Below are 72,089 nucleotides of genomic sequence, written 5' to 3' on the forward strand. Positions count from 1 at the left end.
TGGAATCGGACCTATGAGAGTAGTGAAGTAAGGGTGAAGTAACGACTATACTGGATTCTGAAGAATAAAATAATTAAAAGAAAAATTATAACTAGCACTAAAATTATACCTAATCAAACGAATGATAATGGCAGGAAATTTTTATAAGGAAAGTGCAATGAAATTAATTAGTTCTTCACAAAATAGAGGTACAAAAGAGCTCGGCAAGTGAAATCATGTAGGAGAACCGATTTTTTTTCAAGGACTACAGATCAGATCGATAGCCACAAATATTGGATACCATGGTACAGGAGCAAGAAGGTGATAAATCACAAACGAGTAACAAAATTTCGAAGGCAACGTGTTTGCATTCACATCGTACTTGACAGCCAACAAACTGCAGACCAAGGAAGCCATTAACAGATGGAGGACTTACCTTCAAGATGAAGAAGCTCTGTTGCAGACCCGTCTCAACATTGCACCCATCAGTGAGCCATGCTGTTACCTAACGGAACATGGCTCAACCCAGTAACTTAACGCTACTACACACAACCATAAATATTTTCCTTTCTGATCACGGGCGACAGGTAAGTTTTTCTCCCATATCAAATGAACCATGCTTAACGACAAAAACTGGGTACAGATCATGAAACGGCACAGCTTGTGCGTATTTACTGCCAGCTATGTGGTCAAAAACAATACTGCCATCTGGCGCTATGTCGCGAGAAGCGTCAGGGATGACAGCAACATCAATATTTCCTTTAGATAATTCAGTACTGTCTTGCTCGCATAAAAGTACATCTACGTCTACAGGGATAGTCCAAAAATCTCATTTACTTGCCTGGCATTGTTTTCATCGAATCCCTCTCGCAATTAGTGTTCATCATTATTTTTTCGAACAATGCGCGGAAGAAAGTTACTTTCATGTTTCTGTGTGAGCCCTGTACCCCTCATTTTATGATCATGGTTTCTCCCTGTGTAGCTGGTTCGCCTTGAGGAGGAGGAGGATGTTGGTCATAGCAATTTCGTGAGAAGCTACAGTCGCACCGGAGAACGTCTTTGTTTCATAGGTGCTCGCCCCAAATTGTGTCATTTCAGTGACACACATTTTACTATATCGCGATAATAAACGTTCCGGTTACGTTTAATCTTTAGTAGATATGATGAACTGAGAACATCGACGAAGTTCACAGACCGCGCAACAGTACTCCAGAATAGTGGCAAATCAAGATTTGGTAACTTCATTAGTTGCTTCAGACGTTGTGATACACTTGTGAGGTAGCAGCTCTGCACGGCAAGGGTCAGCATAGCCTCCAGTACTTAATACGTCAGCTATAAGCTTGGTCACTACATAATTTCCTCTCCTTCCTGCACATTTGTTAAAATAGTTTGTGCGGTGTCTTTGTTCCTCTTAATCTTCTTCTTCGCGTCTGCCTTTTCCCCATTCATGCAGATTCAGTATTCTTGGAATGGCTGTTCCATTTTACTCCTTCTATACTCCTACCTCTCATCCATCTTCCTCCCTGAAACCTTCATCTACGCAATCTGTCTTCTTTGTCTTCCTGTTATCTCTCATCTCTCATCTTCCACTGTGTGCACTATTCTCTCGCAAATAAAACTGTATTGCCATCTCCAAACCAATGCAGTCTTCTCTTCTCTTCTTCGATACTTCTTGGAATCGATTATTGGCACACAGATGAATTGCCAGGAACTGGCAGGTATCTGAGAACGTTTGTTGTGGCTTTCGAAAAACTCGCTCAACTGTAACACATTTCTAGAGCCAGGAAGTGCATTCCGCAGTTTTCGAATTCATTCCCAACATTATATTAGTCACCCAAAATTAAACTAGTTACAGATTCATTTCGTGAAATATCAGTTATATTCAATATAATGGTGATGTCCTCAATATAACTCCTGTAGGAGAAAATCATGCCGGCTAACTGCTACTTTTCAATTAAGAAGCTTATCGATCTGTTGTACATAAAGTTTCCTAAAGTTCCAGGAATGCAACAATCCCACTACTGATTATTACAAAGAAGAAACTGGATTAACATTGAACAAGTAATTCATGAACAAATACACACACATCAACTAATCAAACTGTTCAAAAGGAGGGTAAAATGGCTTTGGCCGTCTCCCTTACTCCATTGAGCAATAACTGAGGACTGGGTACAGTCCTAAATCATACCTTCATCTCTCAACAATGAAGTACACGACAAACCATCTGTACGTCCTCGATCTTTTACATAACATTTCAAAGTGGAAAGATCCTCTTCATTACACTTTCAGTGCTGGAGCCCGTAAAAATTATGCCCTCCTTCCTCGTTCCAGTGCGCTGCACCTGTGTGGCATGATCTGGACAAGTTCACGGAGATCTTACTGCGGTTTAGTTCAGAATTGTGCCGGCGATTCCGTTATGTCAATGTCCCGGCTTAGCTAGACACTCATGCTGCAGGATGTCAAGCAGGATGCTGGAACAGAATGTCCAGGTGGTAAAGCCCTTTTCGTAAATTAGTGTGATCGGTCACAGCGTCTCGAATGGCCTTTCCCAGATGATCTTGCAATGCTCTGACGTTATATGTACGACGCTGCAGCGCAGGGATTTGCTTGAAATCTCGTGGGTATTTTCAATGCGTTGGCGACCTTGTCCAACTCAACTTGTACAGACCCGCTCCCTGTAGCGTGCTGACAATCTGAGAACTGGAAAGGCATTGACATTTCCAGCAACACGACTGGAAATGTTTCCCTTCTGGACCAAACTGACAGATCCTGCGACTTGTATTGTGTTAAGATGGGGTTGCATGTCCTTGGTTGAATATAACGTCCACAAATCAAAACTGCCATTGGTGTACCTCACTACAATACATTGGCACACTGGTATTCACATGCTTGAGGTGCCAACGGACGCTGTAAATCACAACACAGCCAACAGATAGTGAAAGATGTGAATTTTTCGTTGTATAAATTGTGAAGACTAAGTACCGCCTGTATCAAAATAGGGGAAAATGTGTATCAACGTACAGTATATTAACCTAATTCTTTTGGCAAGTGTACTTTCTGGATGCCCTAGATCGCTTCATTTAATCAGCTTATTCATGACTATAGCTCATTGTGCAGGGAGATGGGTTTAGAAATTCAACACAGAGAAAAAGAATTAGCCCCTACTGGGATATCATTAAGGGGAAGTTTCCTATATCTTGGTAAAAAAATCGATTTTTTAAATTGGATGTTTGGATCCATAAGTGTTCAGAATCCACCCCTGAAAAGGTTTATACAAATACGGAATGGAAATGTTTGTTATTCACAGTTGAACAAAAAATGCACCTGCCTGAAATAGGGCTTTTTCACGCACCAGTTTTTTCTTTCGGAGGCAGAGTTATTGTACTGGTGCTAGGGAGGAAACACAAAATTCTAAAGAAAGTTTGAACGCATGTGTTTGGAAGTGAGCCCCCAAGCACCTGCCTTCTGTTCTGAAGACTGTGGAGATTGCGACATTTTAGGCAGTGAGCAGCTTCGACGAAGGGTATTCAGCAATTCTGAAGACCATGACAACGATGGACGTCACCCTGGGACACTATTCACGCAGTTCACCAAGCATTCGGACCACCACCGGATTCAAGCGGCTGAAAACCGCAAGTCAGCGGCCGTACGAACGGCTCTGGAGCAGAGCATTTGAACCAGATCGAGCAGAACGCCCTCTACGAGGGACTCCAACGCGGACCTCCCTGCTGTCCGCCGCTGAGCCACCCGGGCACGGCCAGCCACGCGCGGCCGAAGTAAGGGCATTCAAACGCTACGTCACCGCACGCGGTGCTGCGCTAGCAAGACTGGTGCGGCCCGGAGCTGGTGTCATCACTCCGAGTCAGTGAGGACTCGGGGAAGGTCGTTGATATCACCAAGCTCAGCCAGCCTGTGTTTCGCGGGCCACATTGTACTCGGCAGGAATAAAGGTGTCGTGAATTAATGTTTCTATGGCGTTTCTGACACGTCCAGTCATTTCCTAGCATCCTGACAACTGGAGAGGTCACCGCTCGGCTTCCAGTCCACCGTAGGCGGCTGGGACCACCGGGGCGCCTACACTGCGCTAAGATTCATGACAATATTCTGTGAAGAAAAATGAACGTTCTGATGATTTTTCCTTCTGAAAATCTTGGTGGTATATCAGTCTAACATCGTGAGTAAACAATAAGTTTCTTGTGTGTAGTGTAGTTCATTACCTTATCTTCTAATTAAGGATACAATATTTTCAAACTTTCATAACGATTCTTCCTGAACTGATGGTCATTACAACTACTGCTACATTTCTTCTTGTAATTTGTGGTCGGTAACTCTTCCTAATCCTTCTAATGAACTAAAGGTCTCGACGACTGGTCAACTGCCAGACGTGTATGAAGCAATTAACTGGCCACATTTAAAACACTGATTATTGGTTTGATATGTCATTCGAGGAATTTCTCCAGCACGTTTAGTTAGGCGACTGAGAGGCATTTAGCTCCCCAAAGAACTTAGGTACTCATTGAAGTGAATGCTGTTATTGAGTTCTGGTCAGAGTACTCAATCCTGGGTATTGACATTTCAATAGATCAAATTTGGCTATGTTGCTTGGCAAGGAGGTAGCGTCAGTAGTTGTGGACTTCTCAGTGTTAGTAAATAAACACCGCATTGCAATGGGTTGATAAGAGCAATTACACCGAAAAGGAAGGTTGTATAAAAGCAATCACACCGAAAAGGGAAATGAAGTTAGCTATGCAACTATGCCTGTCCGTCCAGTTGTTTTTGAGCGTAAGTGAATTCAACAAGATACGAAAACGTCACTCGTTGTTAACCAGCTCATGCTGCCAGATATTCTCACAATAACTGATGCGTGTTGACAAGAAGACTGCAGGTGGTAGAGAGGGATACCACCGGGACTCGTCTGCCAATTCAAACTGTCACATGCAGCGATAAGTTTGAGAGAAGAATGTCACTATGAGGTATCCACCGGAAAGCAGACCAGTCTCATTCATTCTATGTCGTGAAATGCAGTCTTCGGGTCTGTGCTCGCCACAGTAGTCAGTATCGTGTTTCCTGCCTCTGCTTGCGCTGAGTTCGCGTCTAAAAATCACCCAGCTCCAGCCAGCAGTCGTATTGTTCCGTCTCCTTTCTCCCTCCAAAAACTGTAAAAATCATTATGTAGCTCAGTCATTCGCCTGCACTGTTCCGAGATATCAAGACTTCAGGGACCTCGCTCCCGCTTATTTACTCCACCATTTGACGGTATTGTGGCGTACTAAAATTGAGGAAACGGCTCCTTACCACCAACTTCAGCTATTCTCACTTCGTCTGTTGGCGGATGCAATCCTCCAGATAAAGTGTTGCTGTTTTTCCACTCCTTGGTAATAGTGCGATGCGACAATCTGAATTTTCGTTACTTTCGAATACATCGTGGGAGCAGACAGTGATCAATCTCATTACTAATAGTTACTATTACAATCAGTCTTGAACAGAAATTTATTTACTCTGCTAACTGGTTGCGACCACGCCTGTGGTAATCTTCAGACCAAAATGCTGTATGAACAAGAGCCGCCTCCTGGTGGTAAATTTTGGTTCCTTTCGGGAGATACATGGGGATATTTTCAAATGAATACCCTTTCCACCGGCCTTCAGAGAAGTTCGAGCAAGGTACAGTGCACTCTGCAGAAAGCCCTTTGACAGTACTGCCTGGCAGTAAATTGGTCATGAGTCACAGTTTACGGTGTTCTGCAGGACTTGTGCATTGAAAAGTTCTCTTCGGGTGCCAGGGTATTACTTCCGTCAAAACAATACGGGCCGGCAGCATACGCGCCACGTCCTGCCAACATCTCCTTGAAACTGTCGGTGAGGTCGTCATAAGTCGTAGCCTTGGTATATAGAGTGCAACACAGTTCGGCATTTCTAAATGCTTCCTTTTCAAAACGTCGGCTGACAGGTAGAAATCTGCCATTAGATTCGCAGAACCCAATCACAATACAGAGAACTTCGGTAGGTCGCTTGATCCTTACAGTCGCTGTCGTTAAACTCGTAACTTGGATGCGGAAACAGCTCGGTAAGTTCAAGCTTGACTTTAATAAATGATTAATTCCATTTTCGTGTTAGAAATTAGAAGCATCACGCTGCGAATGGCTTGATGGTTCTCATAGGTCGTTGTTAATGAAGGCTAGCTTCATGGAAGTAACTACTTTACCAAAAATTCAATTTTTTCCAGGATGTCTTTTTGTCACTGTTTTTTGACCTTTGATCCTATCAAACGCTCGTGTATGCCTTTTTGAAATCACTCACTTCGTTCATCAAATAATTGATAGCATGAAGAGCATCCTCAGATACAACATTATCTAACATCTGTCGAGGAGTCGCACTTGGTTGAATTTAAACTTGTCGGTAAACGATTTTCTCCACTCTCCTGCAGACTCCACCCGCTACTTTCTCAGATCTGCAAACATACGAATAGCTTGAAGCCACGAACTGCGTTACGAAAAGTGTGTCTTGCAGATATTTAGACAATTCCCGCCCCGTTCATTTGTCATCACTTTCACTGCTATTTGTGACAAACCTCACAATTTTTCCAGATAAAATGTCCTGCAGCTTGCATGTTTTTTGGAAAATTAGTTTCTTAATAAACTATACAGTATTGTGCAACCTGTTCCGGCACCATTGTTGCTTACCTCGCATCATCAATAATTCAGCGATCGAGAACCCTGTAGGTGATGTGGCGACCTCGGTGGTTCCTCCATAGATGACGACCTTGTGCTGTTTGGATCCATTTATTGTGACTCATAGCCGGCAAAGGCCCTCATGTAGCTCATCCATCGCTTTCTGAGTCTTCAGATTGGACGAGTTACCATCAGGTCTTCCCATATGCACGGCTTTTGCTCTAGAGGTGCCTTGTCTCCTAGCAACGTGGCCTGCCAATCTTACTCTTCGCGCTTTCAGTTTTTGAACAATCTTCGCTTGCATCAGCTGATAAAATTCTTGGATTTGTCTATGTTTCCACGATCTCCTTTCGTGGACAGGCTCAAAAATCGTCTTCATAATTTTTCCATCGAAGACGAACACGCAATTAGCGTCCGGATGTGAAGGGCGAATGGAACAAAAGTTCCAAGAGAGAACCCAGCAGTTGAAGCAGCAACTGGACGACTGGGTAATGGATAAGGAGCTGCAGGGACAGCCGCGGTCGTCAGCCATTACAAATGTGTAATTCGGGAAGCAAACTACTACTTCTGCTACAGCAAAAAAGAAATTGTTTTCAAGCTGGTAATATTAATCTCGATGTTACTGAACTGGTGCGTGCAGTGGCCCTGTTCGTGTCTCTGTGAGGAACATCCTTTTGATCGGTGTAGACTATTCCCAGAGCATACGTCATTTCGTATACGTTGAAAAGTCACTCTTGTGCTGTAATGTGAGATAGAACTTCTATAGGATCTTGTCGAATTGGAACACAACCATTCCCATTTCGTTATTTGATGATCGTCTGCGAGTGAAATGAATCTTTTAGCAGGGAAAACTTACTGTGCTTTTCACCTTGTATTGAAGCTGGTACTACAGAAAACATAGAACACGAAATGTTCGAAGTCCTATACTAGTTTGTAGTACATAATAGTCCATCACAGAATCTTGCGATGAAAATTAAATACGACGGATTACTTATGAAATACAACGGACTGTATTCCAGCCGTTACTGGACTCCACATAAAGACTGGGTAGCCGAGGCCGCCTTGTCACGGTCCTAACGCTCCCCCACGTCGGAGGTTCGACTCCTCCCTCGGGTGTGTGGGTTGGTGAGAGTCCTCTCACATTCCGATTTTCTTACTTACTTTCTTTCGCTCGCCATGGAGCAATGTGGAGCAAAGGAGTAACAATGTCGCTCACGCAGACGAAACGCGCCACCTCGCGATATATACCAACAGTAAACCAATAACGATAGGAAGGTTGTTGAACCGATCCGTTCACATCCAGTAGCTAGCAGGGCGAAGGGATATTACACTCCCTTCATGGACTGGCATAAAGCCCGTCGTCGTAATTATTCTTTCAAAGACCCAAGTTTCCTTGTTGGGCTTCAGGCTTAGGTCCCATACAATAATACCGGCACTTCAATGGCATAGTAGGTCTTCAGTTCTGTCTTAAGTGACATTCTTGGATGATACCTGCTTTATACTGAAATCGGTTTTAGACCCATTCACAATACGTTGATTTTTCCCCGTTTCAAATTATTTCGCCTGTTGAACAGTGTGCCGAGGTATTAAAGACTTTCCACTTGAGCAAATATCGATATCCCTGCTTGTAATGGGATGTCATTTGGGGCTTCTATTTATACCTCCATGACCTCAGTCTTTCCCGTATTAATCCGTACCCCGAACTTTCTTGTACCCTGTGCTAGGTCCTCTACAGTTTCTGCCGTCTCTTCCTCTGATTCTGATACAATATCAATGTCGTCTGCATAACCCAATAAATCTGTCCTACCATTTAGCGTCACCCCTTTGTTCCCCCTTTTCATTTCTCGTATTACTTTCTCTGGGACCAGGTTGAATAACACTAATGAAATATCATCACAGGTGCGGTATGGCTCTATGGCTCTCCCCCCCTCTCCCTTTGGGAGTCTTTTCGTTGTGCGCCTACCTGTGACTCAGCCCGTTATGATCTGGAACTCCTTCGACAGCTCCGCTTGGTATTTGGCTTTAATCTCTGCTGTGCACCCCTTGACCACATTTATTAACATAATGCGTATACTAAGCTCCCTCAGGATGTTGTACATACTGAACCTGAGGATACTGTCAGAACCCTTTGAGAAGGCCACGAGCGTTACCAGAAACAGATGGTTGAATCACCAGCACTTTCCCCAGATTTGTCTCGTGGTGAATATTCGATTGATGGTCGATCGTACTTCCTGGAAGCCTGCCTGGGAATTCATAAAACATATTTTGCAAATGGCGTAAGTTTCTCAAGTATTATTAAAGATAAAATTTTGTAAGGTACACTTAAGACAGAAATGGCTCTGTACTTCGTACAATCTCTATTACTGTTCTTTTGATGCAGTGGGATGATGGTGGGTGATTTCCATTCTTCTGGGATTTCTTATGAGATTGTATAGCTCTTTCTGAAGAGTTCCTTCTCCTGCCTTCAACATCTCTGCCGTTACCGTATATTTTCCTGGTACCTTATTATCCTTCTGTTTCCTCATTGCTCTTTCTCCATCTTGAGTTATGTTTGCGGTTTCTCCTTGAACCTTTGTATTGTTCTCATGTGTAAAGGCACTCCGTGTATCTTCAACATTTAATAACTCTCGAGGATAAATACACGGAATATGCCACTGCCCGATAGACTAACTCACCTGGCGGATGAAGCAGATTACTCCCTGGACACCTTGGTTGTCAGGTCAGGGCTCACCCACATGGCAGCCCAAACCCCAGCGCTCAATGAAGATTACTGATACGCTAGCTGTTTTGGCTCCTGTCAGGAAGATAGCAAGAAACTGTCAGGAGAACCATCTAAGCTTTTTTAAGTTTCGAGGTAGGGTGAAAAAACGTTAAACACAATAACAGAACCATGACATACCACCTATATTAATGTACAAAGAAAAGAAGTCATTTTGAGAAATTCTCAACCAGTTACTTAAAATTTTTACACAATAATGTAACCTTCAGACGCAGGCTATATCCATTAGTACATTTAATACATAAATATTGAAGATATTAATAGACGATACGATAATAATAATACAGCAGAGATGCTGAGTCACAGGTAGGCGCACAACGAAAAGACTCCCAAAGGGTGAGGGGGGGGGGGGGGGGGGGGGAGCCATAGAGCCATAGAGCCATACAGCCATACAGCCATACCGCACCTGTACTAAGTAGGGCTTCCATTGGATACCCATAGAAAGTGCCTCTAATGTATAACATCGGCATCCTTTGCTGCTGGCTCTGTTGTGCTGGAAAAAAGGCAGAAAGTCAATTATTCATCCACACAGACATTTCACTTTTACAGTTAATATTGCCTTGGACATATACAGTGTAGGAATTACCTCCGAATCCTATTCGTTTCTATTCTTAAGGTTTTGCCTGCTTCCTGTTGTTTGGCACATTCTGTCCAGGATGTGTACCGCCCTTGCTCTCTTCCTGGCCTTCACAGCTTGTTCACTTCTCTCATTGATACAATTCTTCTTAGTTAGCTTTTTGGCTCCTTGAATTTCTTCACCTGCTTTAGTTACAGAGGTCCTTATTTCTTCCCGTCGCTTGTTAACAATTATTTCATCAGCGTTGTCTGATGAATTGCTGTGCAACTGGCTAAAAGCAGTAGGCCACTGTTCACAATTACAAAACGTTTAATATCCATTCCTGACTTGTTACTTGCTCATACTGCTAGTGTGCTCGCACTTCACAGGTGGTAAACTTCCCATTAAACATTTGTTGGAGGATCAGTGTCGTACGAATTTGGCCATCGACTGTGCTATTTATTACAATATCCACAAAAACTGTTTAGAACTTCGGTTTTTTACAAGTGGTTACATCAGACGATTAAACAGTAGCAGGCACTAACATAAAGAAAAACCTCTGACATCTGCGACATTTCTCACAGAGCATAAATACGTGACATGGACTAAAACCACGCAATGCAACAGAATAAAAGTATTACTCCGGCCATAATTTTGAACTTCGATACAAAGATACGTACGACCTTCGTCTGTATTGTCGCTGGTAACCCATCACTTCAGACGGACATGAAGTACTTAAATAGTAGAAAAACCTGCGGCTGTGTTGGAATCGATGTCGTTTAATCTGGCTACCAGTTCACTTGATATCTAGTCATCCTCAGGCCCCAAGAGTAACTTGCCATTCACAACACATGAATGGTTGTGAACGGCTGTTCAAGCTTGAAGCCTGAAGATGACTCCATTTGGTGTCAAAACTGGTAGCAGGAATAAACGACAGGAATTCCAATTCAGCCGCTCGTTCTTCATCGTTACTGAAGTTCACTGTAGTAGTGTAAAGGCGAACTTCAATGGCAAGGTGTCGATACGTGAAGAAAGGCCAGGGGTCAGCAGTTTTTGACGTCAGTGGCACCCAATTTCACCCCAGTTGCCAGCGTCACACATTCATTATAAACTAATTTACACCTGAGTGCACATTTTCATTTTTAACAAGTGACTTAAAAAGTAAAATATTATATGAACTGAAAAGGGCACTAATACACGTTCGCTACTTTATATGGACAAAAGTAATGAACAAAAACATATTACTAATTTAATTTTATAGCAGCACAAAATGGAATTTCTGCTTTATTACAGATGTGACATTCATCAGCATAGATTATACTCACTGTCCGTAGAGGGAAAATGCTCTGATTGGACTTTTCTCTTTTTAACATAGCAGTTCCACATCGGTAGCTAACGCTTGAACCATCTCTCGTCTTAGAGAAATTGTTCCATAAACCAAAAATCACTAACTTTTTATAAAGGGGGAAAAGATCAATAAAATGAAATGCAAGACAAATTCATATTATCTAGCTGTTGAAATGACCAGACTAGAGAGAATATAATTCATGACAAAGAAAAATATGGAGAAAGGTAATATTAGAAATGAACTTTTGGAATATTAATGGGTTGCTCAGGATCAAAAAAATTAAATTATGAAGGGAAAGTTCGTTATTAAGATGAGTTTTAGGCAAGTTCCTTAATTCAGCACAAAAACGAATAAAAACAAAAATATTCATATACCATGAAACAGATAAACAAGATGCATCAGAACACGTGATGAAGTGGTCAACAAAATACATGACAATAACGATCTTCCGTGATAAGGGAATAATATTATTTGAGGCAATACGGATCATTTGTCATACTGTACTCACAAATGAGTCGAGATTACAATAGTAGATGTAGACGACCACAATATCGACAACAGGCACATGAGAAAGGTAAACTCGATAGCAACTGGTACACTGAAAAGCTGTAGATGCTGCTTTTAAGCTGGGGCAACGTGACTGTGGTGGAAAACAGAATCTGGGACAGGAAAATCATATCACGAGGTCAGTGTGTGAATTATGGGCACCGTGTTTGTGATCATACATGAGTAGCACAACCGATGCCATGGGTGATTCAGATGACAGCTTACCAGATCTACGTTAATGTGCCTCCAGGACAGACTTTCAAGTTTCTTGTGGCACTTTGCAGCACAAACAGATAACACACTCTCTACCTACCTATTTGTATGGTGTGTTATTTTTGAGCTTTCTCATTCTTTTCCATCAAGTTCCCTAGACTGAACATAGTGCAGCAAGTGATTTCAGGCATCTGCACTGCAATTTGTCAAGATCATTTCACAGCTGGAATTTAGCATCATCCAGCTCTAATTCAGTGTGTTCACACAACGCTACAGAAGAGATGAAGCATTAATAATAGAACATAAAAGTATGTGCTTATGTTACAAATTATTCCATATCTTCCAATTTCCCCTTTGTAAATTTTGTTTTTCTTCAGATGCACGAATGCAACACAGTAACAGAGTAGATACAGTACTATCAAAAAATTAATGATTTTCACTTCAGTCAGGGGTCGCCTTCAATCCTATACTTCTATTGTGCCAGAATCAGACGAGAAAATGTCCAATGCTCTTTCCCAGAGACTTAAAATTCCTGCAAAGTACGATATATAACCTTAGACATACATACCACTCAATTGACATATGGCCTAGCTTACACAAGGCCCCACTTTTAGTTCGAATTGAATTTTGTTTCGGTCTTGATGTAATTGTTATTGGGAATGTTCTTCCATTTTCACTGCATTGAAATCACAAAAAATTAACAAGTATATATGTTCACTATATTACAGACAAATTACATGCACTAAAAGAAGACATTGAAAGAAAATTTAGGAATAAAATATCTCAGGAACTACGTAGTTACAAAACTGAAAAAATTTAACATGCCAAAATGTAGATTTTTGTCTAACCGTTACATATACCTTTACAATCTGTATAGTGATTGTTAAATAAAACTTAGTCGTTCTATATTTTTCTGTAGTGTTGTTCGAAAATGGTGTAGAGGTGCGGCTCGAGGCGAGATGCTAAGAAATGTGGCCTGTCAGCTGTTTCCAACCATGCAGCAAAGAAGATTACGCAGTGTGGCCACAGAGAAGACGACAGAAGATGATTACAATACAAGAATTGTTGGGAGTGGCGATAGCGCTCGTCGTCCATCATTTTAATGGTTCACATGAAATTTTTAACATCTAATAGGCAGTGCTATTTAGGTCAGAGTATGCAAAGGCTGTCTGCCCCGGGTGTCCTAACAGCAGCTGTCCGGCACGCTCACATGTACAAGGCCGGGTGAGTCGATGAGACAGATCTACTAACAGGGGATATGCATATGTATGTCTCGAGCCCTGTGTGTACACTTGAACACGGTGAAAAAGCTGGAAGCTTTCAAACAGCTACGAAACAAACTCACACCACTGAAACGATGCTACTAACGACACGGCATTTCAGGTCCACTGAGGCCTCGAGATATCGCGAATTCCGATGTTAACAGCTCCATCTTGAACAAATAACCAAACGTGTCGGAAGACTACACGATCCAATGCTTAACAATTTATGGCATTTTTCGGTAATTTGCCATACTAAAAAAGGAGGAACTAAAGCTGTTAATCAGAGGGTATAGTTTTATTCGATAGGGTTTTACTTAAATTTGTTGCCATATGTTGGTGATGGGGCATCTGGTGCTGCTTTTACATTTGCAACTGGACTGCAATTAAGGTTCCTCTTGGTAATGCCACTTCCCATCCCTGTTGTAAAAGCCAACTACTGGTTCATCATCTTCACCTGTGTGGATCAGATACTTAAATACACTCATAAGCTTAGTATTCAAATAACTGAATTCTTGTCAGCAGCGTTTACAAAATTATTGTGAATGTAGTAAAATAATGAAATTATAGTTACTGCTATATGTATCTTCGTTGTCTCCTAACTCCGTTATCTTCCACGGTGAGATTGTGAAGCACACAGCACGCTCGGATGAAGTGCGCCATCTCTTTACACTCCTCAATTTCAAGTGTTATAATTCTCTAAAACGCTGCTTCAAGTGGCCAAAGCAGTGTTCTACAACACACGTGTTTTTTTGAGAGTGCCATATGAAGTCACATTGCACTCTGGACAAATTCCCTGTATTTCTGAACGGATAGGCACTGCCAGCCAAATGATGAAAATCTCCACACTTTTCTTCGAGCATTTAGTAGTGTGAACACTCTCCTGTCATGCACAGAGCCTGGATAGGTGAAGAGTAAGTCCCTAATCCGCCGGTATGATTTTAAACTAATTGCAGTTGAATGGAAAAATAATTCTTCCTATTCATATACGACTGTGGATTTTTCTGAGGACTATCACTTCTAATGTGTGTACTGTCAATTGCCCCCAATCGCACGAGGCAATCCATTTCCCCGGAAATGAACCTCAATCTCTAGTCTTTCTTCTGAGGACGTCCACTGTATAACTTCCCATCCTAAATCACTGATGAAGTTAGTAACTACCTGAAAACATGTAGCACAGAAGAAATACAGATACTGAACCCATCTGCGACATCCCTGAAACCTGCAGCTTCGTGACCAGCAAACTACGAAAATATCAAGATGTGCTTCAGTGGGAGCTGTTTCCCGTTTCCCCCTGCCTGATAATGAGAGATTCAGAAATTCAAGGTCCTATAAGGCCATCTGCCACATGACGCCACACCCGAAAATGTTCTACAAATTCACTGTCACTACAGTGTGTTGCCACATTCTCTACATTGTTTTCGATCCTTTGTCTCTATTGCGGTTGGAACATTTCCAGCTCCTCATCGCTCCACACACAATCTGATTGATTCGCTGGACATCTGGAATAAATACTGTTAATAAATTTCACGTTTCAACCACATGAAATTCCTTTGCACTCTGCCTAGAAAATGTGACTTCATATGAGAATAAATAAAATGCTTACCTTACAATTCACGATGATGGATTGTAAACAGCAAGAGAGCAGACCCCACTCCAACTCGCACAGCTCTGCGGATGCGCGAATATGGCTGCTTGGCTGCTTGGCTGCTTGGCTGCTTGGCTGCTTGGCTGCTTGGCTGCTTGGCTGCTTGGCTGCTTGGCTGCTTGGCTGCTTGGCTGCTTGGCTGCTTGGCTGCTTGGCTGCTTGGCTGCTTGGCTGCTTGGCTGCTTGGCTGCTTGGCTGCTTGGCTGCTTGGCTGCTTGGCTGCTTGGCTGCTTGGCTGCTTGGCTGCTTGGCTGCTTGGCTGCTTGGCTGCTTGGCTGCTTGGCTGCTTGGCTGCTTGGCTGCTTGGCTGCTTGGCTGCTTGGCTGCTTGGCTGCTTGGCTGCTTGGCTGCTTGGCTGCTTGGCTGCTTGGCTGCTTGGCTGCTTGGCTGCTTGGCTGCTTGGCTGCTTGGCTGCTTGGCTGCTTGGCTGCTTGGCTGCTTGGCTGCTTGGCTGCTTGGCTGCTTGGCTGCTTGGCTGCTTGGCTGCTTGGCTGCTTGGCTGCTTGGCTGCTTGGCTGCTTGGCTGCTTGGCTGCTTGGCTGCTTGGCTGCTTGGCTGCTTGGCTGCTTGGCTGCTTGGCTGCTTGGCTGCTTGGCTGCTTGGCTGCTTGGCTGCTTGGCTGCTTGGCTGCTTGGCTGCTTGGCTGCTTGGCTGCTTGGCTGCTTGGCTGCTTGGCTGCTTGGCTGCTTGGCTGCTTGGCTGCTTGGCTGCTTGGCTGCTTGGCTGCTTGGCTGCTTGGCTGCTTGGCTGCTTGGCTGCTTGGCTGCTTGGCTGCTTGGCTGCTTGGCTGCTTGGCTGCTTGGCTGCTTGGCTGCTTGGCTGCTTGGCTGCTTGGCTGCTTGGCTGCTTGGCTGCTTGGCTGCTTGGCTGCTTGGCTGCTTGGCTGCTTGGCTGCTTGGCTGCTTGGCTGCTTGGCTGCTTGGCTGCTTGGCTGCTTGGCTGCTTGGCTGCTTGGCTGCTTGGCTGCTTGGCTGCTTGGCTGCTTGGCTGCTTGGCTGCTTGGCTGCGCCAGAAACATTTTTTCAAGGTAGCGTCTGGCAGCTTGCTGCTACTGTTCATACAGCAGGCAGCCCCACTCAAAGTAGCCAGAAAGCGGGAGAAAACACTGCTCATACGCGAGAGCCCACTGGTAACTGCTCAAACGAACCTGAAGGCAGCAGGGAGGGGTGGTGGGGTGAGGTTCAAGGACGGGCACGTGGGCCCAGAGAAAGTGTAGCAGTACTGAGTGGGTGAATCTTACAGAGATCGACAATACATGGAGAGACAGTTAGCTGGTAAGGTACGACAAAATACGTAATGAAAGAAAATAATGTAAAAGGATCTCTAGGTTTTGGCGGCGCAAAGACTGTTCCATTAAGTTTCGGGTATGCAGCCGCAAGAAATCTCCTAATATTTCACCTCTCTAACATTCAGCCATCTTCAGAGTGAGCTGCAAGACTGCCACTCCAGTGCTCGCTTCGTCCCTTCATACTCGTCTACCGCGCGACTGCGCATGCGGTCACAGATGCAAATGCGCCAGAGACGTTGGTCGGCGGCAGAGACGTGCATAATGCGCGAGTTGTATCTATGACTCCGCAGTTGATCTGTGTTGGCATATCGATATATCATTGAGCTGCACTGTGACGACGTCTTTGCGAATTTATTACAGCAAGTGCCGGATTCCATGATTTATCAAGATTGAAACCACTATCTCTATTAATTTTACAACCTAACAAGTCGGCATGACGTGAGTCAGTCGGGCGACTGAGGCATTTAGCTCCCCAAAGAATTTAGGGGCTCATTACAATTTTAGGCAGCGAATTTTAATGAATGCTGTTGCAACGTGGCTCTGGTCCAAGTATTGAATCCTGGGTATTGACATTTCAATAGTTCAAATTTGGCGATGCTGCTTGACAAGGAGATGGAGTCAGTAGCAGTCAACTTCCCAAGGTTAGTAATTCAACACCACACAGCCATGTGTTGATAACAGCAATCATACCGAAAAGGCAAATGAGGTTAGCTATCTATGCCTGTCAGTCCAGTTATTGGTGACCGTAAGTCAATTTAATAAGATATGAGAAATAAATTCGTTGTTAACCAGCTCATGCCGCCAGATATTGTCGCAATAACTGCTAAGAGTTGACAAGAAGACTTCAGGTGGTACATACGGATACCACCGGGACTCATCTGCCAATTCAAGCTGTGTCAGATGCAGTGATAAGTCTCAGAAGAATATCTATCATTGAGGTATCCACCGGAAAGCAAATCAGTGTCGTTTCGTCTCTGGTAGTAGACCTAAAGACTACATTTCACGGCAGAGTAGTCTGTATAGTGTCCCCTGAGTCTGCTTGCTCTGAGTTCCCATAAAAAACACAAAGCTCTCGCCGCGGTCGAATTGATTAGTCTCCTTTCCCCCTCCAACAATTGAAAAAATCATTCTGTAGGTCAGCCATTCGCCTGCACTGTTCCCAGAAATCCAGACTTACAGGACCACGTCTTCCCCTCGAGATTAGTAACTTAGAATTGCACTAAACTCACAAGAACATGCCTTAACTAACTTTGTCGATATTTCATTGTAACCACTAGAATGCCTTGTTTTTAAAGATTTTATTATGAAAGTTATTTCTTTTGGTGAAGTAACATATTCATGTACCTGAAGCTATTTGTAAAGACTGGTTTCAGATACTCAAGGGCATTACTTTCTGATTCTGACCATCCCATTCTATGAGTAACGGATATAACGTACTTGATAGATTGATTTCCCACACAATACCCATCGGTTTCTAATGTCATCCACCCCTAATGCTATATGATCCTGTTCCTTTCTGGTTCTACAGTCTCCTCCTTCACTATATCACATATTGTTTTTATTTTATTCCCTGACATTGCTATCTTCCTCTCATAGTGCATTTGTTTAGATGCCTGAATTACTTTTTTTAATATTTTACAGTATTCCTTATATTTAGATAAATCGGCAGCATTGGAGCTATTCTTGGTCAACACACATTTTCCTTTTCGTCTTACAGGAAATCTTTATTCCTTGTGTAATCCATGGTTTTATTATAGACTTCTGTTTGATTTGACTAACTTTTAGAGGAAAACAGTTTTCAAACATGGCACTGACATTGTTCATAAACGTTATATTTTTCCTTCATGTCATGAGCACTATAAACATCTTTCCAGTTCATATCTTTGAGCAGTTTTCTAACACACAATTTTTGGTTGAATGACTACTCTCCTGTACTCAGGTTTAGCAGTCATGATAATCTGCTTAGAATTTACATCTAAAACACAGAGCTGCATGTCATGATCTGATCATTTATTACAGGTTTTATATGATTTTGTTCCTTTGATTTGTCTATAAAAATGGTAACAACGGCTGTTGTTGCGGATTTAGTGATCCTCGGTGGAAAGTTTATAGTGTCAGTTAGATTGAAACACATTAACTGCAGTAAATGTTTACAGGAAGATTGCATTATAAATTCTGTATTAAAGTCACCACAATCAAAATTTGTTTCTTCCTGTTACATAACCCAAAAGAGCTTCTAGGTGAATTCCGAATACATATTTTCCTGCAGGTGGTCGGTAAATAGTTGCTATTATATAGGATCTATTATGGAACTCTACTTCTGTTGCACATGCTTCCAGATGCTGCTCTAAATAGAATTTATTGATTTCAGTGTTCTTGAATTTATGGCAGTTTTTAATAAATGTGGCAACTCCTCCTCCATCCATATCATACTCCGCAGGAGTATGAAGATAGCTTAAATCCTGAAATGTCCAACATATTTATATCAGTGGTCACTTGATATTCAGAGGCAGATCATGTCAATTGGGTTAAATGAAGTAATTTCATCAATACAAATGACTAGTTCATTAACTTTATTTCTGAGTCCCGGAGTGTTCTGGTGTAATAAAGATAACTGATACTGCATACTAATGGGATTATAACTGCTTTGGCGAAGATGAACCGGCAGTTTCTCTTTACTTTCTGTTAAACATTGTTTAGATGGAGGCTGTTTGAGAAAACAGATGAACAGGAATCAAATTTTAGCAAACTGTCTGCCAATCTCTCCTAAAACTCGTATTCTTTCCCCTTCCCTAACCTAAAAAGGCATCCCTCTGACACCTGTGACAACTGGTATTTTACCACTTTTGACAGTGTCCCCCCTTTTCTGCAGTCAACCCAGACAGTTTTCCCTTGCCTTTCTTATTGAGGTGAAGGCCATGCCTAGTGTAGTCCCACCTATCGATGGCATCCACAGGAATCAAACGAATATGGGTCCCTATATCAGTCCTAAGCAGCCACTCCAACTCAGTTCACCCTCCCGACGGAATTCAAATGAGGCCAATCATGGCGTCTCAACACACACAAATTCCACACTCGTATGCTTCGTTGCTGATGCTGTCTTCACCAGGTCACTCGCTATGGAGTATTCATTGTCTCTGTCAATGCTATTTCCCGGACCACCCACTATAGCCACAGCATCCTCCTTCGTGAAATACTTGCATAAAGACCCTACATCCTCTGCTACCTGACCCAGATCTGCACTAGGCTTGAAAAAGTTTGTGACCTGGTACTCTGGACCTAGATTTTCCTGCAATAGTTGACCAACGCCTGTACCATAGGAACTACCTAACACCAGAACTTTCTTTGTCATTACAAATTTCCTTGCCTTTTTCAAGTCCTACAGCTTCAGCTACATGAGGCTCATCCGATTCTGACTGAGGCAACAGGTCAAATCTATTTTACAGATTTATGACAAAGCTGTCTGATGCTCTCCTTTGCCTGTTCCCCGTATTACCTGTTGCCACTTCCCACCTCTGATCACCCTTCTCCCTCTTTAACCTGTCCAGATCCTCCCTTGCCTTGTCTAGGTCTTGAAGAGCTGCAATTTTCCCTTGCTGTTCCAGTATTTTCCTATCTCTACTGCAGATCCTACAATACCACAGGTGAGCGTCATTTATGTCCCCATTTCGCACGCCACTACATTCGCCCCAATGAAAGAAACTACAGCACGCATTACACCACACCCCAGAACTAACGATCCTACGACATGTCACACTTCTCACTCATGGTAAAAACAGAAATAGTATAAACTGATTTAATTACTGACGAAAAGGTAAACAAAGGACCCTAGAATCTATTCAGGCAGATATAAATTGGAAGAGTACTGAATAAAAAACGGGTGATTACATGTAAGTTTAAGTCACTGTTTACATACGATATGCGCACGTGAAATTAAGCCTAAAATAAGTGATATAGGCGCGAGAAGGAAAATAAACTTCTTACCCCGTTTAAGCTTATTTTACACTTCACTACTTTAACAACACTTAAATTATATTTATAACGACTGTAAGCGTTTAACAGCAGCGTTTAACAGCAGCTTAATAACAGCTTACTAAAAACGCTTTTTATAATTATTTATTGCAGCAAATCCTCGAAGAGTCGGCGTCGCTTATTTACTCCACCAGTGTACGCAATTTTGGCGTACTAAAATTAAGGAAGCGGATGCTTACCTCCCACTTCAGCTATTCTTACTTCGTGTGTTGGTGGATGAAATCCCCCAGCTAAGTGTTTGCATTATTCCATCCCTTGGTAATAGTGCATTGGGACAACCAGAATTTTGGTTAGCTCTGAATACATCATGGGAGCAGACAGTGATCAATGTTATTACTTGTAGTTAATATTAAAATCAGTCTTGGTCACAAATTTATTTACTCTGCTAACGGGTTTCGACCTCGCCTATGGTCATCTTCAGACCAAAAAAACTGTATGAGCAGTAGCCTCCATCTGGTGGTAAATTTTGGTTGCTTTCGGGAGATATATGGCGATCTTTTCAAATGGATACCCTTTCCACAGGCCTTCAGAGAAGTTCGAGCAAGGTACAGTGCACTCGGCAGAAAACCGTTTGACAGTACTGCATGGGAATAAATTGGTCATGAGTCAGTTTCCTGAGCCAGCCGCGGTGGTCTAGCGGTTCTGGCGCTGCAGTCTGGAGCCGCGGGACTGCTACGGTCGCGGGTTCGATACCTGCCTCGGGCATGGGTGTGTGTGATGTCCTTAGGTTAGTTAGGTTTAAGTAGTTCTATGTTCTAGGGGTCTTATTACCTAAGATGTTGAGTCCCATAGTGCTCAGAGCCATTTGAAAAAGTCAGTTTCCTGTGTTCTGCTGGACCCGTGCGTTGGAAAGTTCTATTAGAGTGCCGCGGGTTTACTTCAGTCAAAACAGAACGGGCCGGTGGTATACGCGCCATGTACGGCCAACATCTCCTTCCAACTGTCGGTGAGATTGTGGCGGCAGCACCGTCCAACGCACGAAGGGCTGAACTAGGGCACTGCCGACACAAGTAGGGCCAGCTGTACCGTTACGCAGAATTTCGGCAACGGTGCGTCGCACACCGGACCGCACGGGAACAAAGCAAGCAGCCAGTGCGAGCTAGTCGACGCGATGCGACACACGTCTCCCAGTTCTTCCGCCGCGGACCGCGTGCGTAGAGTCAACGTGACTCCGCCGTAAATGCGTACGCGCGCTCGTAAACGCAGTCGCCGTTTGTGTCTTCAGCTTCTTCGCGGACGTTACGGCGCCTCCGGTCGCGCCAGGAGCAGAACATTCTGTGACGCGGCCTTCTGTCTCGCTCGGTCCACGCGGTCGAGCCACGGCTCGTCACCGGAGTGTGTACCCTCCGGCTCGTCACCGGAGTGTGTACCCTCCGGCTCGTCACCGGAGTGTGTACCCTCCGGCTCGTCACCGGAGTGTGTACCCTCCGGCTCGTCACCGGAGTGTGTACCCTCCGGCTCGTCACCGGAGTGTGTACCCTCCGGCTCGTCACCGGAGTGTGTACCCTCCGGCTCGTCACCGGAGTGTGTACCCTCCGGCTCGTCACCGGAGTGTGTACCCTCCGGCTCGTCACCGGAGTGTGTACCCTCCGGCTCGTCACCGGAGTGTGTACCCTCCGGCTCGTCACCGGAGTGTGTACCCTCCGGCTCGTCACCGGAGTGTGTACCCTCCGGCTCGTCACCGGAGTGTGTACCCTCCGGCTCGTCACCGGAGTGTGTACCCTCCGGCTCGTCACCGGAGTGTGTACCCTCCGGCTCGTCACCGGAGTGTGTACCCTCCGGCTCGTCACCGGAGTGTGTACCCTCCGGCTCGTCACCGGAGTGTGTACCCTCCGGCTCGTCACCGGAGTGTGTACCCTCCGGCTCGTCACCGGAGTGTGTACCCTCCGGCTCGTCACCGGAGTGTGTACCCTCCGGCTCGTCACCGGAGTGTGTACCCTCCGGCTCGTCACCGGAGTGTGTACCCTCCGGCTCGTCACCGGAGTGTGTACCCTCCGGCTCGTCACCGGAGTGTGTACCCTCCGGCTCGTCACCGGAGTGTGTACCCTCCGGCTCGTCACCGGAGTGTGTACCCTCCGGCTCGTCACCGGAGTGTGTACCCTCCGGCTCGTCACCGGAGTGTGTACCCTCCGGCTCGTCACCGGAGTGTGTACCCTCCGGCTCGTCACCGGAGTGTGTACCCTCCGGCTCGTCACCGGAGTGTGTACCCTCCGGCTCGTCACCGGAGTGTGTACCCTCCGGCTCGTCACCGGAGTGTGTACCCTCCGGCTCGTCACCGGAGTGTGTACCCTCCGGCTCGTCACCGGAGTGTGTACCCTCCGGCTCGTCACCGGAGTGTGTACCCTCCGGCTCGTCACCGGAGTGTGTACCCTCCGGCTCGTCACCGGAGTGTGTACCCTCCGGCTCGTCACCGGAGTGTGTACCCTCCGGCTCGTCACCGGAGTGTGTACCCTCCGGCTCGTCACCGGAGTGTGTACCCTCCGGCATCGGTGATCGAGCCGTGCCGCCAGTGCAACGCACCTGTATGAACGGACATTAGCGAAGAATGTTATTTGTCATTTATTGTAACGGTAGGAAAAATAAATGTGTCCTGTCCCGAAACCGCTTCAGTCGATCATTGCCACAAAGACTCTCCCTTGAGCATAGTGCGTGGGCGCAGCATAAAGCCGGTTCACTGCACATGAGTGACTGTAAGCGGAGATAAAACACATTCCCGCTTAAAGATCGTCATAAGTCGCCAGCTTGGTATATAGCGTGTAACACAGTTGGACATTTCTAAACGCTTCCTTTTCAAAACGTCGGCTGACAGGTAGAAATCTGCCATTAGATACACAGAACCCAATTACAATATAGAGAACTTTGGTAGGTCGCTTGATCCTTATAGTTCCTGTCGTTAAACTTGTAACTCGCATGTAGAAACAGCTCGTTAAGTTCATACTTGACTTTAGTAAATGATTAATTCCATTTTCGTGTTAGAAATGAGTAGCATCACGCTGCGAATGGCTTGATGCTTCTCATAGATCGTTAATAAAGATTAGGTTCATGGAAGTAACTACGTGATCAAAAATTCAAATTTTGACACGATATCTTGATGTCACTGTGTTTTTACCTTTCAGCCTACCAAACGTTCTTGTATGCCTTTTTGATATAACTCACTTCGTTCACAAAATAATAGCATGAAGAACATCCTCAAATACAAAGTCATCAAACATCTGTCGAGAAGTCGCACGTGGTTGAATTTAAACTTGTCGGTAAACGATTTTCTCCAGTCTCCTGCAGACTCCACACACTACTTTCTCAGAGCTGCAAACATAGGAATAGCTTGAAGCCACAAACTGCGTTACGAAATGTGTCTTGCAGATATTTAGACAATTTCCGCCCCGTTCATTTGTCATAGCTTTTACTGCTATTTGTCACAAGCCTCACAATTTTCCAGATAAAATGTCCTACAGCTTGCAGGTTTTTTCGGAAAATTAGTTTCTTAATAAACTATACAGTATTGTGCAACCTGTTCCGGCACCATTGTTGCTTACCTCGCCTCATCATCAATTCGGCGATCGAGAACCCTGTAGGTGATGTACCGACCTCAGTGTTCCTCCATAGATGACCTTGTGCAGTTTGGATCCATTTGTTGTGACTCATAGCTGGAAAAGGTCTTCATGTAGCTCATCCATCGCTTTCTGAGTCTTCCGATTGGACAAGGACCATCAGGTCTTCCCATATGCACGGCTTTTGCGCTAGAGGTGCCTTGGCTCCTAGCAATGTGGCCTGCCAATCTTACTCTTCGCACCTTCAGTTTTTGAACAATCTTCGCTTGCATCAGCTCATAAAATTCTTGCATTTGTCTGTTTCCACGATCTCCTTTCGTGGACACGCTCAAAAATCGTCTTCATAATTTTTCCATCGAAGACGAACACGCAATTAGCGTCCGGATGTGAAGGGCGAGTGGAACAAAAGTTCCAAGAGAGAACCCAGCAGTTCAAGCAGCAACTGGACGACTGGGTAATGGATAAGGAGCTGCAGGGACAGCCATGGTCTTCAGCCATTACAAATGTGTAATTCGCGAAGCAAACAACTACTTCTGCTACAGCAAAAAAGAAATTGTTTTCAAGCTGGTAATATTAATCTCGATGTTATTGAACTGGTGCGTGCAGTGGCCCTGTTCGTGTCTCTGTGAGGAACATCCTTACGATCGGTGGTGACTATTGCCAGAGCATACGTCATTTCGTATACATTGAAAAGTTACTCTTGTGGTGTAATGTGAGATAGAACTTCCATAGAATTTTCTCGAATTGGAACACAACCATTCCCATTTCGCTATTCGATGATAGTCTGAGAGTGAAATGGATCATCCAGCAGGGAAAACTTTCTCTGTGCTTTTGACCATTTATTGAAGCAGGTACTACAGGAAACATCGACCACTAAATGTTCGAAGTCCTATACTAGTTTGTAGTACATAATAGTCCATCACAGAATCTTGCGATGAAAATTAAATACGACGGATAACTTATGAAGTGCAACGGACTGCATTCCGGCTGTTACTGGACTCCACATAAAGACTGGTAGCCCAGACCGCCTTGTCACGATCCTAACGCTCCCCCACGTCGGAGGTTCGACTCCTCCTCGGGTGTGGGGGTTGGTGAGAGTCCTCTCACATTCCGATTTTCTTACTTTCTTTCGCTCGCCATGGTGCAATGTGGAGTAAAAGAATAAAAATGTCGCTCACGCAGACGAAACGCACCACCTTGCGATATATACTAACATTAAACCAATAACGATAGGAAGGTTGTTGAACCGGTCGGTTCACATCCAGTAGCTAGCAGGGCGAAGGGATATTACACTCCCTTCATGGACTGGCCTAAAGCCTGTCGTCATAATTATTCTGTCAAAGACCCAAGATTTCTTCATTCTTCCTTGTTGGGCTTCAGGCTTAGGTCCCATACAATAATACCGGCACTTTAATGGCATAGTAGGTCTTCAGTTCGGTCTTACGTGACATTCTTGGATGATATTATCTGCTTTATACTGAAATCAGTTTTAGACCCATTCACAATACGTTAGTTTTTTCCCCGTTTCAAATTATTTCGCCTGTTGAACCGTGTGCCTAGGTTATTCAAGATTTTCCAATTAAGCAAATATTGATATCCCTGCCTGTAATGGGATGTCATTAGGGGCTTCTATTTATACCTCCATGACCTCAGTCTTTCCCCTATTAATCCGTACCCCAAACTTTCTTGTACCTTGTGCTAGGTCCTCTACAGTTTCTGCTGTCTCTTCCACTGATTCTGCTAGAACTGCGCTGTCTTCTGCATAACACAATAAATCTCTCCTACCATTTAGTGTCACCCCTTTTTTTCCCTCTTTATTTCTCGGATTACTTTCTTTGGGACCAGGTCGAATAATAGTAGTGAAATACCACCTTGTCTCTCACCCCTTCTGATCTGGAACTCCTTGGACAGCCCCCCTTAGTATTTGACTTTGGCTTTCATCTCTGCTGTGCACACCTTGACCACATTTATTAACGTAATGCGTATAGTAAGCTCCCTCAGGATGTTGTACATTCTGAACCTGAGGATACCGCCACAACCCTTTGAGCAGGCCACGAACGTTACCAGAAACAGATGGTTGAATCCCCAGCACTTTCCCCAGATTTGTTACATGGTGAATAATCGATTGATGGTCGATCGTACTTCCTGGAAGCCTGCCTGGGAATTCGTACAACATATTTTGCAAATGGCGTAAGTTTCTCAAGTATTATTAAAGATAAACCTTTATAAGGTACACTTAAGACAGAAATGGCTCTGTACTTCGTACAATCTCTCTTACTGTTCTTTTGATGCAGTGGGATGATGGCGAGTGATTTCCACTCCTCAGGGATTTCTTATGAGATTGTATGGCTCTTTCTGAAGAGTTCCTTCTCCTGCCTTCAATATATCTGCCGTTACCGTATCTTATTATCCTTCTGTTTCCTCATTGCTCTTTCTCCATCTTCAGATGTGTTTGCGGTTTCTCCTTGAACCTTTGTATTGTTCTCATATGGAAAGGCACTCCGTGTATCTTCAGCATTTAATAACTCTCAAGGATAAATACAAGGAATATGCCACTGCCGGACAGACTAACTCACCTGGCGGATGAAGCAGATCACTCGCTGCACACCTTGGTTGTCAGGCCAGGGCTCACCCACATGGCAGCCCAAACCCCATCACTCAATGAAGATCACTCATACGCTAGCTGTTTTGGCTCCTGTCACGAAGATAGCAAGAAACTAGTGTCAGGAGAACCATCTAAGCTTTTTTAAGTTTCGAGGAAGGGTGAAAAAATGTTAAACACAATAACAGAACCATGACATACCACCTATATTAATGTACATATAAAAGAAGTCATTTTAAGAAATTCTCAACCAGTTACTTAAGATTTTTGCACATTAATGTAACCTTCAGACGCAGGCTATATCCATTAGTACATTTAATACATTAATATTGAAGATATTAATAGACGAGACGATAATAATAATACAGCAGAGATGCTGAGTCACAGGTAGGCGCACAACGAAAAGACTCCCAAAGGGCGATGGGGGGGGGGGGGGGGGGCATAGAGCCATAGAGCCATACCGCACCTGTACTAAGTTGGGCTTCCATTGGATACCCATAGAAAGTGCCTCTAATGTAAAACATCGGCATCCTTTGCTCCTGGCTCTGTTCTGCTGGGAAAAAGGCAGAAAGTCAATTATTCATCCACACAGAGATTTCACTTTTACAGTTAATAATATTGCCTTGGACATGTACAGTGTATGAATTATCTCCGAATCATATTCGTTTCTATTCTTAAGGTTTTGCCTGCTTCCTGTTGTTTGGCACATTCTGTCCAGGATGTCTACCGCCCTTGCTCTCTTCCTGGCCTTCACAGCTTGTTCACATGTCTCATTGATACAACTCTTCTTAGTTAGCTTTTTGTCTCCTTGAATTTCTTCACCTGCTTTAGTTACAGAGGTCCTTATTTCTTCCCGTCGTTTGTTAACAATTATTTCATCAGCGTTGTCTGATGAATTGCTGTGCAACTGGCTAAAAGCAGTAGGCCACTGTTCACAATTACAAAACCTTTAATATCCATTCCTGACTTCTTACTTGCTCACACTTCTCGTGTGCTCGCACTTCACAGGTGGTAAACTTCCCGTTAAACGTTTGTTGTAGGATCAGTGTCGTACGAATTTGGCCATCGACTGTGCTATTTATTACAATATCCACAAAAACTGTTTAGAACTTCGGTTTTTACAAGTGGTTACATCAGACGATTAAACAGTAGCAGGCACTAACATAAAGAAAACCCTCTATGACATCTGCAACATTTCTCACACAGCACAAATACGTGACATGGACTGAAACCACGCAACGCCACACCACCCCCCCCCCCCAGGGGGTCCACAACTCTTTTGTGGACACGTGCGTAGCGAGCACGGGACCCCGAGCTAATGTGGCCCTCCTTCCTTTTCCGGGCTGCATACCTTCCCTTCCCTTTCCGCATCCCTCCCCGTCCCCCATCTTCGCCCCCCCCCCTCACCTCTGTCTCTTTCCTTCCTTTCTCCCCCTCTGGGAGTATGGTTTGTGCCTACGTCCGGAGACGGACGCTCGAAACTGTTCCAAATTCCTTGCTCTTACACTTGCCAGTCCTCGTCCTTCCTCTGTCCTTCTCTTTTCCTTCCCTCTTCTCCTTGCCCTTCTCTCCGCTACGGCGTTTGAGACCCCCTCTTCTTTCCTTTCCCTTTCCCTTCTTTCCTCCCTGTGCGTGTCTGAAGGCCGACCCACGCACTTCCATGCGTAGCCGGTGACGGGGTAACGCGTAATTCCCCGCCCCGGGTAGACAGGTAGGACACGTACGTACCCCCTGGTAACGGCCAGGCCCAGGGAGGGGTGATTACCCGAGCTGATACCTTCCGAAAGTGCTGATTGGTCCCTCCGTCCGTTTGTCGGGAGGTGTGACCTGAGGTGTGAACAATCACCTAAGGCGGGTGTGCCCTCGGCGAGGGCCCCCACAAGGGAGGAGCGCGCCATCGGAGACGCCGGTAATCATGGGGGATTCTTCCGCAATGGTTTCCTCACCTTCCACTATGTCTGCTCACAAACGTAAGTTCACTGAGTCTCAGCCACAGACTGTTCTTCCATCGTTGCCACAGTTCCTTGTTGTTTCTCGGTCTGACGAAGGTCACGACTTTTCCACGGTCAACCCTTTCATTATACAGAAAGGTGTCGACGCAATTGCGGGTCCTGTAAAGTCTTGTTCCAGATTACGGAACGGCACCCTGTTGTTCGAAACCCACAGTGCCCTCCAGGCTCAAAAATTGCTGCGTACTTCTCTGCTCCACACCTTCCCTGTCCGGGTGGAACCGCACCGTACCTTAAATTCCTCGCGTGGAGTCGTTTATACGCGCTCCCTCGATGGATTGTCTGACGAAGAAATTCAGCATTACCTGTCTGACCATCGGGTTATGAAAAGGGTTGATTCGAACATCATTCCAACCCGCACTGTCTTCTTGACATTTGACAAAGTTCAACTCCCATCAAAAATCAAAGCAGGCTATGAGATAATTTCCGTTCGCCCTTATGTCCCAAACCCTACGCGTTGCTATCGATGTCAGCGGTTCAATCATACCAGCCAGTCCTGTTCCAATCCGGCCAAATGTGTTACTTGTGGCAAGGATGCCCATGAGGGTGCTTGTCCACCTCCATCCCCTCGCTGCATCAACTGTATGGGTGACCACGCTGCCTCCTCTCGAGATTGCCCTGTTTTTAAGGACGAAAAGCTGATCCAGGAAATAAGAGTGAAGGAAAAGGTGTCGACCTTTGCTGCTCGAAAGTTACTCGCCAGTCGACAGCCCACCGTGCCTCAGAAAGGTAAATACAGCGCTGTCCTTGCTTCTCCTCGACCAACAAAGGAGGCGGCCACGCAGACTTGCGACTTCACCTTTAGTACCACGGTCGTCAGATCGGCCAGCGCAAAGATCGCCCGTTCAACCTCACCTCTTTCGCCTGCCCACTCTATGGCTCACCCTTCGTCGGGTTCTGCTAAATCTCGAGCCCAAAAGTCAGACGCCAAGTCTTCAAAAAAAGAGCATTCTCGTGAAGAGTTTTTACGTACTGCAACTTCACAACCATCGGTTCCTCAATCATCTAAACATATCTCCAAGAAGGCTACGAAGAAACACAGTTCCTCTCCTTCTCCGCCAAGGCGTGTCCCATCTACAGCACCACCTGGCGGAAATCGCCCTCGGCCATCTTCTGTGTCGCCGAGGCGCACTGCTGGTGGCCGGTCAACTGGCCGATCGTTGGTGGCAGGAGCTGCTCCTGACCAACCTATGGATCAGGATCTTCTGCCTTCGACTGAATGCCATTCCATGCTGTCGGTCGCAAGCTCTGAGCAGTCGTTGAGTTGACAGCACCCTTGGTGACGTTCCTCCAATATCTGTTCACCCTATGTCCATTATCCACTGGAATATCCGCGGCATTCGCGCCAATCGGGAGGAATTGTCGATCCTCTTACGATCCTACTCGCCGGTCATCTTCTGTCTTCAGGAAACAAAGCTGCGTCCCCATGACCGCTTTGTTCTCCCTCATTTTCAGTCCGTCCGATATGACCTCCCCTCTGTTGAAGGCACTCCAGCCCATGGAGGACTCATGATTCTGCTCCATGATACTCTCCATTATCACCCAATCCCCTTAAACACTTCCTTCCAAGCTGTCGCCGTCCGTCTTTCCCTTTCTGGATACACGTTCTCTCTTTGTACGGTATACATTCCATCGTCTACACCAATGGCACGAGCTGATCTCCTTCATCTTCTTGATCAGCTTCCACCCCCCTATTTGCTGGTTGGGGACTTCAATGCCCACCACCCGCTTTGGGGATCTCCACATCCTTGTCCACGTGGCTCACTATTGCTAGACGTCTTCCACCAAGCGGATCTAGTCTGCCTCAACACTGGGGTCCCCACATTTTTGTCTGCCTCCACGGCAAATTTATCTCATTTGGACCTTGCGGTCGGTACTGTTCCGCTAGCTCGGCGCTTCGAATGGTTCGCCCTTGATGATACACACTCGAGTGACCACTTTCCATGTGTTCTTCGACTGCAGCCTCAACTGCCATATATGCGCTCGCGTCGCTGGAAGTTTGCCCAAGCCGATTGGACACTTTTTTCGTCTCTAGCGACATTCGATGACCGTCGCTTTCCCAGCGTCGACGATGAGGTCACACATTTTACCGACGTTATTCTCACAGCTGCGGAACGTTCAATACCACGCACCTCCGAATTGCCCCGGCGCCCTCCAGTTCCTTGGTGGAACGAGGCATGCCGTGACGCAATACGTGAGCGGCGACGTGCTCTTCGCATTTTCCGTCATCATCCAACTTTGGCCAACTGTATCCGATATAAGCAGCTCCGTGCGCGATGCCGTCGCGTCGTCCGCGATAGCAAGAAGGCAAGCTGGAAATACTTTATTAGCTCATTTAACACCTTCACTCCCTCCTCGGAAGTTTGGAGTCGGCTTCGACGGTTCTCAGGCGCGCCTAGTTTCTCCCCGGTCTCTGGGCTCACTGTCGCGCATGATACCTTAGTGGACCCCGTCGCAATTTCTAACTCATTGGGTCAGCACTTTGCTGAGATTTCGAGCTCTTCAAATTACCCGCCAGCGTTTCTCCCGAAGAAACGTGCAGCGGAAGTGCGACCTCTTGCTTTCTCCTCTCACAATCGCGAAAGCTACAATACTGTTTTCTCCATGCGCGAACTCCAACATGCACTCTCTTCTTCTCGCTCCTCCGCCCCAGGACCGGATGGTATCCATGTCCAAATGTTGCTGCATTTATCAACCCATAGCCTGCGTTACCTCCTTCGCCTTTATAATCGAATTTGGACCGACAATACCTTTCCCAGGCGATGGCGGGAAGCTATTGTCGTTCCCGTTCCGAAACCTGGAAAGGACAAACATCTCCCCTCTAGCTATCGCCCCATTTCTCTCACGAGTAGTGTCTGTAAGGTTTTGGAGCGTATGGTGAATTACCGTTTAGCTTGGTGGCTGGAGTCCCGCAGTCTTTTAACACCAGCCCAATGCGGATTCCGAAAGCATCGTTCTGCCGTTGACCATCTTGTTGCTCTCTCCACTTATATCATGAACAATTTTCTCCGGAAACGCCAAACGGTAGCAATATTTTTTGATCTGGAGAGAGCATACGATACCTGTTGGAGGAGAGGCATTCTCCGCACACTGTTCTCTTGGGGCTTTCGAGGCCGGCTGCCCCTTTCTCTTCGCGAATTTATGGCAGAGCGCACATTTAGGGTGCGGGTGAACACTACTCTCTCCCGTACTTTCTCCCAAGAAAACGGGGTACCCCAGGGCTCCGTGCTGAGTGTTGTACTGTTTGCCATCGCCATTAATCCAATTATGGATTGTCTCCTTCCTGATGTCTCGGGCTCCCTCTTTGTGGACGATTTTGCGATCTACTACAGCTCTCAACGGACCAGCCTTCTTGATAGACGTCTTCAAGGATGTCTCGATCGCCTCCACTCGTGGAGCATCGAAACCGGCTTCCGTTTCTCACCCAGTAAGACCGTTTGTGTTAATTTTTGGCGACGTAAGGAGTTTCTTCCGCCCTCCTTACATCTAGGTCCTGTCAACCTTCCGTTTTCCGACGTCGCTAAATTCTTGGGTCTTATGTTTGACAGAAAACTGTGCTGGTCCTCCCACGTTTCCTATCTTTCGGCTCGCTGTCTGCGTTCGCTTAACGCCCTCCGTGTCCTGAATGGTACCTCTTGGGGAGCGGACCGAGTGGTCCTTCTCCGCCTCTATCGCGCCTTAGTGCGCTCGAAATTGGATTATGGAAGCATAGTCTACTCCTCTGCTCGGCCGTCTATTCTTCGGCGTCTCGACTCTATCCACCACCGTGGATTACGTTTAGTATCTGGAGCTTTTTACACCAGCCCTGTGGAAAGCCTTTATGCTGAGACTGCTGAACCTCCGCTGTCCAATCGGCGGGCAGTCCTTCTGAGTCGTTATGCTAGCCATCTGTCTTCCATGCCTGCTAATCCAGCGCATGACCTTTTTTTCGACGCCTCCTTTGATGTCGGGTATGCAGGCCGCTCCTCCTCCCTACTGCCCCCGGGAGTCCGCTTCCGTCAACTGCTCCATTCTCTTTCCTTCCGCTTTCCTAAAACCTTCTTGACAACTTGGGGCACAGCACCGCCTTGGCTCCGTCCCCAGAGACCTATGTCAATTTCCCAAGGATGGTACCCCTACACTTGTTTACCGTCGGGCATTTGCTGCTCTATGTGCACAAATGACGGATGCCACATTTATTTACACCGATGGCTCGAAAACATTGTTAGGTATAGGGAGTGCCTATCTTGTTGGCGACACCCCAAATAACTTTCGGCTTCCCGACCAGTGTTCGGTTTATACTGCGGAGCTTTACGCTGTTCTCCAGGCTGTCCACTACATCCGCCGCCATCAGCGGATACAGTACGTAATCTGCTCAGATTCTCTCAGCTCTCTCCTAAGTCTCCAAGCTCTTTACCCTGTGCACCCTCTGGTCCACCGGATTCAGGACTGTCTGCGCTTGCTCCACCTGGGGGGCGTCTCAGTGGCGTTCCTCTGGCTCCCGGGACACGCTGGTATCTGTGGAAATGAGGCGGCCGATATAGCGGCCAAGGCTGCAGTCTCTCTTCCTCGGCCAGCTATTCAGTCTCTTCCGTTTACCGATCTACGGAGCGTTTTATGCCGCCAAGCTGCTCATTTATGGCATGCGCATTGGTCAACACTTCCCCACAATAAATTGCGGGAAGTGAAAGCCCTTCCTTGCGCTTGGACCTCTTCCTCCCGAACGCGTCGTCGGGAGGAGGTAATTTTAGCTCGACTCCGGATAGGGCACTGTCTTTTTAGTCATCGACATCTTTTAAGCAGTGATCCTCCCCCACTCTGTCCCCACTGCTCTCAGCTGTGGACGGTCAGACACCTTTTAATTGAATGCCCCTATTTTAATCCGTTACGCTCCCGTCTACAGCTATCGCCTGATCTATCGTCGATTTTAGCAGATGACACGCGCTCAGCTGACCGCGTTCTACAGTTTATTAGTGACAGTGAAATGACGTCAGTCATTTGAAGCTTTTTTTGGGGGACAACCAACCCCTTTCTATAGTGGATTTTTAAGCATTCCTTCTGCCTTTAGTTACTCAAATTTTATGATTTTGTTCCCATTGCTGCTGATTTTAAATTTCGTTTTTTTCCTGTTTTCTATGTCACGGGCTGGGCGCTAATGACCATAGAAGTTTTGCGCCCTAAAACCACAAACAAAACAAAAAAAAAAAAAAACGCAACGCCACTGAATAAAAGTATTACTCCGGCCATAATTTTGAACTTCGATATAAAGATATGTAAGACCTTCGTCTGTAATGTCGCTGGTAACCCATCACTTCAGACGGACATGAAGTACTTAAATAGTAGAAAAGCCTGCGGCTGTGTTGGAATCGATGTCGTTTAATCTGGCTACCAGTTCGCTTGGTATCTAGTCATCCTCAGGCCCTAAGAGTAACTTGCCATTCACAACACATGAACGGTTGTGAATGGCAGTTAAAGCTTGAGACCTGAAGATGACACCATTTGTCAAAACTGGTAGCAAAATAGAAGACGTGGATTCCAATTCAGCCGCTCGTTCATCGTTACTGAAGTTCACTGTAGTAGTGTAAGGGCGAACTTCAATGGCAAGGTGTCGATACATGAAGAAAGGCCAGGGGTCAGCAGTTTTTGATGTCAGTGGCACCCAATTCCACGCTAGTTTCCAACGTCAGACATTCATTGTGAACTAATTTCACCAGAGTGCGTATTGTGAACTTTTCATTTTCGACAACTGACACAAAAATGAACTGGAAAAGGCACTAATACACATCTGCTACATTATATGGAGAAAAGTAAAGAACAAAAACATATTACTAACTTAATTTTATAGCAGCACAAAATGAATGTCATATCTATAATAAAGCATAAATTCCATTTATGAATTACTATACTCAGTCAGTAGAGAAAATTGCTCTAATTGGACATTTTTCTTTTTAAGATAGCAGTTGCACATGGGTAGCTGATGCTTGTACCATCTCTTGCGTTAATGATTTTTTGGTTTATGGAAAATAAATTCTCTAATTTTTTATAAAGGGGGAAAAAAGCGATGAAATCAAAGACACACTCGTATTATGAAGCTGTTAAAATGACCAGACTAGGGAGAATGTAATTCATGATACAAAGAAATATGGAGAAAGGTAATATTAGAAATTAACTTTCGGAATATTAATAGGATTCTCAGGTTAAAAAAAAATGAACGGCGAAGGTCGTTACTAAGATTAGTTCTAGGCAAGTTCCTTGATTCAGCACACAACCTAATGAAACAAAAATACTCATATACCATGAAACAGATACATGAGAGCAGCTGATGAAGTGGTCAACAAATTGTATGACACGAGCAGTCTTAAATGATAAGTGAATAATATTTGAGGCAATAGGATCATTTGTCATACTGCACTCACAAATCAGACGACATATCAATAGTAGTTTTACACGACCCCAATATCAACAACAGGCACATAAGTTAAACTTGATAGCAACTGGGACACTGAAAAGTCATAGGTACTGCTTTTAAGCTGGGGCAACATGACTGTGTGGTGGAAAACGTAGAATCTGGGACAGGGAGGTCATATCACGAGGCAAGTGTGCGATTTATGAGCACCGTGTATGTGATCCTACGTAGGCACCATAACTGATGCCATGGGGGATTCAGATGACAGCTTGCCGGATTTACGTTACTGCCTCCAGGACAGACTGAAGTTTCTTGTGGCACTTTCCAGCACAGACAGATCTAGGATTGTACAAGTTAGGATAAGAATCTGCCACCAAACCACACAAGGCTCTAACACACACACTACCTACCTATTTCTATGGTCTGTTACCTTTCAGAGCTTTTTCATTCTTTTCCGTCAAGTTCCCTAGACTGAAAATATTCCAGCTTGTAATTTCAGGCACCCGTACTGGGATTTGGCAAGATCACTTCACAACTCGAATTTAGCATCAGGCAGCTCTAATTCCAGTCTGTTGACACGACGCTACAGATGTAATGAAGCGTTAACAATAGAACATAAAAGTATGTGCATGTGTTAATTTAATTCGTATCTTCCAATTTTCCCTCTGTATTTTTCCGCATATGCACGAATGCAACATCGTAACTAAGTATTATCAAAAACTCAATGAATTCCGTTTGTCAGTAGTCGCCTTCACTCGTATATATTTCTATTGTGCCAGAATCAGATATACAAGAAAATGTCCAATGCTCTTTCCCAGAGACTTGTAGTTCCTTCAAAGTAAGATATATAACCTTAGACATACTTACCACTGTTACTTGACATATGGCCTAGCTTACACAAGGCCCCACTTTTAGTTCGAATTGAATTTTGTTTCGGTCTTGATTTTATTTTTGTTATTGGGAATGTTCTTCGATTTTCATTGCATTGAATCAACACAAAAAATGAAAAAATAAGTATATATGTTCACTATATTACAAATTACATGCACTAAAAGAAGATATTGAAAGAAAATGTAGGTATAAAATACCTCAGCCACTATGTAGTTACAAAACTGAAAAATTTTAACAGGCCCAAAATGTTATGGTTGACACCACAGTAAAATGTAATTTTTGTCTAACCGTTATATATTTACAATCTGTATAGTGATTGTTAAATAAAACTTAGTCGTTCTATATTTTTCTGTAGTGTTGTTTGAAAATGGTGTAGAGGTGTGGCTAGAGGCGAGATGCTGAGAAATGTGGCCAGTCAGGTGTTGCCAACTAAGCAGCAGACATGATCACACAGTGCGCCCACAGAGAAGAGAAGACAGCCGACGATTACAATACGAAAATTGTTAAGAGTGGCGATAGCGCTCTTCGTGGATCATTTCAATGGTTCACATAAAATGCTTAACACAGTTCTAATAGGCAGTGCTATTTAGGTCAGAGTATGCAAAGGCTGTCTGCCCCAGGTGTCCTAACATCAGCTGTCAGGCAGGCTCGCATGCACAAGGCCGGGTGAGTCGCCGAGACAGATTGACTAACATGGGATATGCATATGCATGTCTCGAGCCCTGTGTGTACACTTCAACACGGTGAAAAAGCTGGAAGCTTTTAAACATCTACGAAACAAACTCACATCACTGAAACGATACTACTAATGACACTGAATTTCGGATCCACTGAGCCTTCGAGATTTCGCGAATTCCGATGTTAACAGCTCCATGTTGAACAAATTACCAAACGTGTCTGAAGACTACACGATCCAGTGCTAACAGTTTATGGCATTTTTGAGTAATTTTTCAAACAAACCGTCATTACATCGTCAATCGTTCAAATAACGACGTACCAAAGTGGAGAGATGCTCTTCATTAAACTTTGTGCTGCGCCACGTAACACTTATACCATCCTTCAGAGTTTCAGTGCGCGCCACTCGGGTGGCATGATCTGGATAAGAAACTTCCTGGCAGATTAAAGCTGTGTGCCGGACCGAGACTCGAACTCGGGACCTTTGCCTTCCATGGGCAAGTCCTGTACCATCTCGGCTACCCAGGCACGACTCAAGACCCATCCTCGCAGCTTCAAATCCGCCAGTACCTCGTCTTCTACCTTCCAAACTTCACAGAAGCTATCTTGCAGAGTGAAATTCGATTGTGGAAATATCCTCCAGGCTGTGGCTACAATATCGTTTCTTCCAGGAGTGCTAGTTTTGAAAGATCTGCAGGAGAGCGTCAGTGAAGTTAGGAGGGTAGGAGAGGAGTTACTGGCAGAAGTAACGCAGCGAGGACGGGTTCTGCTTGGGTAGCTCAGATGGTAGAAAACTTGCCCGCGTAGGGCGAAGATGCCGAGTTAGTGTCGGTCGGGCACACGGTTTTAGTCTGCCAGGAAGTTTCATATCAGTGCACACTCCGCTGCAGAGTGAAAATATCGTTCTGGAGCTTGTTTTTTTGCTTTCCTCGCATTGCGTGGCCAAGGGAGGAAAGATATTTAGGTCAATTTCAGGTTGTTGGCCTTTGTCCAGAGTCCCGGTGTTCCAAGGACAGGCACAGAGTAACCTCTCTTTTCGGAAGTATTGTCAGTGTAGACAAAGTAGATGTCAGGACGTCTTCCATATTTTAAGAAAAATTGTGCCTTGACCCAATCGGCAGCGTAACCAAATTTCTTAAAAGCTGTTTCTGGCGCATCCACGATGTAATGCGTTAACTTCAGTGGGACTAACACTGCACTTCAGGTGAGCCAATTTGGAGGAATTCCTAGCTACTCATTTTGCTATAGTGATGTGATAGGTCACAAAACATGGTTGCAGCAAGCTTTATTGTTTTGATTTGGGATTATCTACATCACTTCATATAGTAGGTCCTGTATCCAGACGATATAGTAGATTGCTCATAAATAAATGAAGGTAAATGTTTCCATTACCTTCAAGAAGTTTGCTAGAGTATGTGATGAGGGCCCGGACTTGGCACACAGTTTCGTGTGGGGCGAAAGCCGGCTTGGTGTACATCCGAACAATCCTGGTTAGCAATTCGCGTTCCAGAATTCTATAGAAGGGGGCGATGAAGTTAGTTTGAGAACGTTGCTGGAGCGTGCCTGTAAAAGTCAGTACAGCACTTCAACACTAAAGGCAAAGGTCCTGAGTTGTAGTATCTCCTGTACACACCTTTCTTCCGACAGGAAGATGTCACACGTCTTGTCAGCAAAGAATAAATTCTCTCGATAACCTCAGGGTATATGCTTCTTTGGTGTTACGGTAACTGCACTCACGATGCTGATGGCTTTATTGGCAGATAGAGGAATTGAGCTGAGGCATTCTAGGTTTTACAGGAAATCAGTCCAACTAGCTGTTACTAGGTTCCCTTTGGACAGAGGAATTCACATTACCAATGGGATAGTTCCCCCGATTTCTACTGCACCAGGTAGTACTGAATATGAGGGGAATCTGGCAATTTAGTTGTGACAAAGCGATGGTATTCCGTCAGCACTGACAGAACAGATGTTTGTGTCGTGCTCTAGATCCAAGCTGCTTAAATGAAGGCAGTGCAGTCTTCAGCATTGAATACAATACTGCCTACTTAAGGAAAGCTGCATAGATGGTACCAGTGAATTGATAACGTCATTGCATGTGGTGGCAGTTGCTACGAAGACAGTGTGGGGTCAGTATGTTTGAAGAACACGTCAGCCAAGGGAAGAGGTCGTAGACACTAGTTAGGGTTACTTACCCAATTTTGGTGGTAACTTAATAGTGTAGTGAGTTGGTTAGCAGGTAAGTATTTCTATTCTAGTCGCTTTGACTACTCGGTAGGCATGCTGTTCTTCACCCCACCAATATCATATCACAGTATTTTGTCCTCTAGTGCGTAGCTGATGGGTTACCTGCACGACTTCACTGCAGGACGGGACATGGTTGCTTCTCAACAGTATGTTCTGTAGAATTCCTCTAACACTGTCGTTGTTCATCTGACACAAATAGCTGCCCCCTTTTTCCTAGATACGTGCCCCTGTAACTGTACTGGTGAGTCATTCTTTGTTTCATAAGGTCTTCACATACATTGATACAGACAGCTATTGTCTAGTAGGCAGGTGTGTTGCTTTCCTAACACCATGCGGGGGTCACATGTAGGAATCTTTCAGGTATCACCTACAGATGTGAAGTCACATCTAGCCCGGAAACAGCTGTTAATTGTGAAACTCGCAAGCTTCATCTTACCTTAGGCAAGGTGTCGTATCACATGCTGCTCAGCAGAATAGAATGAGTGTTTAACATTTTTAAATGTTCGGATAATAAGTTGCCATCTCTTTATCTAAGAATAGATAATGAATGCAGCTAGCCTCTATCTCTATCTATTGTCTTGTCTGTATAGACGTGTATCTGTTGCCTTTCAGATCCCTTCACCTTCACACACAAATCTATACAGTAAAGTAAGGCCCTCCCAGTTCTTGGCTGATCCTTTATAAGACAGGCGAAAAATTAAAGGAGAGAAAGAGAGAGTGAATCAAAATAGAGGTAATACTAATAATCCTCCATTAGTCTATGTACAGTTTTTAATAAAATTTTTCATTACGTGAAATCAGCCAAATAGAATCTTTAGTGGAGTCCTTGGTAATCGGCGGCTGGCTTGCTGTAAGAGAGCTCTGACAGTAATAATAAATGTAAACACTGCAGTCAGTCGGGAGAATCAATCGCATGGACAGTTTGTTCCTTTTACGAAAGATTTCGAATTCCAGATGTGTACGAAGCCTTTTTGGACGATTTAACACACTCAGTGATTGCAGGCTCTCTTCGACACAGCTGAAACTTCCCCACTAATTACAGGGCCAACGTGGTCATCAAATGATACAGAAAAAACTCATTCGTTCATTCACTCCACACAAAAAGTCACAAACCTTATTTATGGAGGAAATCCTGTATTAAATCCATCTCCATTACATGTCCAGATCTCCGGTGATTCCACGTCTTAATTTTCCGTTTACAGTCTCTTTCTCTTCAAACAAACCGCTAGCGGCACAAATGTTAATTGGCTCGCTTTAGCGAGAAGAAAAGCAGAATATGTATCTCTCAGAAACACGTCAATCCCTCAACAGATACTCCAGAACCTGTCCTCCTTACCACTCCAACCACCATGGAGAATGCATATATGCATCTGTTATTTCAAAGAATAAACGCACTAGAAAATACTTTGGCGTCGACGAGCTGTCGCCGCATATATTACGAGAAAATCAGATCAGATAACTTTCCCAAAGTGAGTGAATGTGGATGGTTTGACTGAAAATGATTGTGTGGTCGAGGGTATTTTCTGTGGGGACATTACAAGTGGTGGGGGACAATGGTGCAGTTTACTTTTGGAGTAATATTCCACAACCTTTTAAGGTCAGTGGGAACGAAATTACAAAGTTACAGAGCAGCATACTGAGCAGTGACAGGTTAAGTAACTGTCAGCATTTCACATGTGTGACACCAAATGAATGAGTTTTGTTCAGAGACAATGGAGTCTTTGATAGCAAAAAATCAGAAATGTACTGAGCAGCACTGGCAAATCGTTTAGCCAGCTTTGAACACTTGAAACAGGAGGTTTTTGTACTTCTTTTACAGAAGCGTCCACTCACTTCACGAAGCAGTGAAGTCCGGGGAAGAAATCACGTGGTTCAGAAGATTGTCCTGTATGATGTCATAGTGTACAGAAACAAACTAACCCCCCTGCAGGTCCGGGGTAAGAATAGGCCCGAGGTATTCCTGCCTGTCGTACAAGGCAACTAAAAGGAGTTTCAACCGTTTCGGCCTTCCATGTGATGGTCCCCCTTGGGGTTTGACCTCCATTTTTCAAAATTCTACAGAAGTACGAGCCTTTTGGGGAAGGATACATTACGTGGTGTACCACTGGTCCTAAGTGCACTAAGATCTTGGCACTCAACAATGCACCGGCGTTGTAACCATACCCACTATTCCTCAAATTGGGCCTAAACGCCTGATGGGTTGTCCAAGGTACGCCCATAGTGCATCTCCATCTGCCCCAGCGAACATGATGGACTTTCCATGGCACCAGAAATCCAGCACGGTAGCCAGCCCGTTGTGGTGGGGTCGTCATGTACCCTCTAGGTTGTAGCCCCCTGACAACACACGGATCGTACTGCCGATACCTGAGCTGCACCCTCCCCACGTCGGCCAAGGAGTAGATGCCCGTCTCCTTGGGGCATCAGGACTCCCGGCAATGGTCATCCTGCCAGGTGGCCCTTGCTGCGACTGAGTGGCGCCCGTGGGGAGAGCCCCTGGTCGGAGTGGGTGGTATTGGGGGCGGACGTTTCGCAGATGAAACGTCAACACGTATCAGGTCGCTCTGCGGCCGAGTCTTTCAAAAGAAAAGGTACCGTTTCTAGTTCTGGTTCTCCTGCCCTTTCCCCCTTGGCCACTCCCTGGGAGGAGGGACAGGCCAGCCGGCTTGGGGCGAAGTACTTCCCCCGCTATTTGTTCTGTTCTCGAACCGATGGGGGGACGTTCGCCACCTCCAAGCCCATGTTCTTTGTTCAGCACATCGAGGACATCTTTGGGGAAATTGAGGCTCTCAGCAAGATGCGTTCAGGGTCCGTTCTTATCAAGACCACCTCCGCCACACAGTCGGCAGCGCTCCAGGCGTGCGACCGCCTAGGGGACATCCCAGTGTCCATTGTCCCGCATCTGGCACTAAATAGGACGCAGGGGGTTATTTTTCATCGTGACCTCATGCTACAATCTGATGAGGAGCTCAGGGCCAACCTGGAGCGCCGAGGCGTGCATTTCGTCTGGCGAGTCCAGCGCGGCCCCAAAGACCGTCGCATCGACACCGGGGCCTTTATCCTCGCCTTCGAGGGGGACGTTCTCCCAGAGAAGGTAAAGGTGATGTGCTACCGGTGCGACGTGCGACCTTATGTCCCGCCTCCTATGCGCTGTTTTAGGTGTTTGCGCTTTGGGCACATGTCGTCACGGTGTGAGGCTGAGCCCCTTTGTGGCGATTGTGGACGTCCTCTTCGTGAGGAACATCCATGCACCCCACCACCTCAATGCATTAATTGCCCTGGCCTCCACTCGCCTAGATCCTCAGACTGCCTCGCATATCAGAAGGAGAAGATACAAGTACTCAAAACTTTGGATCGGCTCTCTTATTCTGAGGCCAGGAAGAAGTATGACCGCCTCCATCCCGTGCCGTTGACCACTTCGTTTGCCTCAGTTGTGTCCACTCCTTCCGCGGTATCCTCACCCCCTATCCTGTTCCCCCTCCACCTCGTCCGCCCATCAGGGGGCTCTGCCTCCGCCTCCCAAATCCTTCCCTTCCAAATCCTCCTCCCCCATGGCCCCCGCCCCCTCCGCCCCAGGGGCCACCCTCCTCCTCCTCCTCCTCCTCCTCCTCCTCCTCCTCCTCCTCCTCCTCCTCCTCCTCCTCCTCCTCCTCTCACCCTGCCACCTGAGAAGCGATCCTCTTCTCAGGCGTCTATTGGGGAAACGTTCTGTACCCCAGCTTCCGAGGTCCGGCGTTCCAAAACGGACCCCGCGCGTGAGGACCTTCTTCGGGTCCAGCCCACCATCCCTGTGCCTTCTCGGCTTTCCAAGAAGACCTCAAAGAAGTAGTCTCTATCCCCCTCTCCACCCCGGCGCGGTTCGTCTGACGCTCCATCCGTGAGTCGCTGCTCCCGGCCATCCTCAGTTTCGCCGGGACGCTCTGCTGCCAGGCGCTCAGCTGGCCTCTCGTCGACAAATGATGCTGCCCCTCCTACACAACCAGGGACAGCGGCCGCAGCTGGCGACGAGTCGATGGAACCGGATCCGCCTCCCGTCGGTTGTAGCGTTGTTCCCTCGCAACCTGGCCCTCCATGGCCGTCGAGGTGACCAGCTCTTCCCCCGTCTCGTTCCCCCAACTTTTTGACTAGCGATGGCGTTGTTTCATTGGAACATAAGTGGTATTCGATCTAATCGGGAGGAATTACAACTGCTGCTCCGCCTGCACTGTCCGCTCGTCCTTGGTCTCCAGGAAACAGTTGCGCCCGACTGACCGTATTGCCTTTACCCACTATACCTCGGAGTGGTATGACCTCACCCCTGTGGACGGTACCCCAGCTCATGGTGGGGTCATGTTGCTCGTTCGGGACGATGTCTCTTACCGTCCCATCCAATTGACCACCCCACTCCAAGCAATAGCTGTCCGCATTACTCTTTCTGCTTTTACTTTTTCAGTTTGTACCATCTACACTCCACCGTCATCTGCTGTTAGTCGGGCTGACATGATGCACCTGATCGTTCAGCTTCAACCCGCCGTTTTTATTGTTTGGCGACTTCAATGGCCATCATCCCCTTTGGGGCTCTCCTGCATCCTGTCAAAGAGGCTCGCTCTTGGCGGATGTCTTCAACCATCTCAATCTTGTCTGTCTCAATACCGGCGCCCCGACTTTCCTCTCGGACTCTACTCATACCTACTCCCACTTGAACCTCTCGATCTGTTCTACCACTCTTGCCCGTCGGTTCGAGTGGTATGTCCTTTCTGACACCTATTCAAGTGACCACTTCCCCTGTGTCGTTCGTCTCCTGCACAACACCCCATCCCCACGTCCTTCGCGCTGGAACATACCGAAAGCTGACTGGGGACTTTACTCCTCCCTGGCGACTTTTTCGGACCACGATTTTCTCAGTTGTGACAGTCAGGTCGAATACCTCATGGCTGTTATCATCAATGCTGCCGAACGTTCCATTCCTTGTACTACCTCTTGTTCACGTCACGTTTCCGTCCCCTGGTGGAACGAGGCTTGTAGGGACGCTATCCGTGCTCGACGACGTGCTTTACGCACCTTTCGCCGCCATCCTACGTTGGCGAATTGTATTGAATACAAACGACTCCGAGCGCAATGCCGTAGAGTCATCAAAGACAGCAAAAAAGCTTGTTGGGCCTCTGTCACCAGCTCCTTTAACAGGTTTACTCCCTCTTCCGTCGTTTGGGGTGGCCTGCGCCAGCTGTCGGGCATTAAGGCCGACTCCTCGGTACCTGGCCCGACCTCAGGTAATGAGGTGCTTGTTGATCCTGTGGCTGTCTCCAACGCCTTTGGCCGCTTTTTCGCGGAGGTTTCAAGCTCCGCCCATTACCTCCCTGCCTTCAGTCCCAGGAAAGAGGCTGAAGAGGCTCGGCGACCTTCCTTCAACTCGCTGAATCTGGAAACTTATAATGCGCCCTTTACTATGCGGGAACTCGAACGTGGGCTTGCACTGTCCCGGTCCTCTGCTCCGGGGCCAGATGCCATTCACGTTCAGATGCTGGCACACCTTTCTCCGGCGGGCAAAAGCTTCCTTCTTCGTACCTACAATCGCGTCTGGACTGAAGGTCAGGTTCCCATGCGTTGGCGTGACACCGTCGTTGTTCCTATACCCAAACCCGGGAAGGATACACACCTTCCTTCTAGTTACCGCCCCATTTCTCTTACAAGCTGAAACTGTAAGGTGATGGAGTGCATGGTTAATGCTCGGTTAGTCTGGATTCTTGAATCTCGACGACTACTTACTAGTGTCCAATGTGGCTTTCGTCGCCGCCGCTCCGCTGTTGACCACCTTGTGACCTTGTGACCTTGTGACCTTGTCGACATTCATCATGAACAACTTTTTGCGAAGGCGCCAAACGGTAGCCGTGTTCTTCGACTTGGAGAAGGCTTATGATACCTGTTGGAGAGGAGGTATCCTCCGTACTATGCACAAGTGGGGCCTACGCGGTCGCCTGCCCCCTTTTCATTGATACCTTTTTTAACAGATCGAAAGTTTAGGGTACGTGTGGGTTCCGTGTTGTCCGACGTCTTCCTCCAGGAGAACGGAGTGCCTCAGGGCTCCATCTTGAGCGTAGCCCTTTTTGCCATTGCGATCAATCCAATTATGGATTGTATTCCACCTGTCTCAGGCTCTCTTTGTCGATGACTTCGTGATATACTGCAGTGCCCAGAGAACATGCCTCCTGGAGCGCTGCCTTCAGCGTTGTCTAGACAGCCTCTACTCATGGAGCGTGGCAAATGGCTTCCGGTTCTCTGAAGAGAAGACGGTTTGTATCAACTTTCGGCGATATAAAGCGTTCCTTCCGCCATCCTTACATTTCGGTCCCGTTGTTCTCCCATTCGTGGAAACAACAAAGTTTCTAGGGCTCACGTTGGACAGGAAACTGTTGGTCTCCATATGTCTCTGATTTGGCGGCCTGTTGTACTCGTTCCATTAATGTCCTCAGAGTTCTTAGCGGTTCATCTTGAGGAGCGGATCGGACTGTCCTGCTTCGCTTGTATCAGTCGATCAGTCCATTGTCCGATCGAAGCTGGATTATGGGAGCTTCGTCTACTCGTCCGCTCGGCCATCCCTCTTACGCCAGCTCAACTCCATCCACCATCGGGGGATACGTCTTGCGACCGGAGCCTTCTACACTAGTTCTGTCGAGAGCCTTTATGCTGAAGCTGCCGAATTACCATTGACCTACCGGCGCGACGTACTGCTGTGTCGGTATGCCAGCCGGCTGTTGTCTATGCCCGACCACCCCTCTTACCAGTCCTTCTTCGCCGATTCTCTCGACCGTCAGTACGGGTTGTATGTGTCTGCCCTGCTGCCCCCAGGAGTCCGCTTCCGTCGCCTGCTTCGACAATTGGATTTTGCCCTCCCTACCACCTTCAGAGAGGGTGAGAGCCAGACACCACCTTGGCTCCGGGCTCAGGTTCATATTTATCTCGACCTCAGCTCCCTCCCGAAGGAGGGTACTCCGGCTGCAGTGTATTGCTCACGGTTTGTCGAACTTCGTGCTAGACTTGCCGGTCACACCTTTATTTACACCGATGGCTCCAAAACTGACGGTGTCGGCTGTGCCTTTGTCGTCGGGGCCGCCACCTTTAAATACCGGCTCCTCGACCAATGTTCGAGCTTTACGGCCGAGCTTTTTGCTCTCCATCAGGCCGTTCAGTATGCCCGCCGCCACTGCCATTCATCGTATGTATTCTGCTCTGACTCACTCAGTGCTCTTCAGAGCCTTGGAGCTCCCTATCCGGTCCACCCCTTAAATCAACGGATACAGCAGTCCCTCCATTCTTTCGCTGATAATGGTGGTTCTGTCAGCTTTCTGTGGGTTCCCGGACATGTAGGAGTGCCTGGGAATGAGGCTGCGGATGCTGCAGCTAAGGCTGCAGTCCTCCTGCCTCGGCCAGCCTCCCATTGTGTCCCGTCATCTGACGTTCGTGGGGATGTATGTAAGAGGCTTGTGTCGTTGTGGTGGGATGCTTGGTCATCCCTCCAAGGAAACAAGCTCCGGGCAGTTAAACCGCTCCCAACTGCTTGGACAACCTCCTCCCGACCATCTCGGCGAGAGGAGGTCCTTCTGACCAGGTTGCGGATTGGGCATTGCCGGTTTAGCCACCACTACCTGCTCTCCGGTGACCCAGCCCCGCAGTGCCCTTGTGGTCAGGCATTAACAGTGCGCCATGTTTTATTGTCGTGTCCCCGCTTTAGTCAATCTCGTTGTCCTGTCCCTGCCATCTACTTTACCAGATATTTTAGCTGATGACGCTCGAGCAGCTGCTCGTATTCTGCGTTTTATAACTTTAACTGGCTTGTCCAAAGACATTTAACCTTTTTAATTATTTTATCTGCATCTTTGTCAGGTCCTTCTGGTATCCCCCCCATCCCCTTGAGTTTTACCAGATTCCATGTGCTCTACCAACAGTGCCTGGGCGCTAATGACCTCAGCAGTTGAGCACCCTTAAACCCAACCAAAAACAATAAAAAAAATAGATGTAAGACATTTCTTACCTGCATATTATACCTTCAGATACAGGTTCTTCCATCGTAAGTTGACTTCTATATTGGCTTTGGTGCATCTTTGGCAGAAGTCAGAACCGCTAACTAGAACCTGACGATGTATCTTGATGCTGCTAGTATATAAGTTCTGAGTTACACAAATACAATGTGATTATGAAGTAAAAAGACAATCTTCATCATAAAATTATATAGATCTTCACATACTTCAGTGCACCTCAGTTGGTATTTGGTGCAAAGCATGCCATTATGTATATACAGCTTCATATGTGGATGGATAAATTGTGTGCCACATTTTGTGAGACGTGGAGCATATTTTTAATAACGGCCAATAGTGCAAATTGAAATAGCATTGTCATACTTACGAGTACTCTAAACAGTACAAAAGTTATATGCTACTCTGGTGTTGGTATGCTCTTCATATTGCTTGATAAAAGCATGGTAGTCTAAAATGGCCAATAGCACACTTAGTCAATGATAAATGTATAGCCTACAACATTGTTTACTTCTATGGAGCATTTGAAGACTGTGGAATCACATGTAACAAATGATAACCAAACTGAATAAGCGATAGATAAAAAATTGTTAGCCCAGATGATGCAATTGCAATGGAGGGTGTGTTAACGAGATTCTAAATGACATTATTTATACTTTTCTGTTTTGAGAAAACATCACTTCCTCTGTAATGTGGAAACACATCGGAACTTTCGAAAAAAGTTCCCTCTGTTCTATAACCTATGTATTACAAAGTTTACACAGGGTGGTCCCGAATTCATGGTACAAACTTTAATGGTAGGTGCAGGACATTGTAACAAGGATATATTGTATAGGAATGTATAGTCCCAGGTGACGCGGTGAGGCGTAAACAGGGGAAATAACGGCCGAAAGGAAAACGAAAGATTTTATTGAAATCGTTGTTGACAAGTGTCATGTTTACAGTAAGTGTTCAAAATTGCGTCCACCATGAGCGATACATGCTTGACAGCGTCGGTGCAGCGATTGGCGTACACGTTCAAAGATGCCTGGTATTTCACGCACACCTGCAGCAGCTACAGATATGCGAGCAACGAGATCCTCATCTGAGTCAACTGGAGTCTCATAAACAAGACTCTTAAGATGTCCCCATAAAAAGTAATCGAGGCAAGAGAAATCAGGAGATCGGGGTGGCCAAGGGACTGGTCCACCACGCCCAATCCATCTAGCACCAAACGTGGCATTCAGGTACTTCCGTACAGCAGTGCTGAAGTGTGCTGGCGCTCCATCGTGCTGAAACCACATGCGGTTACGAATGGCGAGCGGAACATCTTGCAGCAGTTCTGGTAACACTTCTTGCAGAAAAATAAGATAGCTTTCGCCACAGAGTCGCGTGGGTAGTATGTATGGCCCAATCAAAAAGTCGTTCACAATACCAGCCCACACATTAATACCGAAACGTTGTTGATACGCATGTGGACGCGTTGCATGTGGATTATCTGTTGCCCACACATGGGAATTGTGCGCATTAAAGACACCCTCGCGTGAAAATGTCGCTTTATCTGTAAATAGCACATGACCTACGAAATCCGGCTGCAACGCACATTGCTGCAACAACCACTGGCAGAAGTTCACGCGAAGAGGATAATCTGCCGGATTCAATGCTTGTACTTTTTGAAAATGGAAGGGGTGTAAGCGATTTTCATTTAACACTCTGCATACAGTCTGATGACTCACATGTACGTCACGCGCAACAGTTCTTGTGCTTGACTCGGGTCTATCAGCCACTATGTTCAAGATGCGTTCTTCCAGTCTTGGAGTGCGTACAGCTCTTAATCGACCAGCGTCATGTCTGTTGACGTCGAACGTACCTGTTTCACAAAGTTGACGATGTAACCGTTGAAAAATTCTATGATCCGGCATTCGTCGATTAGGATACTCCGCGCGTACATTCGTAACGCAGCTCTGGCGTTACCATTTGCACGGCCGTACATGTAATGCATGTCTGCTTTTTCTGCATACGTAAAGTCACCCATCGTCTACGGCAGCACAATTGTGAATGGCGCTTGTCCCTACTGCGATACATCATGTTCATCTACTGCCCTCTACCGGCAGTGACACCAACCGATCACTCCATTTCTCTTTCCCCTGTTTACGCCTCACCGCGTCACCTGCGACTATACATTCCTATACAATAAATCCTTGTTACAATGTCCTGTACCTACCATTAAAGTTTGTACCATGAATTCGGGACCACCCTGTATATTCTGCCTTGTTTGAAGTCAGTTGTTATCCAAACATGGATGGACTACCACGATGACAATATGTCTTTGTACATAATATTTCAACTGATGGAAAAACATTAGCTCCAAAACGTCAACTTTGTGCAAAACATGCAGTGTGTTAGTGCTATATGATGCTTTTGTATGCTTACACATTGTCTAAAATACATTTAGTATTCAAAGATTGTAAAATCTCAATGGAACGATTGTACTTTAGTTCTGAGGAATATTATCGTCTGTATTATGACCAGATCAAACATCATGCATAATTATTTCAACTATTATTAAAATGAGGAAAATACTTTGTCAAGTAGTTCCAATTTTTAGGCAGCAATAGCGTTTGTGTAGCAGGTGTTTATACACAACTTTCAATGTCTAATTGAATGTTACATGTAACAAGTGTCTGTTAAGCGTCTCCATGTTGTAAACATTACAGTTATTGAATAACAATGTTGTTTCTGTTAACCTTATTTGTTATGCACGGACAGAAAACGCTGTTACTACACTAAAAAACCATGTAAGCAAGCTGTGATACTTGTAGTCCAACACTCAATACAAGACTGTTTCTTCTCTCTGTGTCTGTCATATATGAGCTTTCAAAAGATAACCACATGTATGACTGCTCTGAAACTACTTCCACTTATTCGCACACTTCTGTGTTTCTTTCCTATCGGCCTCTCTTGGCCAACGCTTGATTTCTTAGACCCCGTTGGTATTAGGTTGCGAGGCCCGAGGGTGTCATTCATTTCCTTTCTCTAACCTTACAGGCCATAGCAGAGGACGGCCTCCAGAGACGTGGCGAAGCCAGCCCTCCTAGCTGTGCAAAACGGAAGACAAAATGTGGTCCTCCAATCTGTGGGTTATATGACAAGGCTGGTAATTTACCTGTGCAAGAATCTTGGTATTCACAAGCTTCAGAACAATCCCGGACATCAAGGCTGACGAAAGGATGGTGAGAACAGATGAGGCTATAATGGATGTGTAGACAGCTGTGTTCCTCCGATCAATCACCCACAACTACTCTCACTTGGGAACAATGTGACCTGCAGTTGGGACGTTCCTCTGCAACAAAAGTGATTTATGTGAGATACGGAAAGCACACAAAAGCGTAACTTTTGCTGATCTTCGAAGTATCATCGCCAGAAGACTCAGTTGGGAATAATGGAAAATGGTAACACCTTGTTGGAGCCATTACTACAGAGAGTATTCTGGAGAGAAGCACAGCACATACGCACTGAACTGAGATACGTAAACAAATGAGATAGAGGTTGGTGTTCCACAATGCCTGTGACGTTATGCACTGGGTTCGATCTTCCTGAGGGACAGAATGAATGTAGTGCGGTTTGCACCAAATGTGAAGAGAAGACTGAAGTGAAAGTGACGAAACACTGGGGGACCGATGCCGAAATTGAGGCACCAGTGTACTTCGTTCCAAAACACACTTCAGTACACAGCCTCTTAGAAAATGGTGTTCCAGAGTTGTCAGTCATCCTAGACCACACGGACGTCTGCATTAATAGTCTTCATTTGTATTTTGGTGATGATTACGAGGAGAAATAGGACTGAATCTGAAGATGGTTCTGCACCTTTGTTAATAGAAAGACATGATGTCCAGTCAGCTCGACTAAAGGCATAAAATATCTCCACCTGCAGTGTTTCATTGTGAAGGTACATAAGTTGCCTGTAGGCCAACATAGTTCCACAAAAGTGTTAAATCTGTGATAAATAAGCTCTACCTGCCAACCAGCCAGGACACTAATTCCTGTCCATGTACTTGGTTCACCTTTGCTGAATTGTCCAGCATAACAGCCAAGAAACCAAGGCACGAAGAGCAGCTGAGCACTGCCTGTGACTACATGCTGTGGATTCCCCGACATGCTTCTGCATCAGTCAATCGTAAGACATCATTGCCTCTAAGACTGCGTTCAGCTGAGTATTCTTTAAGACGAGTTGTTGAGTGGTACTTAAGATAGGTAAATAAATTAATGAAATCAATGTGGAGTGAAGTAGAAATTAGAAAATGAATGAGAAACTTTGTTTAGTTTAGAAGAGTTACACACTGGCAAACTGTGGCCAGAGCAGCAGAGGCAATGACCGCTTGCAAGTAAGCACATTCAGGAGAAGCCATCGCCCTCCCCACATAAGCGGACGCTGTTGATTCAGCCGTCAGGGCATCACCCGACAGGCTCACATGTTTCTCAATTGTCACATGTGATCAAAGGACCTCGCCTACATTCCAAGAGTCAATGACTGACGTTAAGAAGATTCTTCGAGAAGCTTTTCAACGTGAGAGAAGAGGCAATGGCCGTGAAGTCGTTCACCTCCAGTGAACTGAAGTAAATAAATACGCGAGACACAATGGCCCAACAGTAGTTTTCAGTTCCAGTACAGTTCAGTCGGTGCCGAAGACCGTCATGCAGGAAGAGACTACATCGTACACAGAAGCACCAAGTCCGCCGCTGTAATGGAATAGCAAGCAGCAGCCTCGCCGCCAGAAGACAGAAGCTAGAAGGTATTTGATTTTTACGTACCCGGGTGACTCGTGAGTACGGGAAGGAGACGGCCTCACATCAGCAGTCACCTGTGAGCTGGTGGTGACCTGACAGCCGAAGACTGGCAAGTGGGAGTCAGTTGTTCGAGTCCAGGACATTGGCATTGCCCCGCCACGCCGCTCTGCTGGCCGACACATAACACTGATACAAGCGGCCGCATAGAGAGAGAAACATTCTCAATAATTAAACGGGCCACCTCACGACGCGCGTCTCCAGTCATCTGGGCGAAACAGCGACACGAGATACTCACCGCCAGACGTTATCAGACGCCGCCGCTCACGCAGCAGAAGGCTTTGCAAACGACACAGCTGCCGCTCTCCCAGCCAGAACAATCCAGTAAGGAAACCATTGTAAAAGTCTTTCAATAAAAGTTATCCTATGTAAAAATGCTGTTCCATTCTACCTCATACCTGAGCCAAGGAAGAACTCTCCCTGCCCTTTTCAGTAATGCTCATCCTGACAAATGGCTACCATCAAAAAGAGGTTACCCAGTTACACAATGGACGACTACTTCCATGTGGCTTGAGAGTGGGCAGCTTAGAATGAATACAGAGCAAGATGCCAGCCTTAGTGGGAGTCCCATTCCGATGTTTCCAGGACGAACCAGCGAGATGAGGAAGAACTGGGTGTTCCTTAAAAAGTTCAACAGTGTTAGCTGTATGGGCAGCCATTCCTAAGTTGTCCTGACTCAGGATTATCAGAATATTACTAGAAGGTGGCAGGATAACCAGAAGAGTGCAGTGTGTAGTGTGGCACAGGAAACCACCACCTGCCTTCCAGTGTGTGTAGACCCCCCACTGAACTACATCAACAAAAGACTGTCCAGAATTAATGACACAGGGTTGCAGGAAACGAAGAAACGTGTTACGTGAGGAGTAAATTGTGTGTCTCAATCACTTACCAGCCACAGTTACCACTGGTGTAATGTAGTGCTATGAAATCAGTTGTGACCAGGAGGAGGACAAAAAAATCTCAAGAGCAAGAGCAGCACCAGCAGTATTACTAGGAAAAATACATCTGGGTTTAGTTTCACTTCATACATTCTTCACAAGCTATTAGTGTGTGTGTGTGCCCCTTCAATAAAACTTTGCTATTTCGTTTTTACTCACTGGTTGTATTTAACTGTAGAATATTGCGTATGTAAATATGTTACCTTACCATTAGTCTCTGCCTCTGTTGTGCAACAATGTTGCTGCAGAGAACGTGTGGAAGATGCAGCTACCACAAGTGATGAAATACGTTACTTGAGACGGTAACACTATTGCCTCCATGTTAGTCTAACACAACTTGTTATATTAATGTGCATAATGAAATGAATTCACTGAATAAGTGAGGCAGGTGTAACAAAAGCTATAAATATTTTGCAGGTAATAGGTAGGCAGTATATCATGTTTTTCGAATTAAGTGTACTGAAAGAAATCCATCACTGTATTGGCCTTATATTTACACAGTCAAAAACGCTGAACCAGTTCAGAGGTGAGGTCATCTTCAGCTGTGACAAATACGTTAAATATAGATATATTTTGTAGTAAAAGAAAAACACCAAGTTGTTAAACGTGGTTTTATTACTCAGCAGCTTTGTTACTCTGGTGTGGTTATTTCACACTAAAATGAACTCAATGCAAGTGGAATAAAGTGGAGCTAGTGGACTACAGAAATTTTATTAATATAGTAAGTTGTGCAAGACGATCATGTGAATGTAGAGCAGCTATGTAATACCTCTTTATAACGTGAAAATTAAGAGACTAGTATAAACATTGTAAACTGCAGTGACCCACTCCATAATTTTAATTATAAAAATTTTATCCCGGAATTTCAATATTACCTGCCGTAATGCACTCATTCGTTGCGGCACTACAGTCACGCGACTTGCTATAACGCTGCTGAACTGTACAATAATTGAAGTTGTAATTTTGTTACATACGTTACATTGAAATATACTGCGAAAAACTTCTCTAAAATTCCAAAAAGCCAATTTGGGAGTTGAATATATTCATTAAGGATGGCTTACTGTTTTCTGTTCAGATGCACTGAACGTGATACGAATGAATTTTGTCCTCGCCACCCGAAGAAAGATACAAAATCTACAGTTTGCTCTCGGTGTTGTACACCATGTGCAGGGTGTTCCACAATTCCTAACACAGGCTTTCACAGATTGTATAAGGGGCTGTACATTTCTGGACATTAGCTCCTTACCAAAACTATGTCTACTAAGCTTGCTGTCAAAGCCTGTGATAGGAATTGTGAAGTACCCTGTATTCATTAGTGATCAGATTGATGGGTTGCACAGATTGTATTACTCAGGTTCAATAGTCTTGTATATCTAGTTTTGAAACATCTATTACGTAGCAAGTAGAAATATGTGAGTAACTTTACATGTAATAATTGTACAAAGTTAGCATTTAATTGTCTTATCCAATCTTACTTGGGTTGTTTGGAAGTTGGTTAGCTTTTCAACGAACAACAGATGCTAACGTAATGAAGCAAGTTTGGACAATTGTATGTGATGGAAACTCTGTTGGTGAGAAATGTATTTGGCAGTGCAAAATGTGCTTGCACATCACAAACTTTCCTTCAGTCCTCCTTAAAGAACATCAGTATGCAGTAATAAAAGTACCTTGTTATTCTGTGATGCCCATACAATTCTCTGTCCACGTTTCATTGTAGTAATATTATCCAACTCTGATTTAATTCATATGGCTAACTTCGCTATAAATTTTACTATGGCTTTACTGCTTATGTATGTAAATAAGATATTTCTTCTTAGTACTATTCGCACTCAGATAATGTTTATGAACGAAGTAATGTATTATTCAAATATTGGTTGGGGAAATATTTTCAGTCTCTTATAAAGAATAAAGAAGTTTCCGTTAGTACTAAGTGGGTTACTGTTATTTTTAATGTATATTACTGAAGTGATATTACCATGTTTGTGTTATGTATCTGAAAATCTGTGCTTTATGCAGGTCTAAACAGTGTAAAAGTAAACCCTGATTGTCAAACGAATCCCATGGATGAGTGCTGCAGACTAGGCCGTCTGTAAATTAATCTGTTAATTGATTTGAAGCATGTACCCGTGAAAATGTTAAGGAAAGGTTTGGAGTAGAGCATAAAGGTTGCTGGAAGTTGGTAAGTGCTCTCATTCACCAACACTGGATGGACGACTTCTATGTATATACACGGAATGTAAGCTGAGGTGACAAGCACTCAGTTCCCCAGTTCCTAATTGCATTGTTATTCGCATTCCGTCGAGCTCTTACTGTATTATACCGCTAAATGAGTAAATTGTGGCAGTCTAAATTTCTGATTTTCGTCAATAGCGACGCAAAATACTGAACATAAAATTTTTGTTGCCCATCGAAGCTGTGACTGAGGTAAACTGATATTGCTATCAAGCTGTGATGGTTACTTAGTGACACAATCTTAGTCACGTATAGGGATATAGAAGATTGAACTGAATACCAGTTACTAGAACAGTTATTGCAACGATCGTTGTAGGCACAAGACACACACAGCAAGAATGCAAAGTTAGTAATATATTGAGTCTTGAGTTACTAATGTCGCTGCACTTCCATCTGTTTCTTCTATGTCTTTATTACACCGGCTACTGGCTACAGACGTTCGCATTTCAGATGTATGTATTCATACAAGAGGGTTTATCACATTAGGACATTATGTAGAACAGGTACGCTTTACGTTATCTGTAAATTTCACAGTTTGTATGAGAATACATCGTGATATGAAATTATGTATTGTTTTGGAACATATTGTCCCCTAGTTGCACATCTTTCATGTTGTTGATCTCAAGAGGGTCATTACTGACTGAAGGACTTTATATCGTGATCAAAGTCCGGTTTGAAAGACTGGAATAAAACATTTGACAGTACCTGGTCACTGCAGCGATTCTCGAGGTGCGACAGTCGCTAATAAAAACATAGTTACTGGTACCTATGTGGGGTACTCTTTGTAGATAGTCACTTTAACGGCTTATTTTGTGATACATAATTTTGATTTCCACTCTTGATGAAGCCTACTGTGCACTGCCATTATCCAATGTTCATTCTGACCTGAAGAAACTAAAGTCGTCTGGTCATAACTGTGGTCAAAACCTGTGGGAGATGGCTGATCACAACTGCAACCTGTGGCACGTCAGTTCACTTCATCACAAGAATAATAATCACGTCACGTCATAAAATCCATTGCCACCGGAGCGTGCTTCAAACTGTAAATCACCACCTCAAAGGGGTCATGGGGTCCAGGGTTCGATCCCTGGCCGGGTTGGGTATTTTCACTGCCTGGGGACTGAGTGGTGTTATCATCCATGACAGTGGGTACATTGGACTGGGAAAATGATGGGGACTTGGTATGGGTGCTGATGACCGCACAGTTGAGCGTCCCACCACCATCACCACCACCACTACCACCTCCTGATAGACACACACTCTTCTCTTGAAGTAAAATTCAACATTTACAAAAGTACAGTTCCATTTGAGATTTGAATGGCACTGGTGTCCCAGCTTGATCACGTTTGCTGCTTGATGAGAGGTCATGATCTGGCATGGAAAGAGTCAAAGCCTCACTCTATATCGACCTCTGTGCAGATGGGGGCTCCTCCGGGGGCTGCTCCTCCGGGGGCTGCTCCTCCGGGGGCTGCTCCTCCGGGGGCTGCTCCTCCGGGGGCTGCTCCTCCGGGGGCTGCTCCTCCGGGGGCTGCTCCTCCGGGGGCTGCTCCTCCGGGGGCTGCTCCTCCGGGGGCTGCTCCTCCGGGGGCTGCTCCTCCGGGGGCTGCTCCTCCGGGGGCTGCTCCTCCGGGGGCTGCTCCTCCGGGGGCTGCTCCTCCGGGGGCTGCTCCTCCGGTTCACTGTTGCGGGACATCGCCGTTATCTGTGGTATTGATGCGTGTTGCTGATGTGGATTCGGCACCTCGACCTTCAGATGATACCACATTTACCTTGTAAGACAAACGTTTGCATGCTATGAACAGCAAACAAGGCTATGTTCTAGTCATTACGCATGTGTAATTAGAGCACTTCCTGGATTGGTATATAACCGTCAAGATTACACTGTCCGTATTCCTTATCGCAATTCAAAGTATGAGTGTTCGCCATATTCAGAGTACTTGTAGTTACAGATAGCACTCGATCGGGCATCTGGAGCTGTTAGCAGTTATTTAGCATAAAGTCATAGGCACCTACTACGGGAAGAAGCGCGCACATTCACCAGCCAATCCCTCTTCTACTGTAGACTCCAATTTTGCCTGTCTCAGGGCAATCCATTAATCTTCGCCTAGCAACAGTTCATGTACACACTGCACAATGAACAGATAGCTATTGTATTTCCGTGTTGGACGAGTTTCTTGAAAGTGGACAATCCATGGCATCCAACAAATTACACTAGTGGACACACTCTTCCGCCACTCCGGTCTTTCTCACAACTCAATATGGATTGTTATTGTTCAGGCTTCTGGGGATTGCTCCAGCAGTCGAACCTAATGTGGGTTCCCCAGCTTTAATTTGCAATTACACAGCGCCAAAGATTCGTCGACGGCAGCCCGAGGCTTCCTCTCCAGCATTGTCATGTTGCATACGTCGCAAGGTTCCTTTATGGGGATACCATCTTCGCCCTATTACTGACCACCATGCGACCTAAAAATACTCCTCATTCGTTCGACAGTTACGTGAATTATGGAATAGTAATATGTGACGGCTTACCAGAGAAAAAGTTTCTTCACTGCTTGCGCGGAAATGATGCAGCACATCATAAAGTTCAGCTTCAGAATTTTTGAACACTGCAAGCACAAGGGTAATTAGATGGCTAACGTATGCAAATGTATACATCGTATACTAACAAGGGGAGGCCGCCAATTGTGAAATTCAGATTCGATCCATACTGTGCATAATAAAAGCTTATGGCCAGAGGTGTAATGTGGCTAAGCACCAAGATGCACTTCTCAGCCGTTGTCCAGAAAATCGACAGTTAAAAGAAACCGTTGCGTTAAAATACTTTCTACGATTAATAATTTTCCACAGCGTCGTGGTGCAGCGGTAGGCGCTCGGGTTTGTAATCCGTAGGTCGCCGGATTGAATCCGGCAATCAGTTGCAACAATTATGCATATAATAAGTTGTTGAAAGTCGTTTGTCGTGGAAAAACTGGCGACTTCGAACATCATCATGTTTTCCGCAAACAGTTGTATTTCTCAAATGTTATTGTCTTCATAATGTTAACCACGTATAGTTAACGGAAGACGTAGAAGCGATATTCGGAAACGAATACGTATAGCGTAAGTCAAACGTTCGAATTAGAATAGAGACCCCACGAACCAAATTCCCTGTGGAACATCGTCGAAAATCAGTGCGGACGGGAGAGCTTTGGTACACCTTTGTTAAAAAAAATGGAAAATGGAGGCGGTACAATTGGAGAGCGATCCACCTTCAACATGCATAAGCAATTCATTAATAGTTTATATATTTGAATTACAAAAAAACTAATAATAAAAAAAATTGCATGGCGCGAGATTTGATCCGGGACCTTCGGATTACGAACCCGAGCACTTACCGCTGCGCCACGACGCTGTAGGAAACTGATAATCGTAGAGAGTATTTCACCGCAACGGTTTCTTTTAACTGTCGATTTTCTCGACAACGGCTGAGAAGTGCATCTTGGTGCTTTGCCACATTACACCTCTGGCCATAAGCTTTTATTATGCACAGTATGAATCGAATCTGAATTTCACAATTGGCGGCCTCACCTTGTAAGAGGTTGGTGGTGAGGGATGCCATGCAATAGAGAACGACTAAGAGAAATTCATGTGATACGCATTGGTGATATTAATTACTGAGCTTATAGTATACATACCACTGTTCATGAAGTCATAACCACTTAGGTGTTAAATTTTGGTTGCTTTCGGGAGGGATCTTCTCAAATCGATACCGCTTCCACCGGCTCTCACAAGGGGAAGGCCTCAGACACGGCCAACCGATTCGGCCCAAATTTGGCAGGTCGCTTGTGTACAACCTAAAACGAAGGAATCGATGATATTTTGGGTCAACACCCCCGCGTTTTTGAGAAAATCACCCCTAAATGTTATTACGAGCGATAGACTCAAAATCGGGATCGATAGATAATTGTAAATAAAGCATTTTTCATCATGTGTGGGGTCCGAAAACGCATACTTTTCCAGAAATCGAGGTAAGACCGTGGACACATTTATTATGACTCCTAATAATGTAGCACAAGAAGAGCTACTTAATGGACCAATTACGTTTGTAGGAGCAAGATTAATTTTTCTTGTACAACTGCAGAGGTTGTTACTGGGAATAGTTGGTTAACTATTGCTATAGTACGAGGGAGTGATAAGCCTTTATTAGGCTTAGAATCCTACTACGACAGACATTTGTTATCGTACCTGTTCAATTGGAGTACAGGGTGACAGGAATTATGGTACAGCTGTTGTACTGACGCTTCTGTACCCACATGGACAACGCTTTTCGCCGACAGCACCGATAGCGCAACTGCCAGGGTAACTGGCTGCGAATCTTGAAGAAACTGGCCGGCCGCAGTGGCCAAGCGGTTATAGACGCTTCAGTCCGGAACCGCGCGACTGCTACGGTCGGAGGTTCGAATCCTGCCTCGGGCATGGATGTGTGTGATGTCCTTAGGTTGGTTAGGTTTAAGTAGTTCTACGTTCTAGGGGACTGATGACCTCAGTTATTAAGTGGCACAGTGCTCTGGGCCATTTGAACCATTTTTTATTTATTTTTTGTTAAGAAACGTAGTGGATGTTATTCTTTTGGTTTGTATCTCAATTGATAGAGACAGGAGGGTTAATAAGGTAAGTAAATCAACAAGGAATTATAATGATAAAGTGGGCAAATAAATTTCTGAAGCCTCTTGGGATAGTGAACAACTAAAATGTTACTCCAGGTCACTTTATAATGGCTTTTCCAGTCACTGTTACGTGTCCTCACTTTCCTTCGAACAACTAGATGGATGGTACTTGTCATATAAACATTGCAAACAAACCAAGAGCATCTAATGATTGCAATCTTCTGACAGCTACACTGTTCCTTTCCTATGATATGACGAAGAGGCAGCCGGGACAACATAACTCTCCCCGCGTGCATTCTATCCCGTGCATCGATGTAAACAAGCGTCGCACGGTTGGCTATCTGTGATCCCTCGTGAGGAAGTCGCAGCCCTTTTACTCGGAGTTGTTTCATGTGAGAAGGCTTAAGAGTTTGATACTTTACAAAATCACGGCGTTTGGGAAATTTGCCTACCTTATCATTATTGCCTATTGATTTACTTACCTTATTAACCCTCCTGTCTCTATCAATTGAGACAAGGAAAAATACAAACGAAAACAATAACATCCGCTAGGTTTCTTCAGGATTCGAACCCCGGTTTTCCGATTCCCAGCCAGTTACCTTGGCCGCTGCGCTATCGGCGCTGTCGACGTCAAGCGTTAACCATGTGGTTACAGAAGCGGCAGTTGTAAAAGTTTCTTACCTCGATTTCTGGAAAAGTATGCGCTTTCGGACCCCACACGTGATGATCAAAAATGCTCTATTTACAATTATCTATATATCCCGCCAATTTTGAGTCTATCGCTCGTAATAACCTTTAGGGGTGATTTTCTCAAAAACGCGGGGGTGTTGACCCAAAAGGTCTTACATTCCTTCGTTTTAGGTTGTACACAAGCAGACCTGCCAAATCTGAGCCGAATCGGTTGGCCGTCTCCGAGGCCTTCCCCTTGTCAGAACTACAAGCAGCGTACAGTGCATCAGCAGAAAGCCCTTGGAGAATACTGCGTGGGAGTAAATTGGCAACTAGCCATAGTGCCTTGCAGATATTTAGAAAATTTTCGTCCCGTTCATTTGTCATCGATTTTACTGTTATGGCACAAGCTTCACAATTTTCAAGACAAAATGACTTACAGCTTGCATAATTTTTTGGAATATCGTAGTACGCTTAATAAAAGATACAGTATTGATGGGCGACTCCATGGAGTGTTCCGTGTACCACGACCAGATAATGAATATAAGTGGAAGGAGAAACAGCATTGGTCGTATTTTTTTGTTTTATTATCCGCAAAATCGAGTGACCATCCTCAGTGCTGTAATCTACAATTAAAATTGGTAGACACTGGCAGCAACAAGCTGTGCCGGCACCGTTGTTGCTTACCTCGCATCATCATCATCAAATCGACGATCGAGAACCGTGTAGGTGATGTGTCGACCGCACAATGTTCCTCCATAGATGACGACCTTGTGCAGTTTGGATCCATTTGTTGTGACCCACAGCTGGCAAAGGTCTTCATGTATCTCATCCATCGCTTTCTGAGTCTTCCGATTGGACGAGTACCATCAGGTCTTCCCATATGCACTGTTTTTGCGTTAGAGGTGACTTGTCTCCTAGCAATGGGGCGTGCTAATCTTATTTCCCGCGCTTTCAGTTTTTGAACAATCTTCGGTTGCATCAGCTCATAAAATTCTTGGATTTGTCTATGTTTCCACGATCTCCTTTCGTGGACACGCTCAAAAATCGTCTTCATAATTTTTCCTTCAAAGACGAACACGCAATTAGCGTCCGGATGTGAAGGGCGAATGGAACAAAAGTTCCAAAGAGACAACCCAGCAGTTGAAGCAGCAACTGGAAGACTGGGTAGTGGATAAGGAGTAGCAGGGACAGTCCGGGTCGTCAGCCATTACAAATGTGTAATTCGCGAAACAAACAACTACTTCTGCTGCAGCAAGAAAGAAATTGTGTTCAAGCTGGTAATATTAATCTCGATGTTACTGAACTGGTGCGTGCAGTGGCCCTGTTCGTGTGTCTGTGAGGAACATCCATTTGATCGGTGTCAACTATTCCCAGATCATACGTCATTTCGTATATGTTGAAAAGTTACTCTTGTGGTGTAATGTGAGATAGAACTTCCATAGGATCTTCTCGAATTGGAACACAACCATTCCCATTTCGTTATTCGATGATCGTCTGCGAGTGAAATGAATCTTCTAGCAGGGAAAACTTTCTCTGTGCTTTTGACCATTTATTGAAGCAGGTACTAGAGTAAACATCGACCACGAAATATTCGAAGTCCTATACTAGTTTGTAGTACATAATAGTCCATCACAGAATCTTTCGATGAAAATTAAATACAACGGGTTACTTATGAAATGCAACGGACTGTATTCCGGCCGTTACTGGACTCCACGTAAAGACTGGATAGCCCAGGCCGCCTTGTCACGGTCCTAACGCTCCCCCACGTAGGAGGTTCGACTCCTCCCTCGGGTGTGTGGGTTGGTGTGAGTCCTCTCACATCCCGATTTTCTTACTTTCTTTCGCTCGCCATGGTGCAATGCGGAGTAAAGGAATAACGATGTCGCTCACGCAGACGAAAAGCACCACCTTGCGAGATACACGAAAATTAAACCAATAACAATAGCAAGAATGTTGAACCGATCGGTTCACATCCAGTAGCTAGCAGGGCCAAGCGATATTACTCTCTCTTCATGGACTGGCCTAAAGCCCGTCGTCATAATTATTCTTTCAAAGACCCAAGGTTGCTTCATTCTTCCTTGTTGGGCTTCAGGCTTAGGTCCCATACAATAATACCGGCACTTTAATGGCATAGTAGGTGTTCAGTTCGGTCTTACGTGACATCCTTGGATGATATTATCTGCTTTATACTGAAATCAGTTTTAGACCCATTCAGAATACGTTGGTTTTTTTCCCCCATTTCAAATTATTTCACCTGTTGAACTGTTGCAGAGCTATTGAAGATTTTCCACTTGAGCAAATATCGATATCCCTGCCTGTAATAGGATGTCATTAGGGGCTTCTATTTATACCTCCAAGATATGACCTCAGTCTTTCCGGTATTAATCCGTACCCCGAACTTTCTTGTACCTTGTGCTAGGTCCTCTACAGTTTCTGCTGTCTCTTCCACTGATTCTGCTAGAACTGCGCTGTCTTCTGCATAACACAATAAATCTGTCCTACCATTTAGTGTCACCCCTTCTTTTTCCTCTATTTCTCGGATTACTTTCTTTGGGACCAGGTCGAATAGTAGTGAAATACCACCTTGTCTATCACCCGTTCTGATCTGTAACTCCTTGGACAGCTCCTCTCGGTATTTGACTTTGGCTTTCATCTCTGCTGTGCACACCTTGACCACATTTATTAACGTAATGCGTATACTAAGCTCCCTCAGGATATTTTACATACTGAACCTGAGGATACTGCCACAACCCTTTGAGAAGGCCACGAGCGTTACCAGAAACAGATGGTTGCATCCCCAGCACTTAACCCAGATTTGTCTCGTGGTGAATATTCGATTGATGGTCGATCGTACTTCCTGGAAGCCTGCCTGGGAATTCCTACAACATATTTTGCAAGTGGCGTTAGTTTCTCAAGTATTATTAAAGATAAAACTTCATAAGGTACACTTAGTACAGAAATGGCTCTGTACTTCGTACAATCTCTCTTACTGTTCTTTTGATGCAGTGGGAGGATGGCGGGTGATTTCCACTCCTCTGGGATTTCTTATGAGATTGTATAGCTCTTTCTGAAGAGTTCCTTCTCCTGCCTTCAACATCTCTGCCATTACCATATCTTTTCGTGGTACCTTATTATCCTTCTGTTTCCTCATTGCTCTGTCTCCATCTTGAGTTATGTTTGCGGTTTCTCCTTGAACCTTTGTATAGTTCTCACGTGGAAAGGCACTCCGTGTGTCTTCAGCATTTAATAACTCTCGAGGATAAATACAAGGAATACGCCACTGCCCGACAGACTTAATCACCTGGCGGACGAAGCAGATTACTCCCTGCACACCTTGGTTGTCAGGCCAGGGCTCACCCACATGGCAGCCCAAACCCCATCGCTCAATGAGCATCACTGATATGCTAGCTGTTTTGGCTCCTGTCAGGAAGATAGCAAGAAACTAGTGTCAGGAGAACCATCTAAGCTTTTTTAAGTTTCGAGGTAGGGTGAAAAATGTTAGAAACAATAACTGAACCATGACATACCACCTATATTAATGTACAAAGAAAAGAAGTCATTTTGAGAAATTCTCAACCAGTTACTTAAAATTTTTACACAGTAATGTAACCTTCAGACGCAGGCTATATCCATTAGTACATTTAATACATAAATATTGAAGATATTAATAGACGATACGATAATAATAATAATACAGCAGAGATGCCGAGTCACAGGTAGGCGCACAACGAAAAGACTCCCAAAGCGGGAAGGGGGGGGGGGGGGGGAGGAGCAATAGCCATACCGCACCTGTACTAAGTAGGGCTTCCATTGGATACCCATAGAAAGTGCCTCTAATGTATAACATCGGCATCCTTTGCTGCTGGCTCTGTTCTGCTGGGAAAAAGGCATCCACACAGATTTCACTTTTAAAGTTAATAATATTGCCTTGGACATATACAGTATAGGAATTATCTCCGAATCCTGTTCGTTTCTATTCTTAAGGTTTTGCCTGCTTCCTGTTGTTCGGCACATACTGTCCAGGATGTGTACCGTCCTTGTTCTCTTCCTGGCCTTCACAGCTTGTTCACATGTCTCATTGATACAACTCTTCTTAGTTAGCTTTTTGTCTCCTTGAATTTCTTCACCTGCTTTAGTTACAGAGGTCCTTATTTCTTCCCATCGCTTGTTAACAATTATTTCATCAGCGTTGTCTGATGAATTGCTGTGCAACTGGCTAAAAGCAGTAGGCCACTGTTCACAATTACAAAACGTTTAATATCCATTCCTGACTTGTTACTTGCTCACACTTCTCGTGTGCTCGCACTTCACAGGTGGTAAACTTCCCGTTAAACGTTTGTTGTAGGATCAGTGTCGTACGAATTTCAACATCGACAGTGCTATTTATTACAATATCCACAAAAACTGTTTAGAACTTCGGTTTTTTACAAGTGGTTACATCAGACGATTAAACAGTAGCAGGCACTAACATAAAGAAAACCCTCTATGACATCTGGAACATTTCTCACACAGCACAAATACGTGACATGGACTAAAACCGCGCAACGCAACGGAATAAAAGTATTACTCCGGCCATAATTTTGAACTTCGATACAAAGATACGTACGACCTTCGTCTGTAATGTCGCTGGTAACCCATCACTTCAGACGGACATTAAGTACTTGAATAGTAGAAAAGCCTGCGGCTGTGTTGGAATCGATGTCGTTTAATCTGGCTACCAGTTCGCTTGGTATCTAGTCATCCTCAGGCCCCAAGAGTAACTTGCCATTCACAACACATTAACGGTTGTGAATGGCAGTTCACGCTTGAGGCCTGAAGATGACTCCATTTGGTGTCAAAACTGGTAGCAAGAATAAAAGACGTGGATTCCAATTCAGCCGCTTGTTCTTCATCGTTACTGAAGTTCACTGTAGTAGTGTAAGGGCGAACTTCAATGGCAAGGTGTCGATACATGAAGAAAGGCCAGGTTCAGCAGTTTTTGATGTCAGTGGCACCCAATTCCACCCTAGTTTCCAACGTCAGACATTCATTGTGAACTAATTTCACCCGAGTGCGTATTGTGACCTTTTCATTTTTAACAACTGACACAAAAATGAACTGGAAAAGGCACTAATACACATCTGCTACATTATATGGAGAAAAGTAAAGAACAAAAACATATTACTAACTTAATTTTATAGCAGCGCAAACTGAATGTCATATCTATAATAAAGCATAAATTCCATTATATGAATTACTATACTCAGTCAGAATAGGAAAATTGCTCTAATTGGACATTTTTCTTTTTAAGATAGCAGTTGCACATGGGTAGCTGATGCTTGTACCATCTCTTGTGTTACTGATTTTTTGGTTTATGGAAAATAAATTCTAATTTTTTATAAAGGGGGAAAAAGCGATGAAATCCAAAGCACACTCGTATTATGAAGCTGTTAAAATGACCAGACTAGGGAGAATGTGATTCATGATACAAAGAAATATGGAGAAAGTTAATATTAGAAATTAACTTTCGAAATATTAATAGGATTCTCAGGTTAAAAAAAATGAACGGCAAAGGTCGTTACTAAGATTAGTTCTAGGCAAGTTCCTTAATTCATCACACAACCTAATAAAACAAAAATACTCATATACCATGAAACAGATACATGAGAGTAGCTGATGAAGTGGTCAACAAATTGTATGACACGAGCAGTCTTCAATGATAAGTGAATATTATTTGAGGCAATAGGGATCATTTGTCATACTATACTCACAAAGAAGTCGAGATACCAATAGTAGTTTCACACGACCACAATATCACCAACAGGCACATAAGAAAGTTGAACTCGATAGCAACTGGGACACTGAAAAGTCATAGGTACTGCTTTTAAGCTGGGGCAACATGACTGTGTGGTGGAAAACGTAGAATCTGGGACAGGGAGGTCATACGACGAGGCCAGTGTGCGATTTATGAGCACAGTGTATGTGATCCTACGTAGGCACCATAACTGATGCCATGGGGGATTCAGATGACAGCTTGCCGGATTTACGTTACTGCCTCCAGGACAGACTGTGAAGTTTCTTGTGGCACTTTCCAGCACAGACAGATCTAGGATTGTACAAGTTAGGATAAGAATCTGCCACCAAACCACACATGGCTCTACCACACACACACTACCTACCTATTTCTATGGTCTGTTACTTTTCAGAGCTTTCATTCTTTTCCCTCAACTTCCCTAGACTGAAAATATTCCAGCTTGTAATTTCAGGCACCCGTACTGGGATTTGGCAAGATCACTTCACAACTCGAATTTAGCATCAGGAAGCTCTAATTCCAGTCTGTTGACACAACGCTACAGATGTAATGAAGCGTTAACAATAGAACATAGAAGTATGTGCATATGTTAATTTAATTCGTATCTTCCAATTTTCCCTCTGTATTTCTTCGCATATGCACGAATGCAACATCGTAACTAAGTATTATCAAAAACTCAATGAATTTCATTTGTCAGTAGTCGCCTTCACTCGTATATATTTCTATTGTGCCAGAATCAGATATACAAGAAAATTTCCAATGCTCTTTCCCAGAGACTTGTAGTTCCTTCAAAGTAAGATACATAACCTTAGACATACTTACCACTGTCACTTGACATATGGCCTAGCTTACACAAGGCCCCACTTTTAGTTCGAATTGAATTTTGTTTCGGTCTTGATTTTATTTTTGTTATTGGGAATGTTCTTCGGTTTTCATTGCACTGAAATAACACAAAAAATAAAAAATAAGTACATATGTTCACTATATTACAAATTACATGCACTAAAAGAAGATATTGAAAGAAAATTTAGGTATAAAATACCTCAGCAACTACGTAGTCACAAAACTGAAATTTTAACAGGCCCAAAATATGTTATGGTTGACATCACAGTAAAATGTAGATTTTTGTCTAACCGTTACATATATATTTACAATCTGTATAGTGATTGTTAAATGAAACTTAGTCGTTCTATATTTTTCTGTAGTGTTGTTTCAAAATGGTGTAGAGGTGTGGCTAGAGGCGAGATGCTGAGAAATGTGGCCAGTCAGGTGTTGCCAACTAAGCAGCAGACATGATCACACAGTGCGCCCACAGAGAAGAGAAGACAGCCGACGATTACAACACGAAAATTGTTAAGAGTGGCGAAAGCGCTCTTCGTCGATCATTTCAATGGTTCACATAAAATTCTTACCACAGTTCTAATAGGCAGTGCTATTTAGGTCAGAGTATGCAAAGGCTGTCTGCCCCAGGTGTCCTAACATCAGCTGTCAGGCAGGCTCGCATGCACAAGGCCGGGTGAGTCGCCGAGACAGATTGACTAACATGGGATATGCATATGCATGTCTCGAGCCCTGTGTGTAGACTTCAACACGGTGAAAAAGCTGGAAGCTTTTAAACATCTACGAAACAAACTCACATCACCGAAACGATACTACTAATGACACTGAATTTCGGATCCACTGAGGCTTCGAGACATCGCGAATTCCGATGTTAACAGCTCCATGTTGAACAAATTACCAAACGTGTCGGAAGACTACACGATCCAGTGCTAACAGTTTATGGCATTTTTCAGTAATTTTTCACAACAAACCGTCATTACATCCTCAATCATTCAAATAACGACGTACCAAAGTGGAGAGATCCTCTTCATTAAACTCTGTGCTGCGCCACGTAACACTTATACCATCCTTCAGAGTTTCAGTGCGCGCCACTCGTGTGGCATGATCTGGATAAGAAACTTCCTGGCAGATTAAAGCTGTGTGCCGGACCGAGACTCGAACTCGGGACCTTTGCCTTCCATGGGCAAGTGCTGTACCATCTCGGCTACCCAGGCACGACTCAAGACCCATCCTCGCAGCTTCAAATCCGCCAGTACCTCGTCTTCTACCTTCCAAACTTCACAGAAGCTATCTTGCAGAGTGAAATTCGCTTCTGGAAATATCCTCCAGGCTGTGGCTAAAATATCCTTTCACCCAGGAGTGCTAGTTTTGAAAGATCTGCAGGAGAGTTTCAGTGAAGTTAGGAGGGTAGGAGAGGAGTTACTGGCAGAAGTGACGCTGCGAGGACGGGTTCTGCTTGGGTAGCTCAGATGGTAGAGAACTTGCCCGCGTAGGGCAAAGGTGCCGAGTTAGTGTCGGTCGGGCACACGGTTTTAGTCTGCCAGGAAGTTTCATATCAGTGCACACTCCGCTGCAGAGTGAAAATATCGTTCTGGAGCTTGTTTTTTGCTTTCCTCGCATTGCGTGGCCAAGGGAGGAAAGATATTTAGGTCAATTTCAGGTTGTTGGCCTTTGTCCAGAGTCCCGGTGTTCCAAGGACAGGCACAGAGTAACTTCTGTTGCCAGAAGTATTGTCAGTGTAGACAAAGTAGATGTCAGGACGTCTTCCATATTTTAAGAAAAATTGTGCCTTGTTCCTATGACCCAATCGGCAGCGTAACCAAATTTCTTAAAAGCTGTTTCTGGCGCATCCACGATGTAATGCGTTAACTTCAGTGGGACTAATACTGCGCTTCAGGTGAGCCAATTTGGAGGAATTCCTAGCTACTCATTTTGCTATAGTGATGTGATAGGTCACAAAACATGGTTGCAACAAGCTTTGTTTTGATTTGGGATTATCTGCATCACTTCATATAGTAGGTCCTGTATCCAGACGACATAGTAGATTGCTCATAAATAAATGAAGGTAAATGTTTCCATTACCTTCAACAAGTTTGCTAGAGTATGTGATGAGGGCCCAGACTTGGCACACAGTTTCGTGTGGGGGCGAAAGCCGGCTTGGTGTACATCCGAACCAATCTTGATTAGCAATTCGCGTTCCAGAATTCTATAGAAGGGGGCGATGAAGTTAGTTTGGAAACGTTGCTGGAGCGTGCCTGTAACAGTCTGTAGAGCACTTCAACACTAAAGGCAAAGGTCCTGAGTTGTAGTATCTCCGGTGCACACCTTTCTTCTGACAGGAATATGTCACATGTCTTGTCAGCAAAGAATAAATTCTCTCTATAACCTCAGGGTATATGCTTCTTTGGTGTTACGGTAACTGCACTCACGATGCTGATGGCGTTATTGGCAGATAGAGGAATTGAGCTGAGGCATTCTAGGTTTTACAGGAAATCAGTCCAACTAGCTGTTACTAGGTTCCCTTTGGACAGAGGAATTCACATTACCAATGGGATAGTTCCCCCGATTTCTACTGCACCAGGTAGTACTGAATATGAGGGGAATCTGGCAATTTAGTTGTGACAAAGCGATGGTATTCCGTCAGCACCGGCAGAGCGGATGTTTGTGTCGTGCTCTAGATCCAAGCTGCTTGAATGAAGGCAGTGCAGTCTTCAGCATTGAATACAATACTGCCTACTTCAGGAAAGCTGCATAGATGGTACCAGTGAATTGATAACGTCATTGCATGTGGTGGCAGTTGCTACGAAGAGTGTGGTGTCAGTATGTTTGAAGAACATATCAGCCAAGGGAAGAGGTCGTAGACACTAGTTAGGGTTACTTACCCAATTTTGGTGGTAACTTAATGGTGTAGTGAGTTGGTTAGCAGCTAATTATTTCTATTCTAGTCGCGTTGACTACTCGGTAGGCACGCTGTTCGTCGCCCCACCAATATCGTATCACAGTATTTTCTCCTCTAGTGAGTAGCTGATCGGTTACCTGCACGACTTCACTGCAGGACGGGACATGGTTGCTTCTCAACAGTATGTTCTGTACAGTCTCTCTAATGCTCTCGTTGTTCATCCGACACAAATAGCTGCCCCCTTTCTCCTAGGTGTGTGCCCGTGTAACTGTACTGGTGAGTCTTTCTTTCTCTGTTTCATAAGGTCTTCGCATACATTGATACAGACAGCTATTGTCTAGTAGGCAGGTGTGTTGCTTTCCTAACACCATGCGGGGGTCACATGTAGGAATCTTTCAGGTATCACCTACAGATGTGAAGTTACATCTAGCCCGGAAACAGCTGTCAATTGTGAAGCTCGCAAGCTTCATCTTACCTTAGGCAAGGTGTCGTATCACATGCTGCTCAGCAGAGTAGAATGCGTGTTTAACATTTTTAAATGTTCGGATAATGAGTTGCCGTTTCTTTATGTAAGAATAGATGATGATCGCAGCTAGCCGCTATCTCTGTGTATTGTCTGTATAGACGTGTATCTGTTGCCTTTAAAATCCCTTCACCTTCACACAAGTCTATACAGTAAAGTAAGGCCCTCCCAGTTCTCGGCTGATCCGTGATAAGACAGGCGAAAAATTAGACTAATGGAGGATTATTAGTATTATCTCTATTTTCACTCGCGCTCTCTCTCTGTCTCCCCTTTATCTATGTAAAGTTTTTAATATAATTTTTCATTACGTGAAATCAGCCAAACAGAATCTTTGGAGTCATTCTTCTTGGTAATCAGCGGCTGGCTTGCTGTAAGAGATCTTTAAATTTATTATTACTGTTACACTGCAGTCAGTCGGGAGAATCAATCATATGGACAGTTTGTTCCTTTTACGAAAGATTGCGAATTCCAGATGTGTACGAAGCCTTTTTGGACGATTTAACACACTCAGTAATTGCAGGCTCTCTTCGACACAGCTGAAACTTCCCCACTAATTACAGGGCCAACGTGATCATCTAATGATTCAGAAAAAACTCATTCGTTCATTCACTCCACACAAAAAGTCACAAACATTATTTATGGAGGAAATCGTGTATTAAATCCATCTCCATTACATGTCCAGATCTCCGGTGATTCCACGTCTTAATTTTCCGTTTACAGTCTCTTTCTCTTCAAACAAACCGCTAGCGGCACAAATGTTAATTGGCTCGCATTAGCGAGAAGAAAAGCAGAATATGTATCTCTCAGAAACACGTCAATCCCTCAACAGATACTCCAGAACCTGGCCTCCTTGCCACTCCAACAACCATGGAGAATGCATATATGCATATGTTATTTCAAAGAATAAACGCACTAGAAAATACTTTGGCGTCGACGAGCTGTCGCCGCATATATTACGAGGAAATCAGATCAGATAACTTTTCCAAAGTGAATGAATGTGGATGGTATGACTGAAAATGATTGTGTGGTGGAGGGTATTTTCTGTGGGGACATTACAAGTGGTGGGGGACAATGGTGCAGTTTACTTTTGGAGTAATATTCCACAACCTTTTAAGCTCAGTGAGAACGAGGTTACAAAGTTACAGAGCAGCATACTGAGCAATGACAGGTTAAGTAACTGTCAGCATTTCACATGTGTGACACCAAATGAACGAGTTTTGTTCAGAGACAATGGACTCTTCGACAGCAAAAAATCAGAAATGTACTGAGCAGCACTGGCAAATCGTTTAGCCAGCTGGGAATACTTGAAACAGGAGGTTCTTGTACTTCTTTTAAAGAAGAGTCCACTACTTCTCGAAGCAGTCAAGTCCGGGGAAGAAATCGCGTGGTTCAGAAGATTGTGCTGTATGATGTCATAGTGTACAGAAACAAACTGACCTACTTCTGCTACCTTACCGTCTCCAACGCGAGAAAGCATTCATGATGCAAAAGTGGCTGAGCACTTTCGTCAACCTCTGAAGAATGAGACGTTCCCAGTGTAGTTGTTGATTTAAATGCCCAGGAATGTGGTGCTACCAACACACTCAACTGCTGCCTGTTGACTGTCATTGTATTAATCTGGCTTTCTGTGACTTGTTGGAAATTGCGTAACACTTAACTTGCTTAGGTGGGGCCAGAAAGGACCTAACAGCAATGCATGCCAAGCTGTATCTGGAGTGAGAACTTTGTCTCAAAAAGAAGAGTAACACTTCACAACCTTTATTAAAACACCCTTGTTCACAGTACGAGCAGCCCTTAGCGGCTTGCTGTCTCTCAACTGTTCATTATGTCGCCTTTCTGGCTCAGATTTTTTTAATGTGACTTGTAAGAACTGAATCTTTTCAGGCAGTACAAACTTTAATTTTATTAATGTACTACATACCTAATGTTTTAGAACAGTTAGTCTAATTCTGAAGACGACGCACATAGTAGCGTCGAAACCAGGTCAATTTTGACTTAATATTTGTGACTGGGGGTTTATTTGTTCTAATATAACTAAATATATTTCC

The 72,089-nt window shown here is 44.9% G+C and overlaps 1 protein-coding gene across 1 annotated transcript; it reads right to left on the bottom strand.

The window, feature by feature from the left end:
- Nucleotides 1-13,734: 13,734 nt before the first annotated feature.
- Nucleotides 13,735-56,363, bottom strand: LOC126427957 (basic salivary proline-rich protein 2-like). Its single transcript, XM_050089845.1, has 4 exons — nucleotides 56,080-56,363; nucleotides 27,194-27,377; nucleotides 21,660-22,794; nucleotides 13,735-13,805 (listed from the first exon to the last, which is right to left on the bottom strand). Exons 1-4 carry the CDS (start codon nucleotides 56,361-56,363, stop codon nucleotides 13,735-13,737), a joined length of 1,674 nt encoding a protein of 557 aa, XP_049945802.1.
- Nucleotides 56,364-72,089: the final 15,726 nt, after the last annotated feature.

Source organism: Schistocerca serialis, chromosome 12 (assembly GCF_023864345.2).
Source record: "Schistocerca serialis cubense isolate TAMUIC-IGC-003099 chromosome 12, iqSchSeri2.2, whole genome shotgun sequence".
Taxonomy (NCBI): domain Eukaryota; kingdom Metazoa; phylum Arthropoda; class Insecta; order Orthoptera; family Acrididae; genus Schistocerca; species Schistocerca serialis.

Coding starts and splice junctions, on each gene's coding strand:
- LOC126427957 (XM_050089845.1), bottom strand. CDS start 56,363: ATGTCCCGCAACAGTGAACCGGAGGAGCAGCCCCCGGAGGAGCAGCCC. Junction 22,795..27,193: donor CCAGGAAGAGAGCAAGGGCG/GTAGACATCCTG, acceptor CCGATGCCGGAG/GGTACACACTCCGGTGACGA. Junction 13,806..21,659: donor CTCCGGTGACGAGCCGGAGG/GTACACACTCCG, acceptor TGATCCACACAG/GTGAAGATGATGAACCAGTA.